At 37.0% G+C, this 72089-nt stretch overlaps 4 protein-coding genes across 4 annotated transcripts; 2 read left to right on the top strand and 2 right to left on the bottom strand.

Moving 5' to 3' along the window:
- Positions 1–2040: 2040 nt before the first annotated feature.
- On the bottom strand, positions 2041–7078 carry LOC306879899 (bone morphogenetic protein 2-like). Its single transcript, XM_079433133.1, has 3 exons — positions 6630–7078; positions 5107–5480; positions 2041–3275 (listed from the first exon to the last, which is right to left on the bottom strand). Exons 2-3 carry the CDS (start codon positions 5465–5467, stop codon positions 2401–2403), a joined length of 1236 nt encoding a protein of 411 aa, XP_079289259.1. The 5' UTR covers positions 5468–5480; positions 6630–7078; the 3' UTR covers positions 2041–2400.
- A 28552-nt stretch (positions 7079–35630) lies between these two features.
- On the top strand, positions 35631–47527 carry LOC306880054 (fermitin family homolog 1-like). The gene is made up of 15 exons (XM_079433331.1): positions 35631–35715; positions 37454–37612; positions 39161–39394; positions 39749–39871; positions 40567–40756; positions 41990–42092; positions 42197–42304; positions 43310–43441; positions 43872–43921; positions 44578–44702; positions 44780–44886; positions 45532–45756; positions 45909–46033; positions 46323–46464; positions 46545–47527. The coding sequence occupies exons 2-15, from the start codon at positions 37462–37464 to the stop codon at positions 46716–46718; spliced, it is 1989 nt and encodes a 662-aa protein (XP_079289457.1). The 5' UTR covers positions 35631–35715; positions 37454–37461; the 3' UTR covers positions 46719–47527.
- A 352-nt stretch (positions 47528–47879) lies between these two features.
- Positions 47880–57590, top strand: LOC306880157 (tRNA (adenine(58)-N(1))-methyltransferase non-catalytic subunit TRM6-like). Its single transcript, XM_079433487.1, has 11 exons — positions 47880–48157; positions 48613–48743; positions 48834–48943; positions 53192–53283; positions 53358–53441; positions 54169–54293; positions 54565–54890; positions 55360–55445; positions 55765–55867; positions 56059–56145; positions 56837–57590. The coding sequence occupies exons 1-11, from the start codon at positions 48048–48050 to the stop codon at positions 57026–57028; spliced, it is 1446 nt and encodes a 481-aa protein (XP_079289613.1). The 5' UTR covers positions 47880–48047; the 3' UTR covers positions 57029–57590.
- LOC306880400 (uncharacterized protein) lies at positions 57385–71840 on the bottom strand (the record flags this gene model as incomplete). The annotated part of the gene is made up of 7 exons (XM_079433889.1): positions 57385–57845; positions 59997–61777; positions 62145–62238; positions 62331–62377; positions 62607–62851; positions 68813–68918; positions 71747–71840. The coding sequence occupies 7 exons, from the start codon at positions 71838–71840 to the stop codon at positions 57792–57794; spliced, it is 2421 nt and encodes an 806-aa protein (XP_079290015.1). The 3' UTR covers positions 57385–57791.
- Positions 71841–72089: the final 249 nt, after the last annotated feature.

Below are 72089 nucleotides of genomic sequence, written 5' to 3'. Positions count from 1 at the left end.
ATATCCTTATGATTTTTGGCATAAAAGAAAAATCATTGTTGTCTATTGCTACAAATATACTAGTGTGACTTAAGCCTGGTTTTGTGGTCCAGGGTCACAAATATATTAATATTTATTTGATTTTTATATTTGATCTCATCTATTAGATGAATAATAATAATAAAAAATTACTTAATAGCAGGATTGGCCCAGCTGAGGTACGTCCATGTGAGGCCATAGCATAGTATGCCACTGATGTAGTTGTTTGGCAAATGTAAGGAATTAAAAGTTTTATGGCTCTCTGGAGTGACCCTGACCCTGCACTAGTATTCCCCTGATCTCTTGGGTAGTGAGAAGTCAAAGGGTTGGACCTTGTAGGCTGACAGAACAGAACGGACGAGGGGAAATGCATGTTAAATGTGAAACATGGCTGGGGAGTTGTATTGCCATACAACTCAATTAAAGCTTTATGGACTCTTTAAAGACAAACCATTAAATCTAACACTCCCTGAGAATGTTTCCCTACTCTATGAGTGCTCGGGATGGAGGAAGTCAGCTTTTACCGTTGCATGAAATATAATTTTCATTAAAAGCATTCATTCTGGGTTTTTTAAAGGAAAACAGTTCCTTCTGGGGCTGAATATCTGGTGAATAGAAACCACAAAGGCTGTTGAGTTTTTCCATACCAGCGCTGTGGTTTGGTCTATACAATGACAAACTAACGTAGCAAGAAATAGAAAACTTTTGGGTAAACTTCAGATTGGAAAGAAATAGCCAAACACACATAATTATGCTGAAATCAAAGCTGCTCAGACCTCAGTGGGATCCATGGTCATTGTGATTTATTATTTAAAAACACTTTTCAATGTTTCTGATGTGAATCATGTCTAGAGTACCAGTGCAGTAGTTTCATAGAACTGCATCACAGAATGACACTTGATCGTGCATAATTACATCCGCGCTTCTGATGTGTTCCAGATTGATCCAATAGATGTCAATGGTAAACCTATTTAAAACTAAAATAATAACTTTCTGGATGGATATATTTTTGGACTCACTTCACCACAGTTGACAGCACCAAAAATTCCACTAATATGAGCATTCATACTTATAAAACAAAACTTAAAAATGTATTTTCTTTTATGTTTCTTTTGAGATCACACAGTGCCCTCCCAGAGTTTAGAAACACCCTAAACAAAATCGTTTTGGACCAAATCAGAATGCATTGTTTGGCATAAATGCATTTAAGCAACTTGATATTGTAATTGAAAGCCAGCAATGAGGATTTTCTATTCATTGGCATCATAATGGTATTTTATACACATTACAGCAGCTTCCTGCGATGCCTGATTACTGGATTAAACTCTGTATAGGTTTCTGAAGATTATCAGCTCAACACATTTTCATAGCTAACTGATCAATAGCTAATTTTAATTTAGTACACATGCAGCAAACCAAATAAAAACCAATTAGAGATGCTTAAATAGATGCATTTTCTCTGTAGTTAGTAGAATTTCTATCAAAATAAAGTGTTACTCATTTTTTTATAATATTAAAGATTGGTTTATAGATTGTGTTGTCCCTTATCAAGTGAAAGTCATCACAAAATGAGAAATAGTTATGCTGATATTGCCTTCAAAGCAGCACATGGTGTATGGCTCGCTGGTTTCTGGCATGTCTGGCACCCGCTTGATTCTTAAGGCCCATTCACATTAAGAACAATAACTCTAATGATAATTACATTAGCAACAACATCAATGCACAACGAAGTTCGGTATTCTATAAGCACATGCTGCAGTCAGGTAAAGTCTTATGTTTTTATTGTTTAGCAGTTGGAAGAAAATCATTCTGAAAGTGATATTATTTCAGCATCATTCTCATTAGTTTTGCTATGGACTTCCCTATTCCAAATAGAACTAGAATGATTAGTAAAACTTTATAGTTATAGTCTTTGGTGTGAACAGGCCTTTACTCAATCAGACTATCACCGTTCTGCAGTATTGCATAAGTAACCACAGGGTCTATGCAAAAGCGTGTTTGTTATATCATGACATTTAAAGAGAACTTCATCATCCATGGTTTATTTTTTGGTCTCAAAGAATGTATTCCCAGGTGCACACTGAATGAAGATCATATATTTTTTCATGATAAATACACATCATTTACAAATAAAGTGGTTATGCAATAAATACATCATAAAAATCTGAGCATTATACTTCATGTGCAATTGCACTCATTTTGAAATGTACATGGGACAGGACAAAAACATCTTCAAAGCCACTGGAAAAAGCAAGCATTCTCATTAAAACATTTTTTTCAGTCAACATAAATATATTCATATATATTTCTTTTCTTCCTCCAAAATAGCTCTTTGAACGTTCTTTTCTATAAATAAAAGTCTTCATTGGGGAGATGTAGCTCTCATCGGCACCCGCAGCCCTCCACCACCATGTCCTGGTAGTTTTTAAGAATGACTTTCTCGTACTCGTCCAGGTACAGCAGCGAAATGGGACTTAGTTCCGTCGGGACGCAGCAAGCTCTGGGAATATTGGAATTGACCGAATTCACCAGCGTCTGGACGATGGCGTGATTGGTGGAGTTCAGGTGGTCCGACAGCGGGAAGGGACACTCGCCGTGGCAGTAAAAAGCATGGTAGCCTGGCGGTGCCACGATCCACTCGTTCCAGCCCACGTCGCTGAAGTCCACATAGAGAGCGTGCCGCCTGCAGTTTGTGCGCTGCTTCTGCTTCCTGCGCTGTTTCGGCCTTTGCTGCGCCTGCCGCTTCTCTCGGTTCGAATGCAGGACGGCGGAGCCCTGACCGTCGTGGCTGTAGGTCACCAGCAGGGGTCTGGCCTGCGCCCACGAGTCCTCGTCTGCGTGAAGGGAGCGACTGACCCTCATGTGCCTCCTCCGGTTCCTCTCGACCTCCATGGATCCTTTCGAATCCTCGGGATGGAGCACCTCCACCAGGAGCCCATGGTTGTGCTGGGATTCGCGGGCCCAGCGAGCCACGGCCGAACCCACGTCGAAGCTCTCCCAGCGCGTGTGAGAGTCCTGCACCAGACGAGTGTCGAGAAGTCTGGTAAGAGGCTCTTTGGAAGGGGCCGGTGCTGGCCTGAACACCTCGTAAATGTTAATTCGGTGGAAACCACTCGCACCGGAGTCACCGAGAACCTGGTCCCTGAAAATGCGCAGCTCTGCAGCCGCGATAAGCTCCTCGGCAGGAACGGAGGTAAGGTTGAAGAAAAACTGCTGCGTTGTTTTTCCTTTCAGGCTGGACAGTGCCTCAAAAGCCTCTGGAAGGGCAGAAGAAAGAGTGTGTTAGGATCATGTCAACAAATTGGGCAACGACAAAAGAATACTGTTGATTCTGAAGCACTTCAGGCTGAAACCTAACATTTTTGCTTTGACTCTAAATAGGATTTTCCACTCAGCATTTTCTTGTCTGGCCTGAGCGAGAGATTATACGGTAGAACCAGGTGTTAAAATGAAAGGCTAGCTGCGAGCGCGAGGCTGTTTGTGTGGTTGTAGAGTGACAACATTCCCTTGTTTCCAAGTCTTTATTGAATAAAGGTTGCAATCAGCGAAGGAACAGCTACTCCTACGACTCAATGCCCTAAAATAAAACGCTCTCAGACCAAAGAGCTTGCTTAATCTCTTTTGAAAAGAGACGTTTTGGAAATTCCATTCCCAATAATCCAACCTATCTGCTTCATAATCACAAAGAGCCTACAGAAGATAAGCACGCTTTATTTGATGTGGGAAAGCCCGGCTCTTTCTTTCCCTCGTTCTGTCTGTCTTTCTTCACCTTTTCCTTTTTCTCCCAGTCAATCCGTCTTGAGGGGGAGTGACTGCGAACATGTCGGGGCTTGACGAAAGCAGTTAGCCACAGTTATGAGTGTATTAACATTCCTAATTTCTGTTTGTACGTTATGCCAAAACAGCAAATCGTACAAGTCCTACATTCATGACAGCTACCTTGAAAACTGACTGCGTATCTCGGCTGAGAATCTCGACATCAAATCAAAGTTATTTCAGCAGCACATAACTGGACAGAACTTTAAAAACGATTACATAATATTACATCGAAAACCTTTTGAGGGATGTAATAAAAATCCAGTCAGGTCCTCAACCACAGAGTTCACCAAATTAAAACAATGAGAGAAGCCGGAGGCATAGGAGGTGCTCAATTACTACAGAGGGAACGAGAAAAGCCTCATTTGGAGTAAACAAGGAAGACATTTAATACAAATGCTTAAATTGTTTGTTTCAACATGAGCACACAAAAAGCATCCTTGTTTGCAGTGTGTCAGCTCAACCACTGGATGTCATCCATCCGAATCTGTGCCATTTTACAGGGCCGCCTAAACAGCCTGTAATGACTCTCGTATGGATCCCTCCCCCTCTCTTTACCACAGTACAGCGAGTTAGCTTGATTTTTCCTGTGTTGCCATGAAACTAAAGTGAAATGTTTCTAAATTGTGTGCTATAGTTTATGTTGACCTCTAAACAGACTCCACAAAGAAGACTTCATGAACAAGGCCAGTGACTTTCACAGGCTCAACTCTTCCAGAGCAAGAGAGGGCATGTTTCATGATTGTTTAAATCAGATAACACGCCTAAAAGAGACTTAATTGACATGCCACCTGATCACACTGGGGTTGATTTCATTATAAAAAAACAGATTCTGTTTCTAGAGAATTCAAATCTGACCATTCAACAAGGCCACCCACAATCCCTCGACTGGCTCTAGCAGTTAGGCTAGAATTACTCAGGCATGTGATAAAGAGTTGAGCAAAGCTAAACACGCACACAGTATCTGTACAAAAGGTGGTGCAGAAACAAGCCCCCCCTCCCACCTTGTCTAGAAAACTACTCTAAGTGCACTCAGACACTATCAATTATTTGCAGTAAAGTCACCGTTAGGATGCATGTTTTGCTTCCTTAATAATAGTGAGAGCTGTTTGTGGAATGTCAATAGTTTCCAAATGGTTGCGTCACACCATTCCATGGAATTTTAGAAAGTTCCGGGAATAAACAAACATTTAAACTGAAAATGTGAATTAAAAAAAATTTCATTTCAAATAAACCTGGAACAGCATATTCACAATCAAAATCAGGCCTCACCTTCGTGATGAAAGCTTCGTATTGTGTTTGCTCTGCTGGTCGCCCGTTCCACATGCTTTCCCATAGTGCTCCTCGGGCGGCGGATGTTCGTGTCGTCGTTTTCAGAGTGCATATAATACAAGTCCAGCATGTACTGAGGGACCACCGCCGATTTGCTCGGCGTGGGTCTTCGCTTCAGTCCGAACATGTTGAGCAGCCGTAGCTCGAACTCGTTGAGGAAGTTAATATCAGATCGCTCCGGCATGTGTCTCCCTGAATCACTGTATTTCCGTCGGTCGATCTCGGGAATGAGTCCAGCGGCACCTCCCAGCAACACCTGACCGAGCAACAGCACCGTGAGAGCACGGACCACGGCGACCATGATCAGTCAGTTCCTGCAAAGAGGAAATGCGAATTGACCATTTTATTCTTCTTAGAACCATTTTACTTGTTTAAAAAAAAAAAAAAACTATTTTACAGCATTATGTCATAGGATAAACTTTTTAGGTTCCAAAAATAACTTTTTATTCTCTTGTTTCTTTAGAGAACCATCTGCTTTAAAGAAGCCAGAAACCAATGTGCTGATCTGAAGAACCAGTGATGTAAAATCTCAAGAAACTTGAACAGTAAAAAGTTATTTTTACTGTTTTAAAGAAGTTATTTTATCCTTTAAAGAACTTTAAATATACAGTACATTTCTTGTAGCTACAGTCCCCCTGGAGCAATCAGGTGTTAAGTGCTTGCTCAGTGGCACAATGGGTCATAGATCACACCTAGATAGGTTCAAACCTCCAATCACTCTTAGAAGTTAAAGATTTGTTTGGTTTTTTTATGGGATACCTATTCCTTTAAGTCCTAAAACACTTGAATAGCAGCCCAGAGCTCCAGCCACTTATATGCATGGAAAAGATCCCTAGCCACATTCAACCTGTGGCTGCCTCAAACCACAGACATATCTAGATCTTTTGGAGATGTCTTTGAGGCGATGAACACACACGCACGCAAAAAGATTGAGAATAATATCCCTGCCGCAGGCTATAATAAGAGATTGATCTACAGTTAAAGCACAAGACTCCAAAGAGGATGTCAGACAAATGGGATGAAACAGGAAAGAGTGAATCAAAAGAAATCGAAAGAAGGGAGACATGAAGACAGCAGACATGGAGTCTGCAATTAAAGGGAGATAAGAGAGCAGTGTCTGGGTGGGGGTCTGCCTTTAGATCATGAAAGGAAAGTCTTCAAAAGGACTGAATGTGTAGAAAAAGACGTTTCGCTGAGGGAGGGGCAGAGTTGTGAGGCTACAGGTGGTAGATCTTACGCAAAAACAACTCAAGCAACAAAGACGACAAAGAGATCTGATGATAAGGAAGCAGAGAAGTGTTTTCTTTTCATTTACGCATACCTTCTGACCTTACAGACTACATGTATGCACCTCTATGAGGTGATACGCAATGCACTGATGTATAGAAATGTCAACGCTGGCTTTCAAAAACACTCGCACTGTTTGCAAAACTTAATATTAAAGAAGTAAGTTGTAGCGTTACCGAAGGAGGAAGCGCTGTGGCCGGTCTGCGTTCCCGTCGTCTCTTAAATTCCTCATGAATTCGTGTTTTAATCCACAAGCGATTTTTTTTTTATCCCAAGACAGAGAGTGGCCGCAACTCAGGTCGCCTCTTCTTGTTCATACTTGAGCAACACTTCAAACTAGACTGTACTAAACTCTAATGAAGTGCGCAAACGCTTAGGTCAAAGAAAGCAGCAATTCCAAGAGTGACAGCTCGAGTTCGCAAAGTCCTGGATCTGTCATTTTTCGCCTAAAAATTTCTGATCAGCAGCAGTTTTGGGAGACTCATCTCTGCGTGCAGCACGCGTCGCGTCTGTGCCATTGATTGGAGCGCTTCGCTCCGCGAGCGCGAGTCTTTTTGTTGTCTGGTGATGTCACAATGACTGTCATCATTCAGGTCCATTGAAACGCGCAGCGTGCTCTCCATTCAAACGTTTGAACATGCCCACAGTTGCCTGTTGATTGATCGAATTTGTCTTTGCGCATATTTTATGCATTCTACACTGTAAACATGTTGGTAATTTCAACTGGAAATGAATGTAAATATGGCTCAGTAAACACGAAGTTACCTTACTACGGTAAAAAGTAATATTACATTTTGAAATGGGGATTTTCAAACTTTATGATGCCAAATTCTCCCAAATATGATGGTCCCGTAACTATAAATAGTATACTGTCACGTATAAAGAGCCATTTATAATGTACACATATTGGAAAATAGAAAAGTGATGTAGAATTTTTTTTTAAATATTTTGTCATTGCAAAATATTGGCTGTAAATTATTTATTTTCTTTCATATTGACAATGAATATTCTTTTAGATGCATAAACCTGAAGGGGAGGGGGGAGGGGGGGGGGGGGGGGGGTCAATTCATTAATACTTATTTCTTACTTCACTTCTCAACACAACAGCTTTGCAGAAAATATTGCCTGAGGATAGAAAAATACAAGAGCACCCCTTTACGGTCCCCTGGGAGTCCCCGGTCCCCAGATTTAAAACCCCTGTGTTATAAGAAAAGAATGTATGTTTATCTTTTACAGACATTTTTCATCTATCAAACTTTATGATGCCAAAAAAACTCCCAAATATGATGATTCCCAATGATGTAATAAAAACACATGTATATCCGCATGTATAAAAAATAATATACATGGTACATACATAGTAAATGTGATGTAAAAAAGAAATTATAATAATTTACTTTTGTTCAAAACCACAAGAATGTATTAAAATATTGTCTTATTAACACATTGACAGTGTTTTGAGAAATATATTTACTCACTATTAAAGTAGATCTAAACATTTTGAATTAAATTTTATTTAAAAAAATATTTATTTCTATTTGACTTATCTATATATTTCTGTCACACTATTTTATTTATTATTTAATTGATTTGTTTGTTTGTTTTTAAAGCAGCTTTATAAAAAATATTACCTAAGGCAACAGAAAAATACAAGATAGCACCCTTTATGGCCCCTTGGCCCCCAGTTTTAAACCCCCTGGGTTAATAGAAAATATGTGTGATTGTACTGTAAAATAGTGTAAAAATATACATTATATTTTACTACTTTATTTTAATTTTATATATTATACTATATAAATTATATATACATCTATCCAAAACAAAACTTGCATCACAAATAGTTCACACTATCGAGGTGTGAATCACAGTTAGATCCCAAGCAGACAAGGCTCTGGTGAAGCGTTTCTTCGCTATTTGAATAACAATTATCTGTGTGGATCGACTGCTGAGGTGTCTATTACTCAACAGTGTGCTTGTTTTGCATAAATAAGTTCTACTTTTTCTCTTGAATCCACAGGTAACATATATTATAATAAGGCTAATGCCTTTTGAAGCATGACATGATATTAACCCATACTGAGAAGATGATACCTTTGGCCATTCGCGAAGAAGCTAAAGCCCTGGTTATCATTGACCAAGATGAGTTAATGGCTGGTTTAAATCTTGTTTTACGACTGGATTATGCTCATTAGCAAGCGTTTGCAAATCCATTGCCCTTTGCTCTCTCAGACCAGGGGGTTTAAAAGTGACCTCCTCTCCTGAATCCAGATTCAGAACAAGTAAACAGAGAGAGAAGCAGCCTTTAAAATCATTTTAATAAAATAGATGTTTTTAATCTATTTTATTTATGCAATGTTTATGGGCTATAAAATATTGTTTTGTGCTCCACAGAGGCAAACAGGCTGGGGATAAATGTGCTGTGGATGTCAGATGTCACGGACATCAGACTGAAACCATTACTATTAGACAAATCCATGGACGTCTGATTAGTCAACAGCACGTATGTAGAAGGAATCCGCATATGAAAACCCCTCACTGGTTACAAGTACTCATTTCAATTATGTGTTGATGGCAAGTTTGTTTTGACAAAAGCAGCTGGGCCATTGAGATGGGAGAGACAGCAGTAGATTGAACCCCATTGAGATCAAAAGATATCTTTGTGTGCTTCCAAGACAATAACATCTTATGAGGGATAATCCCTGGATCATCCATTTAGCAATTAAAATGCACTGATGCATTCCATTCCTCGGGTGATACTGGTCTCTACCAGTCCCGGCCAGTAAAAGTGAGCTGGGTGCACAAATCAGATGATCATTTAAACGATTGCAGATAGCTTTCGGGAGTGCTAGTTTAATAAGGAATATGTAGCCTGTTAAAGTTGCAATAAAAAAACATTTACGTGTTTTTATTCCCATTTGCCGCTCCCCTAACGTTCACCTTGTTGCCTAAACAGTAGGTCATGAACATAGTGCTCTAAGCTCCCCATTGGCCAAAGGTGCTTTAGATTCAGGGATAACACTTCACAATGCATGTTAAGCAGCCTTAATTACTCAAAACAAGAGGACCGCAGAGAGTGAAAAGAATGTTTATCTTTGCCTTATTGTCTACCGGTGTGGGCTGAACCCAGGCGAGGAGATTGTGTCCACAAGATCTGCTGGTGTGGAGGGAGGTGTTTGTGTGTTTCAATTTTACCCTAATGCCCCATTAAAAAACCTAAAGTCATTATCTAATGAATTGATGGTTGATCTAATTATTCTCTGATTGGATGAAATGTTATCTTTTAAATTGCATCTCATTATTTGCTCAAAGTTATCTGTTTGGATCCCCAAATGGCTGCAGCCTGTGGGTAAAAATTCCGTTCCGATGCTCGCTTTACTGGGAATAACGTCACTCATTTAAATGGCAAATGAAGAATTGACCTGTATGAAATATTGTGCTTATGCTTTCAGGGGCTTTGCAGAATCTTTGATCCGTGGCTGGGAAGAGCAGCGACCTCTGACTTTTCCTGCATCAAACTTTAAAGATCATTTCTATGTTTGGAGCTGCGTGCTGGAAGTTGTTGCATTTGTCTGGTAAGTCAAATCTGAAGTTTATTGATGCACATATTGATGTTTATTTTTTTGACTAATGGGAGATTGGCAAGCAATGCTTGGATTTTTCTTATTTGTATTTGTTTCTGAAACAATGCTGATTATGGCTGTATTTATTTGTTTAAAAATACAGTAAAATAATAATATTGTGAAATATTATTAGAATTTTAAATAACTGTTTTCTATTGTAATATATTTTAAAATGTAATTTATTCCTGTCATGCGAAGCTGAATTTTCAGCATCATTACTCCAGTCTTCAGTGTCACATGATCCTTCAGAAATCATTTTAACATGCTGATTTGCTTCACAAGAAGCATTCATTGTCATTATCAAAGTCAAAAACAGCTGTGCTGCTTCATATTTTTGGAAAAACATTATTTTTTTGATTAAGTAAATGCAGCCTTGATGAGCATAAGAGACACAGACATAAAAATCTGAATTATTCCAAAGTTTTGGCCACCAGTGTATGGATATAAATATATTTAATTAGATATATTTATTTGAACAGATGTATTTAATTGATTGATTGTTACTTTTTAAGCCACTATCACCAAATGGAATTGGAAATATATATATATATATATATATTTCCAAATAGCTTTCCTTAACACACTTTGTCTTCCATTGGTCGGAAAACTGATAGCCCCGCCCCAAACTCACACAATTGGTTAAGTAAAACAAAGCAATCGTGCCAAATAGCCACAGTTTTTGAGGTAATCAGACTATAAACATTATATTTGTCTGCTCAAGCTAGAAGTATTTTAACATAAAAATACACACATCAACTCTCCAATGGGTTTATTTAGCAATATAAATAAACTGGGAAAAAAACTGGTTTTACTTTGAAGGAAATTCTCTTAGAAATTATTAGTGAATTTCACAAATAATTATAAAAAAAATGGCAAGTTGGATCAAAAAAGAAATTTGCACGCTGAAATACCAAAAAAAAAAAAAAAATCTTGTAAAACATACTCCTGTAATCTTTGATTTATTTGCAACTTTGAAAAATCGTTTTGTACAGTGTATGGATGGGGAACGTTCAGCTCTTAAGACTTTTTATTTACTGCCTGTTGGTCACTTTCATTCTGACCTTAAATAAATCCCAGGCAATTTAAGCCTGGCAACCTTGAACTCAGAACAACATTCAAAGAATTTCGGTTTCCTAACCATCACAGCTATTTCAATATGCACAAAGCTGCCTGCAGAACGAAATCTGAGAATTCCGCCCACAAATCCTCTTGACTCCATCCCAAACCTCCGTGAGTGTAGAACATGGGGTTTTGTCAGTCATCTGTCTGCATGGATGAATCAAGCAGCATGTTATTGAGCGCTCCGGCTAACCGATGAAGAGCAGCCATCATTAAGGAGCATCAAAGTGCCAGAGCGTCTCTCTTCTGTCCTCCATCAGAGCTGAGTGGAGCTTCTGTCATCACCTACATTCCATGGGTCTGTCTGGGAAAAGGCATGGAGATGACTCTGCAGATTGAGCCCCTTACATTGTGCTAACAGTTGTTTGGCAGAATGCTACACTACACATTCCACTGGTCATCGGACGAGCTTGTCTTTGGTTCTCTTAAAATCTAACCTGGACCACCGCCATGAGTCTTAATGATGGTTAGGACATCACTGGTCATTTCAAGCAAACAAAAAATGTGCCATTGTTGTTGTCATCCTGTATCCCTTCACGCTTAAAGTCATAGTCTTTTTGTGAATACATACATGAAAATAGTGAATGAAAATAAATGCTTGCATGGCCTATATCAAAAATATATTAAATACTGTACTACTGTGAAATATGTGACCCTGGACCACAAAACCAGTCATAAGGGTAATTTCTTTTAACTGATACTAAATAAGCTTTCCATTGATGTATGGTCTGTTGGGATAGGACAATATTTGGCTGAGATACAACTATTTGAAAATCTGGAATCTGAGGGTGCAAAAAAAAAAAATCTAAATATTGAGAAAATTGCCTTTAAAGTTGTCCAAATGAAGTTCTTAGCAATGCATATTACTAATTGAAATTTAAGTTTTGATATATTTATAGTAGGAAATTTACAAAATATCTTCATGGAACATGATCTTTACTTAATATCCTAATTAATAGGGGAATAGGGGAAGTCGTGGCCTAATGGTTAGAGAGTCGGACTCGTAATCCAAAGGTCGTGGGTTCGAGTCTTGGGCCAGCAGGGATTGTAGGTGGGGGGAGTGAATGTCCAGCGCTCTCCCCACCCTCAATACCACGACTGCCACTGCTCTGGGTGTGTGTTTGCGGTGTGTGTGTGTGTGTGTGTGTTCACTGCTGTGTGTGCACTTTGGATGTGTTAAATGCAGAGCACAAATTCTGAGTATGGGTCACCATACTTGGCTGTATGGCACAATTATTATTATTTTTTTTTAAATGTCATTTATATATTTCATAATGATATTTTCCCCCATTTAAATTCTTATTATCCAATGAAAGGTTAGATTTTTGTGAATTTTTTAAATAAAAGATCAAAAGGATTAACAATGCAGATTAATTATCACAGCCTTCTTTGATCATATTTACCAAGGGTGCCAATAATTCTGACCACCACTGTATGTATATGTATATATATATATATATATATATATATATATATATATATATATATATATATATATACACACACACACACACACCAATGACTGTTTCATAATATTGTTCTAGAATACAAATATATATAGTTTGCTTTTCAGGCTGAAGTTCTCTGAGTTTTATATACACTCTCTGTACGTTAAGAGTTAAATTTATAGATTTATTGGACTATATAGCGCTATATTTAGCACTGGAAATCCTTCTAGGACAAGACAGCAATTATAGAAATATTAAAATGGATAGTAACGGTCTGTCTAAGATTTAAAGACAGACTGTAGTAAAGTTCAAGCAAATTATTAAACAAGTGCAGGTTTGATAGGCTTTCATCACAGTTTTACTCGCTTCCAAGAAAATGTATCATCTCTAAATGTTTTATAGAGAAGGCAGTTTCATAATGTTGGAGTAAAAGGAGTTTTGTTCTCTTTGAAACTTTTAAAGGAATAGGAATGAAATTTTGTCATTACCTTCATATATTTCTAAACCTAAATGTTATTTATTTTCAGGAGCACAAAACTAGAATTTTTTGACAAATCTTCATGCAGCCATTTCCATGCGTCACTTCATAGTGACCACATCTGTCAAGGCCAAAAAAAGCACCATAAAAGTAATAAAATTGGTCCATATGACTCACGTGATACATCTCAAGTCTTTTGAAGTCATGTGGTAGTTTTGTGTGAGCAGTAGACCATAAGTTAAGTCATTTTTAATTAAAAGCTTCCTTCCTGTCATTGCTTTCAAATATAGTGCCTATATGATTCAGGTTGGACATTGATACATTTGGTCATCTGTGTTTCGTAAGCAAACATCACTATAGAAACCCGTTTCCGCCAATAAAAAAAACCAAAACAAGGTAATTGTGACTTTTTATCTTGCATTTCTGATTTTTTTTGGCAATTCCAAGTTCTAGTCAGAATTGCAAAAAACTAACTACCAATTGCAAGTTATACGGGTTTGTCTCACAATTCTGACTTTTTCTCGCAATTCTGACTTCTTTTCTCAGAATTGTGAGATATAAACTTGCAATAGCTAGATCAATTCTAAGGATAAAATGATTATTTTCTTACAGTTGCAAGTTTATATCTCACAATTCTGACTTTATGACTCGCAATTGCTATAAAGTCTGAATTGCGAGATATAGGCTAAACCCAAAATTCTGAGCAAAAATCAGAACTGCGAGTTTAGCCTATCACGCAATTCTGAGAAAAATATTCGCAATTACCTTGTTTTATTTTTTATTCAGTGGCGGAAACAGGCTTCCATATACATTGTTGATGTCAAACCTGACAAAATGGCATTTTCAGTGAATAACGTCAGCTTCAGTCTATAATATGAATTCAGAAGACTTGCAATGTAGCGCACAGGTTGTATGGAGTTTTTATGGAGTTTTTTTTTGCCCGTTTTGGAGGTTTATCAACATGATCATATTGAACTGTAATTGAAAGTAAAGAACTGTGGGGCTAGAACAACATGGCAGAGAGTAAATAATTATATTTTTTTACCATATAAATGAATATGAATAAATAAATAATTAAAATTTTCGGTGATCTATTCCAAGATCTTTAGCGAGTGCCACTACTGCCTAAACTTGAGTAGATCTGAAGAGTTGAGATGAGAGATGTAACACACTCGGGGTTCAGAGAGAGACTGGTAAATACAGGGATCTGCCCTTTGAATCAAACTGGTCTCGTAAAGACACCACATGTCACTGAATTATACGTTCGCATGATTAGAAGCTTGGGCTGCATAAACATCCCGTGTCAAGATTTACATTTCTCCGCTTAAGCACATGCAGCTGTTTATAGACTCCTCCGCAGGCATAAGAATCTCTGGCTATACATAGCAGCAGAAACCTTTAAAAAAAAACATCCAGAGGGGGCTCATTTAGATTAATGGATGCAGTGGCAAATTAAATGTCAATTACGGAAAACGCGGCTACCGATCGGCTAAGCTATGTCATAGTGGCAGTTGAAAGCAAACGCGACTGAGTCTGCGCAGTAGCAGATGTGGCTGCACCGTTCCACAACACGTCCTTTGGAGTTCCTCAGGAAAGGCCAAGTGTTCTGTTTTTCCCCCACAAATATAATTTTCTGCTTACGGTTAGACGTGACCTCGAAATTGGCAGCCTACTTCGTACCTATTCCACATATATCATCTGACAAGTAGAGAAAACAAGACATTAATCTTTCCTCTCGACTTTGACAAAGTCTTCAACAGACACTTGAGCTCGACTGACTGACACCACGTCTGCACTGAGGGATATTTGGAGGCATCTGATGGTGGGTTGTGTCTCCTGGCCTGCAGGTTTACACTTGAGAGGCAACCTTAAGTGCACATACCAAAGATAGACAAACCTAAACACTGCATTTGGGTACACGTCAAACAAAATGGGGAGAGTTCATGTGAGAGGCTTGTGTTATTTCACGGAAAGATACACAATTTACATTGAATCTTTACAAGTAGGTCCCATACCTCAGATGGACTTGTTAAAGGCATGATTGTCAAGTATTTCCGAGTTTAGAAGGCTTCGTTTTGTCCAAATCTATTTCTGCCCTTCCGCTCACCCCTGATGGTACAAAAACATGTCAACGCTTTTAGACTAAAGAAACACAAAAATCAAGCGAGTAGCACTCTAAGCTGAGATCTTAAAGGGATAGTTCACCCAAAAATACACTTCTGTCATTATTTACTCACCCCTTTTGTTTCTTTCTTTCTTCAGGATGCCCAAGCTGCTCTTTTCAAACCAGGTGAATGGTGACTACAGTTTTCAAGCACTTTTCAAGGCAAGTTTTTCTGTAAATATACACAAATAGCCAAGTATGGAAACTTTTTTTGTGCAATTCTGAGTTTATATCCCACAATTTGGACTTCTTTTCTTGCAATTCTGACTTTTTCTGAATTCTAAGTTCACATTCCGCAATTCTGTTTTTGTTTTTTGCTTCCGCCATGAAGAAAGTTAATTGTGGCAATCTCACAATTTTGACTTTTTATTACAATTGCGAATTTCTGTCTCACAATTCAGACTTTTCTTCTCAGGGTGCGAGTTTGTCTCATTATTTTGCATTTATAATTCAATTCTGCACTAATGCAATTCTGAGTTTATATCTTGCAGTTGAGAAAAAAATCTAATTGTTAGATATAACTTTTCACAACTTTATATATAACTAAGGTTACAATTACCTTTTTTTTTAATCTCGTGGCAGTAACAAGCTTCTGTGTGTTAGTCATATTGAGTCAAGTCAGTTTTATTTATATAGCTCTTTACACAATGTACATTGTTTCAGAGTATAGCTTTACAAAATATACTGCCACAAAGTAATTATTTAGCAATTCCAAGTACAGTTTCATATCATAGTTAAAGTCATTCTGTCATATTTTTATGATGCTTTTTTGTCTATTGTAGAGCTTGGCAGTCCCTAATAATCACCCGCTTTCATTATGTGGAAGAAAACAGACTAGACAGGCTACTTCTTTGGGGTCAAACAGGGTTTTTTTAAACTAAATTTCTGCATGAGCTATCCCTTTAAAACTAGTGTCTCTGTACGTTAGAGCATGCCAAGTATTTGAAGAAAGGTTAAAAAACAGAGGGTCCAGTAAGGTGCAGACGGCAGACGTTTTTCTTTCGTAAAATCAGCAACAACTTCTTTATTTATCTTTCTAAAACACGGCCGGAGACATGTGCGATATAATGGCTGAACGTTCACCGAATCTCCTATGAATCTGTCACTTTGAGCTCTGTGCAGTATGGAGAGGAGTTGGAAGTGCTCAGAAGGGAGGTAAAGAGCAGACACGTCTTGGCATCCACACAGCAACATTAAAAGTGTGTGGTTTCACAATAATAATAATCTTGAGAGCAGCTGTGTAAACATTTAACTGAGCACGCCTCTTGTGGCACGGTACGGGATCCTCATGTTCAACTGTGTATTTTGCTAGATGCGATTGTGCACTTATCAACACTTATCTAAATGCCTGCGCTTCATAGCTGATATTGACATAACCCTGGACCGTGATGTTTTCATAGCGACCGGCTGTAGGAATTTAACAGTTTCATATAATCTGCTTTATGAAAAAGTGTCCATACTTTCAATAGTTGCATTCGCAGTAAAGAATGGGACTTGAGACATAGGTCTTGAAAACTTTGGCTTTTAATAATAGACCAAAATCCAGCATACTATTTAGAAGTCTATTATTGTTGAACTATTAATAGTTCACGCAAAAATAAATGTTTTCTCAAGCCATACATTTTTTTAAAGAAAGGAATTATAACTTTAATAGGATCAAAGGTGACAGTAAAGACATTTCTAATGTTACAAAATATTCATATTTAAAATGAATGCTGTTTTTTTCACAGACATATTAATTAGCACAACTGGTTTTGGCATTAATAACAATAAGAAATGTTTCTTGAGCAGAAAATCAACATACACAGAAAGAAAAATCAAAAGTTGAGAAAACTTAAAAGTTTAAGGCAACCAGCTTCAGCAGATTTTTGAGTTTTATCAACTTGTTTTTGTTGGAGATTTTTGAGTTTTATCAACTTTCTGTTGTATAACTGAAAACAGCAAGTTGAGAAAACTCTAAAATCTGCTGAAGCCGGTTGCCTTAGAGCTTTAACTTTTGATTTTTTACAAGTGTATCAGAATTATTTCTGAGGGATCATGTGACACTGAAGACTGGAGTAATGATGCTGAAAATTCAGCTTTATATCACAGGAATAAATTGCATTACAGTATTTTTGATCAAATAATGCAGCCTTGGTGAGTATCAGTTTTTGTGTGTTTTGAAAAAACTTTTTTCATGGAAAAGAGAGTCCAGTACTTCTCACAGAAAAAGACAGTAAATGAAGACAGAATTCACATTAAGTAAGCAAGAATCAGTATGCAGCAAGTTTCCAGCCCTCTCGGGTCATGTGACTTAATTGCCTGTTTGCTCTATTTATCTCTGTGAAAACTGCTCTGGGTTCACAAAGTGTATGGAATAATCAGCTGGATCAAACACTGCCTTAAATTACAGCAGAGAATCAAATAGCGGCTGATGTCTATTCATCCTCATGGGTAAACAGTGTGCCTGTAATTCGCCTTTTCTCATTCCTTAACTATCTTCTCTCTCTCTCTCGTCACACACTCCATTACCGTGATGTGCCACTAACATTGTCGTAAACAAACCCCAGATGCTCAAGAACACACCTCTTTGATCCGGGTTCGAAGACCTCCCTGAATCTCCTGGTACCCCTTCCACCTGATGTTCAGAGACCACCTTTCAGAGGAAACAGGAAGAGGCTATGTTCAGTAAGTAACTTGCTTTGTACTGAATTCTGAGTAGCATAATAAGAAGGCTATTAAAAAATAGTTAGTGGAACAGTAGGCATGCAGCAACATTTCAGCTGCATACTACGTTGTTGTCACATGACCATGTCACTTTGAAATAAATACAATTTTGCATTTTTAATAAAATTTTAATGTCTAAAAACGCAGTCAAAATAGTCATTTAAATACTAAAATAATACTAAACTAAATAATACTTTATCTACTCAAATGACAAGTCAACCTACTAATATTCATTACACTGGACTTAGAAAGTCCATTTGAGTGCATTGCATTGTGGAATATAGTGTGCTTTAGTGTACACTTCATATTTTTGAAAATGTAGCTATGATCAAGTATTGCATGCACACAGAAAATATGCATACTATGTATGCATACTGTATACTGCAAAAGAAGTATGAGTAGTATGCTATTCTGAATATAGCCACACACTCCTGCTCATGTCTGTGGAAATGTTTCAACGTGTCCTGAAAATATAGCAATAAAAACTTTTATTGCCTTTTATTTACAGCTTAATGTTTGTGGATAGCATTTGTGGTATGCAATCGATTACAATATAAGAAAATAATTTTCAATGTCCCTCAGTGAACTTGTCCTGTATTTACAGTAATACACTTACTTCTGCATGTATATTAAGAATAGCCTACATAAGTACAAATTTTTTTTTAATTAATTGTAGTTTTGAGACAAGAATTCTTTACATTTTTAGTTGGATAAATGTCCAATTATGTATTTTCCCTATGTAAATAAACACTCTGTTCTGAATAAATACTAGTATACTGCTTACTGCAAACTATGCAACGTGTTTACAGATTTAGATATCTGGAGATTCATATATTGATGCTCACCCTATTTTTTAAAGTGACACATAACATTTATGACAATTTGTATTGTATATGGATTGCATGTATACTGCATATATGAGTAGTATGCTAGTATCCAAACATAGTCAGTGCTTTTTGGATTGCTACATCATATCCCTTCCTTGTATCCTTGACCAGATATCAAGTGTAAGTAACCAGGTTTATTGTTTCATCATGACATGGGTTGAAAGATTGTTTAAAACTCTGGACAGACAAGGTTGGGAAGTGATTCTGTTACACTGGTCTCAAGCCAACACATGTTATGGTTATACTTTAAAAACACTGTGATAGTCACATACTTGAAATGTTTATTCACAAGGCTGTTTTACTGTTTTTGTCTGTGGTATTTGTCAGAATGCTGCCCATGGACATTAAGTGGTAATAGCTTACAATATCCCTTAAAAGCTAAAACTAGAGGAACATTGTATTTATTTTATATCAAAAGATTGGGGTCTGTATTAAAGATTTAAAAAAAAAAATGTTTATTTAAAAGACGTCTCTAATGCCCACCAAAGCTGCATTTATTTGATCAAAAATACAGTAAAAACAATAATATTGTGAAATATTATTGCAATTTATAATAACTGTTTTCTATTTGAATATATTTTAAAATATAATTTATTTCTGTGATGCAAAGTTTAATTTTCAGCATCATTACTCCAGTCTTCAGTGTCACATGATCCTTCAGAAATCAATGTTCATTATCAATGCTGACAAACTTAATAGTTTTATGGAAATGTGATCCTTTTTAATTTTATTGATGAATAGAAAGGTTTAAAAAAAATAACATTATGAAAGTCTTTACTGACACTTGTTCTCAGTTAAGTTTCAGATTTGGTATTGGAAGAATTTGATGAGAAATGTTTGAGTTCATCTTGAGTTTTTGTAAAGTAGTTCAGTCCAATTTTGTAACTCTAGATGAGACACGTGAGAATATTCTGCTCTTTTTCTAATTTAAACAAAAATCCTGTCTAGGAGAAACAACAGTAAATGCAAATTTTCAAAGATGGAGTGCGTAATCTGCGCCTCATTTGTCTGCATTGTGCCAACACTATTAATCAAACAGAAATTCCATGAAGCATTACAGAGCGCACTCTAGCAGGACTTCATTCATGAAAATCTAAGTCTGGCTCAAAGTCAGAGTTCCCAACCTTAATTCAATATTCTGCATTGCAGGACTGCCTGTAGATCAGCTAACATGGATGTGAGCCATGCAGTGTTTTATGAAGACAGAAGAGAAACTCAATGAGAGGAGACAGAAGTCCTATTTAAAAGTAAATAAGACAGGTAATTAATTCTCAGATCGCACAGTTATCTTATATAAAGACCGTAATTCATCTTTGATTCATTTGGCCCCTGTTCCCGTCGCTGAGAACGAAGGCCCTCTTGCTTGGTTTGTGTATGGATCATTGAGAAAGACTGGGCCCCTTTGTCATTATGTCAAATTCTACCTAAGAACGAAACATTCTATTTTCCTAACCTGGTTAAGTAATCATATTACCTCAGGCTCCATAAAGTGGAACAAACAGTAGCATAGAAGTTCAGCTCCTTTTTTACGTGCCTTGAGTGACAGATTGGCTTTCATCAAAGGAGCCAGAATCGAACTTATGGAGTCATTTCGCTTTGCTAAGAATACTAAATTGATCGTCACATGCAGAACATCTGGTGAAAAGCAATTTCCACCCAAGTGTTTTAGTATTTCCTCATAATTAATTTCACATGTACATGACAAGAGCTACTGGCCTCCCAGAACAGGCTTACAAAAGCCAGCTTTGTTCCCCTCTGTCAAAAAGTACGCTGTGGTTCCTCGTTAAAACGCGTTTGTACTTTTGACGCTCGAATTGATGATGAAAGGTCCGCTCTGGAGAAGCAAGTCATATCTTTTGCTCCAGAAGCTGCAGAAAGCATGCTGTGTTGGCCACCACTCGTGATTTACACCTGGTATTCAGATGTGTTTTTGTTGATCTGATCACAAGTGCACAATTCTAAATACAGTAGAAAACGGAGTCTGAAAAATTTTGAGCTTGTCCACTTTCGAGGTAGTCCAAAATGCATTCAACCGGTGTGTAGTGCAGTGTAGACACTCATGTGATCAAATGTGTTTGAACAACCACTAAAGATCTCCACCTCACTGCCTGCTGACCTAATTCTTAAACATAAATGCACAAGCTTATTTAAAAATATTAGATCGAAAGATCAGAGAAAGCCCATGCATAAACCTGCCCATAGACCCTTAAGAAATCAGGAAAGTGGTGCAATATTGACAAAAAAGAGCAAGTAAAACACCAGGTGTAAATGGGAATGTGTCTCCGTCATCTAATTGTGATTTGATTAACCAAAATGCATCTTAATTCCAGTAAACAGGGCATTAAATTCAAAGGTAAGTGAGTGAACCTTTGACATTGTCATGGATCGTCTCTCCTGTGCAAAAATCACTCGAGTTCCAGATGTCGAAAATTAGACTTTATTGGTGGAAGAAACAAAGCTGAGATGCTTGAAGAACATCTCACTTGTAAATCACAATTTTATACAGTTTTTAACCAAAGATTGTATTGCGGGTGTTCTCCTCTTTTTCTCTCCCTGGAAACTCCTCAATATTCCCGCCACAGTTAGTGGTTGGCTGGTTTTCAATGGTGGCATGGCATCCTTCTAATCAGTTAAACTTTCAACAAAATATGCTTTAATTGGATTAAAGAATATACCTTCATGCAATTAGAGAAACTGGTGCTCATTTAACAACTGAGGGAAAGGTGAACTTGCAATGTTCTAGTTTGGCCAATCTTCAAACGCACATGAAAAAAACAACATATATATAATTTTTAATTGTGCCACAAAATGATCAGTGCACTCAGAGGCATATAGGCCTATTCAAGGCCACAAAATTCATTACAGTGGAAAAAAGGTGATTAAAATGTTCTTCACACCATGAAAAAATAGTTCTTTTATGAACTGTTCACTGAAAGGTTCTTTGAGGAACCCAGAATGGTTATATGGCATTGCTATAAAAACCCCCTTCTGAAACCTTTTTAAGAGTGGGAATAAATTGCATTGAAGTGGTTAGTACGCTCAAACGCACAAGTATGGTAAATTGTGGGATTGTTTTTATTTTTCGAAACATCTTCTTTGACCCCTACGATCCTCCACAATGCTCTTGAACTGAGGAGAATACAGGCCTAAGACATGAGACATAACAGCACCTGCTCTTACTTGTCTCCAAACAGTGAGGTTTCTCCAGATAAAAGTCAGTCACCATCAGATTAATCACTAAAGCCACCAGGGAAGATGCTGTCCGATCAAACACGTCTGTTTGTGTAGCGTGTCTGGGACCACCTGCATGTGCATATGTACTGAAGTGCTATTTTGGCAAAACCATTTGTAAGCATATTGTTTTTTCCCCAAGCGGACTTCCCCCTCTTTTGAGGTCGATGTTTCAAGCGCAGTCGTTTTTTCAGACATCTCATGTTGCCGAAGGGAGACTTGAATGGGTTGAAGTTGCCATACACAAGTGAACAAGAATGGAAAATATGTTCTTGTTCCGATACCGAGCCCAGATAAAAGCAGGTGTTTCAGGTGTTTTGGATAACTGCTGTATTTAAAGCGGTGGGACATCCTGTTTGCAAAGCACACTCTGAAAGGCCAAACGTTCTTCTGGTGTTCCTCTCAAAAATCAAAGTGTCTCATTCTTTTTTATCTTCATCTTTTATGTCAGCCAGCTGTTTATCTGTCTTTTCAGCTTCATTTTTAAGGATTAGTACACTCAAAAATTAACGTTTACTTCTTTTTTTTTTCTGTGGAAGATAAAAAAGGAGACAGTTTTAATATGCTGGCCATTTTTTTCTGCAATTATAATGAATGCATACTGGCTTTTTGAAATTAAAATATCCAAAGGCACCATAAAAGTGTCCTAAAAGTAGTCTGTAAGACTGGTGCTCTGGATTCCAACTCTACTGAAGTCATATACAATAACTTTGTGTGATGAACAGACCAGAATGTAGTCATTACACACTCATTATCTTGACCTCTAGTGGCTTGGTAACTGTTGTGACCGGATCGAATCACTGAGTGAAGCCGGTTATCATATTAATACAGTGCACAATATAACTATCATATAACTATCATATTAATACAGTGCACAAGTCATATCAACCTTTTTTTTTTCTTCTTCTTCTTTCTTTTTAGGACACGGGTACTCATTCACTTCTACTGTATCAAAAAAGTGGCCAGGATATCCTTCAAAAACTGACATTTGTATTCCACTCAAGAAAGAAAGTAATACAGTTTCGGAACAAATAAAGTCAGAATTTTCATTTTCGAGTCAACTATCCCTTTAAGTAAAGCATGATGTCTTCCTATTCCTAACATGCCTGTTTAGAAAAACCATAACAAGAACTTGAGATGTTGCTTCACCATCATAATTTTCTTTATTTCCTTTCTTAGGCAGCCAACTTTTCCCTTTGTTGCCAGACTAATCTAGTGCTAATAGTCCAGTTAGTCTGTTTCACTTCCACATTTTTAATCCCCGATCAGCAAGTCTGCTTCCATTGTTAAGGGCAACAGAAATTGCATTGATCCTTTAACCCCGCTAACCCTGCCGATTACCCCCGGAAGGGATAGCATGACTCGTAGGTGATGAGTGGAGCGGTAGGAAGAAAAGAGGCCTTACAGTCAAGGGGGAATCTCGTCCCAGAGAGGTCAAAGTCATGAGGGACCACTATTATCCAGATGAACTCTGTTGTTTGTGACTTCAAAAGCATTTAAATACAACAGTAGACTCTCTCAGAGAACCTTTTGTGACCCGGGCCCTTTGTGCCGAGGTCTGGAGGGTGACTGGTTTCACTCAGAGCCGTGACAGGTCTGGTGCTCAGAGACGTTTAAGCGTCTAATGTTACCCCAGCAGCTCCGGTATTACAGCCTGATGACGAGCGAGAAAAACAGCGAGGCCGCTTCATTTACCCCTAACAAAAACACAAATAAGAATGAGCGGAGGGACACAACGGTTAAACAGTCTTCAATCTGGACTCCTGTTATTGGAAAATAATAGCTTTGTGAAAAGGAAGTAATCTAGAGGGCCTTTAATCAATTTATGCTAGATGAGCGATCGGGATGAAAGCTCTGGGACGGGGTCGCCAGCGCCAGACATTGTGGGCTGGTTGGTGTATAGGAAGGATGGGCTTTAATTTGTCTTTTCAGGGTGTCCAGGCATCTTTAAAGGCTTAATTGTTACCATAGACAGCCTTGATGCCATGTGTTTGCGGAAATGGTTTCAAGGCCCGCTGTGGTAAAATCACAGTTCGAGTGACCACTGACTAAATGCAGAGCGCTGTATAGGTTAAAAGCCCATGCCAGTGCCATTACGCAAATATTTCGCCAGGTTCCGGTTTCTGTGTAACATTACCCAGGCCGAAAGACAGCAGCAGAAGAATAAAGAGTCTGTGAAATCGTGGATCGATGTGTTTAATCGCTAACTTTAAAGTGAACGTCAACTTTAAACATTAACTTTGAAGGCTGGTGATGCAGCGAAAGCTCGTTTTGCTTTCTTCATTCAATAATGCGACAATACAAAACCGATCTGACGAGTTGTACCCCGAGGACCATCATCGAATCGCTCAATCCTCTCTCGTTGCATCCACAACTAATGAAAGTCTAAGAAGTCACTTTGTGCACAATCCCGCGAGGTCCAGGGTCAAATAAACATGCATTGTTTGGTGAGACATCATTTCTTTCTTGTGGTTATGATGTAAACTCCCATTGTGGGATTTGGTGCTGAGAGGGGAAACTCGGCCTGGGTTTTGTTCAGCACACAGAAGAGCGGTAATCCCTGCACCTGAGGCCATTTTCAGGGAGGTTCCTGTAAGCCGAGAGCTATCCCAGAATATCTCAGAAGAGCTGCTACAATACAGACCTGCCATCTTGAGATCCATTGCCAGAGCCGGCTCTGACAGGAATGTCAAGAATTCTGATGCTCTTTCACTTGAAGAAAAAAGGAAAAGCTGATTAGTTCATTGTTGCTTAAGTTTTATTTGTGATTCCAGTGGCGGGAACTGCATACGTCTGATGACCTCCATAATGTGACATGATATTTTAGCTCAAATGTTAGCAAATGTTTTGTACTGAAAATAAGTAGTTGCAATTGTCTACAACCATTTCTGACAAAATTTAGCATGCAATAATTTAGCATGGTTGAAAGCAATTTTCATCTGATGATTTATAATGAATATTTGACTTCCAGTGGCAGGAACTCCAAACTCCATGGTGCAACTTGATAATTCGCCATAATTGAGAAGCAATCATTAGCAAATGTGTTGTAGTGAATATTTCACATTTCTTTGCATATATGTTTCTGACAAACTGCATAGTGCAATGCCAAAATTTAGTCATTCAACATATATTTTAATTAAAAAGCTGAAAATATCTAATTTCAGCACTTCTAGTTATAGAAACTGCAAACGTCTGTAAACTCAGTGTTACATGAATGATTGTGTAATTGAGAAGAAATCATTAGCAAATGATTTGTAGTGATTATTTTGTACAGGAACTTTTACAAATGTGTACAAACGATTCTGACAAAGACTGTGATGCAACATGGGAAGTCATCATAACTGAGAAGCAATCATTAGCAAATGGTTTTACTTGAAACATTGAAACTGCAATATTTTCATAGGTTTCTAAAGCCACAACTTAAAGTTATTGAGAAGCCATTGTTAGAAAATGCTTTTCAGTACAGGAATTCTCAGGAATTCAGCACATAATTTAATGAAAAGGTTGATAATTACTTATTGCTGCACTTCCAATTGCCAAAAGGGCAAACTCCATGAAACTCTGAAATGCAACATAATAATTCAGTGTAGGCTAATTGCAAAGAAATCGTTAGCAAATTATTTGTAGCGATTATTTCAACACATTTATAAATCCTGCATTGCTTACATCTTATTTGTCTTTCGGATGAGACGTTAAACCGAGGTCCTGACTCTCTGAAAGGTCATTAAAAATCCCATGGCACTTCTCGTAAAGAGTAGGGGTGTAACCCCGGTGTCCAGACCAAATTCCCTCTACTGGCCTTTGTCTATCATGGCCTCCTAATAATCCCCATACACTTGATTGGCTCTATGATTCTCTCTCTTCTCCACCTGTAGCTGGTGTGTGGTGAGCGCACTGGCACCGTTGTAGTGTGGCTGCCGTCGCATCATCCAAGTGGATGCTGCACACTGGTGGTGGTTGAGGAGAGACCCCCCCCCCCCCCACACACGAGACCCCCCCCCCCCCCACTCATGATTGTAAAGCGCTTTGGGTGTACAGCAATACACAATAAAGCGCTATATAAATGCATCATTCATTCATTTGTGAATCCAGTGGCAGTAACTGCAAAAAGACAAACTGCATAACGCGATGCATAATTGAGAAGCAATCATTAGCCAAAGCTCTGTAATGAAAATTTCAGCATTTAACGAAGGGGGAAGATAAAATCATTTCCTCTCCGCCAGCCAAAGATAACATCCCATCAACGAAATATACCGTAGCCATATTTCCTCTTAAAAAGACAGTGGAAGGGTACGTGAATAATGCAGTGAAATCGCGCCAAGAGGTGCTAAATCGTTTGTGATAGGTTCAACTAGAGGACACCTGTGAGTTTTGTTCCTCACGAGCAAACTTCAAAGTTCTCCAGGCGGGCTTTAGGCTGGCTAAATGTGTCTACTTGATGGACGTGCATTCAAGGAACAGATGAAAACAGTAGCTTCTCTGTGTATTTGAGCAGCATGTCATGATGATCCCTAATGCAACAGTAATTGCTCCTTGATGCCTGGCTTGCCAGTACAGAGAGCAAGACCTTTCTCCCATGAGTCAGAGAGAAAAGACTCCGAAATTGGAATGTCAAAGGGATAATCCTCATGTTGCCGCTGATGGATCCTCTTGACCTTTGACTTCCAAATATAAGGTGGAGTGAATATTTTACAAACATCTTACGTTAACGATGCTTGCCTTAAATGAGAAATGAAACCTTTTAACATGTTTCAGGCGGTGCATAAACACAAAGGAGGTGTTGCCGGAGGCGTTTGACTCGTTTGAAGATGACCGCAGATGAGTTTGGCATGCCATCCGACTGAAAAATGTGGGGAGCCTTTCTATAGGGCGGCCCGAAGCATGTGGAGAACACTTGAATATATATATCTGAGTATTTAATCTCAAAACAGTGTGGGACGGGGATCTTTCAATGGTCTGAATTCCTTCTCCATGTGTGAGAAATCTGCCCTCCGCAAAACTCACAACTGTAACAAATATCTGTGGATTAGTTGGCTGTAACCATGGCTATAGAAACAGGAAGGAACCACAACTCCAAAAGCACTAGAAACGTCTAAACTTGCAGGGCATGGCAGAAATTCAACTGACACTCGATAAAGTGCGCGAGACATTCAAATATTTACTTTTACTCCTAACTTGGAAACAAATTTACCACAGAAGAGTAGATTACAATCCATAAATCTTATTTCCTGTCACTTCTCGCTTCAAGCATTGCAGCTTACTGTTTTTTTTGTTTGTTCTTTATATGAGTCTTCATTTCAATATTAGCTTTTTAAATAATTTTTCATCTTTCTGGAGAATTATGGCTCTTTTCATTCCAAAAACGTCTGTGTTCATTAGTTTGCATGAATGTCTTCCTTTCAGCATTCATTACACCAGTCATTGTGAAGGACATTTTGATTTTATTAACCTATTATATAAATGCTTTACGTTATTTAGCATCCCACCTTATTGTCTGCTGTTCATCATAATAAATATTCAGAAAAAAAAGTCAAAACTTAAAGCAAAAATTGACAGCAAGCTATGCAAATTCAAAATTGCAACTAATAATTTTACCCCAAATATAAACATACTGGCATCAGTGGCATTTGTTAAGGTACGCAAGTGACAGGACATTTTGTGAGCTAAATTTATAACATTTTCTAACAATTTAACTATATAAGCAGTGTGAACAACAATGGTTTGACAGGATATATCCAACAGCTATTCTTATAATCAATGAATTAGATTAATCAGACAAAAAAATGCATTTAATACATTTAAAAACATTTTAATAAATACATTTAAAAATACATTTATGCATATAAAAATAAATAATAATAATAATAAATAAATAAATATATTTTTTAATTACATTAAATAGATTTTTTTTTAACTATTTAATTTTGTATTTTTATATTTATTTTTAAACATTTATTTATTTATTTATTTTATGTTGTTGCAACCCTACTGGACATTCTACCCCCCTCAAAAAAACAAAAAAATAAACAAAAAAAACTGTTTACCACATTTCTTGAGTATCTCTGTGCTGAGAGGAGCCCTCCAGAGTGATCTACATTTCAGCATGCATGGAGGGCTCTGGGAAGCCATGCCAAAAAAAGTCAGGAGCTTGTCAGCAATTCTTCTGATTTGTCATCAGGCTTATCAGATTGTGCAGTGCATCTCCTTCCTGAGTGTGAATGGAAAAATGGAATTCATTCATTCAGCATTGGAAACTGTATGGCCGCTTCGAGTATGTGTGTCTTTGCCTCTGGATAAACAGAATGGATTTTGAAAAATGCCAGATCTCTTCCAGATGGTTTGACACAACACCTCGCTTTGCCATTTCAGCCCTGCGTCTGAGATCACGACTCAGTGTGGCACTCTGTGCGTGACGTCCCTTGAGACATGTACAACAACAAATCATTTTTCACAGCGATCTTTTGTTTAGCACTAACTTGCTGCTGAGATGTATGTGAACTACTACAACAAACAATTACAAACCATTTGAATATTAACTCATTTGTCAAGATGTTTAAACAAATCTGGTGGCTTATTTACTGGGCTACTATAAAAATTTGGATTTAGTCATTTTTGGTTTGTTTGTTTGTTTGTGTTTGTCTTTCCAAACCGTTTCGTTCTTGAGTGGACTGTACTGTTAAAGTTCAAGTTGTTTTTTATTAAATTAATGGAGCTTGCAAACTTAAAATGGGATATAAAAGCACCAACATGGTGCTAAAAGTAGTTTTATATGGCTGTGCTATCATGACCAAATCTAGTTTTTGAGTGTTTGAATGTTTTTAATGAATCAGTTGATTGAATAATTAATTCATGAACTTCACTGAACTAATGATCCATGGTTCTCAAGTTAAAATCTCCCTGGAAAGAAAGATTATAGTGAACAGTGACTTTAAATTCAGTTTGCACTTGAGAATATTTTCCATATTTACATTCAAGCATTTGGCAAATGTTTATGTCCTAAGCAACTTACATTGCTTTCAAAGTATATATTTTTTCAGTTCATGCATATTGAACCCATGGGCTTGGCGTTGCTGGCACCATGCTCTACTATTTGAAAATTTTCATTTTTGGGTGAACCACTTCTTTAAGTCCTTTCTGAAGCTTGAAATATTGTATCCTCTTTGAGATTGCATTGTGATTGCGTGACCAAATTATCTGCTTTTGTGTTCCGCAAAAGAACATTATCAGGTTTGGAAAGGCATTAGGGTGAGTAAATGATGATAGAATTCACATAAAACTGAACCATATTTCAAATTTCTTATTAGAAAAGTTTGGTGCCCAGAAAGAATCTTGCAAGTAGCTCTTGTTTGGTTTGTCTCTGTATAATGTCAGAAATGTTTGCCGCAGAGCTCTGCTAAAGCTGCGGTTTGAGCCAGACTGCTGTGGGACAGGAAATGTCTGAGCATCACTGGATGAGAGATTGGACCTGCTGGTCTAAGCAGTCCAGAAGTATGGACTGTCTTCACTGCCTTTCCTCGCTTTAGAACAAGTTAAAAAGGAAAAAAGGCTGTGGATTTATGATTTAGTACCATAAGAATGTGCACATGTGTAAAAACAGGAATATTTATGTTCGAGCAAAGGCGTAAAGTGATGTGTGACTGCTATATAAAGGCTTTGTTCGTTCACATCTGTAGCTATGTCAAGATAACGTCACTAGCCGAGTGTGTGTGTTTTGTTTTTTTTCACTGGTGCGCCAACAATTTGGTGCACAAGCATGCAGTTTGCTCCAAAAAAAAAAACCTTTTAGTTCAATTAAAAAATATTTAGGAGCAGCAGTAAATCAATGGAAGCAGTAATGTTTAAAGTCTTATTTGCCAGCGTTCAAAGCAAAGTGTGTAGGGCACATGGGAAACGTGTGCCACCAGAGCTGAGCTCACGTGCACAGATGGCATTACACAAATTCCTCCCTAATTGTACATTTGACATCTTTCAAAGCCGAAGAAGTGGCAGTCCAGCAACAAGGAATCTGGGGATAAGGCGATATACGGACCACATCCGTCCCGCTTCTCCCGTGGGCTATTTAAAAGTACAGTAGGCTGTATTTTCCGCTGCAAAGCCAAGCACCCACCCTTCCGTCCTTGCACCATATTGGAAACAGATGCCGTTGGATGCAAGGCCCAGCTAATTTAAGTGGACAGGCCAGATGGAGGAGAATGATTGCATACTACCCCCTGTTGGCTTTCATTTCGTAAGGTTTCAGAAACATGGCAGAGGTCTGAAGAGAGGCAGTGAAGAATTGTTTTACTGTTGAATGTTTCAGCCCTGTATAGCACTGGATCCAGCGTGGGTAGCCGTTTCCTAAATTAGACTGTCACACGTACAGGCTTTTATTGCTTTAAGCACTCAGAGACTAGCATGCAGATATGCAGGCGGGAATTTTTTTTATTCGAAATAGATCTAAGTATAACCCACTGGTTAGTGCATTTGCATACAGTATGTTGTATCCACCAAACATTTAGTTGGAAGTTTTTTTTGTTTGTTTTTTTAAAGTGCACCTATTGTTCTTTCTCTTTCAGATGTGGTATTGGTAATTTAATTTAGCAAATCCATTTATTTCAAGGAACAGGTAAAAAATCATTCACTGATGCAACTTTGTACATCTTTTTAGAATTTTAGGAAGGCATTGTGTTAAATGCTGCTGTTTACTAGCTTTTTTCCTCTGTTATATAACTTGTTTTGTTGTCGTTGTTGTAAGTTGTATTTAGTATAAATTTATCACTTCTACCTACTCCACACCTGTTTAAAATACCTTCAAAAGCATATAAATCATGCTTAAGAGACAGTCTAGAAGAACAGTTTATGTTTAGGATTAATTCTGTCATCTTCTTCTCACCCTTACTGTATGTCGCTCAAACCCACATCACTTTTTTCTTCTTTTTTTATCTTCTATCATGTTTAACATGTTATCATGTATATAAATAAATGCTGTACTTTTGAACTTTCTATTTATCAACAAAAAATTTGCCACAGTTTCCACACAAATATGAAGCACCACAACTGCCCTCAACATTAATTATATTAAGAAATGTTTTATGAGCAGCTGAATGTTGCTGAAAATGATGCTGAAAATTCAGCTTTGCATCTCAGGAATAAATTACATTTTAAAATATATTCAGATAGAAAACTGTTATTTTAAACTGTAATAATATTTTACAATATTACCGTTTTGACTATTTTTGATCAATTAAATGCAGCCTAGGTGAGACTTCTTTCAAATTAAAAAAAAATATTTTGAACCCCAAACATTTGAATGCTAGTGTTATATATACACACACGTGTGTGTGAATATATAGAAATATAAATCGTATTGACTACTTTAATAGTGCTGTTCAGACATTTTTTTGAGCTTGACATGCCGTATTCCCACTTGCTTTTAAGAACAGCTTCTGCAAAATATCTTTGTTTATATTCCACAGATGAAAGAAAGTTTTCCATTTGGGTTGAACTATTGCTTTAAGGGCTCCGCAATCTAAATATTAAGCTCCTCTAGCTGAAATTCAGTCCAGTAACCGAGCATGTATCATCATACGCGTGGTTGTACTATGTAATTTGTGCTTGTGTGTGCGAGATAGAGACAGTTAGCTCACTCGGTGAGGTCTGTGGAATAATTGTATGGTGTACGCACATGCCAACGTCACTACAGCAAACATTTGCTCGTTTAATTCTATCGTAACCTGAACCGGGCTTTATTTTCACTACAGGCCAGCAATATTTACTTAGCCAAGCCTGATCCGTGCACACAAGTGATCTCAACTGTTTCCTAAGCCATGTTGACATGTTTGACTTTAATTAAATCTGTGGCTGTAAATAAGAAATCTAGAGGGGGTTCATCGCTAATCGAGAGCAGAGGCACATTGTAAAACTGAAGTTGTACACAAATAATGAGTGTGGGAACGTCGGGATGGCATAAATCAGTTTTAACTAGAAAGTACTGCACTGCTTAGAGTCTGTGAACCGTAATTCTCAGCGTCAGCCCTCGGTGCACTACATTTGCACAATGCTATCTGTACCACAGTAAATGTGTTTTAGCTTGGAGAGACTCGTCAGGCTTGGTTGCAGTATGTTTAGGTCAGAACCCACAGCTAACAAAAATATGTTCTAAGAATATTTTGCTAATGTTCTTGTTAAGTTATAAAAACGCTATTTCTGAATATTTTCTAAATGTTCTCTGAACATCCTGTTTCAGAAATGTTTTTTTTCTTGCATATGCGAAACATTCCATTTTATCATTCTGCAAACATTTTGGCAATGTTTTAAATGTTCACTGAACGTTCTAATACAAGTATAAACATTTTAAAAACGTCAGACAGATGAACTGACTCACCATCACAACTTACAATAAGAGAAGAAAATGTGTTCTTCATATAAATTAATAAAACAATATTAATTTAAATTCCAATTAATTTTAATTGAATGAATGATGCATTTATATAGTGCTTTATTGTACACCCAAAGCGCTTTACAATCATGTGTGTGTGTGGGGGGTGTCTCTCCTCAACCACCAACAGTGTGCAGCATCCACTTGGATGATGCGACGGCAGCCACAGCACAACGGCGCCAGTGCGCTCACCACACACCAGCTACAGGTGGAGAGGAGAGAGAGTCATAGAGCCAATCAAGTGTATGGGGATTATTAGGAGGCCATGATATACAAAGGCCAGTAGAGGGAATTTGGCCAGGACACCGGGGTTACACCCCTACTCTTTACGAGAAGTGCCATGGGATTTTTAGTGACCACAGAGAGTCAGGACCTCGGTTTAACGTCTCATCCAAAAGACGGTGCTTTTTGACAGTATAGTGTCCCCGTCACTATACCGGGGCGTTAGGACCCACACAGACCACATGGTGAGCACCCCCTGCTGGCCTCACTAACACCTCTTCCAACAGCAATCTAGTTTTCACCGGAGGTCTCACATCCAGGTACTGACCAGGCTCAACCCTGCTTAGCTTCAGTGGGCAACCAGTCTTTGGCTGCAGGGTGATATGGCTGTGACCATAGCATTCATTTTGTTCATCAGCAGGGTCATTAATTATAGACAACTTTATCGCTGTTAGGTTAACGAAGACTTGTGAAATAATAATTGGGATCCATAAATATGGATCTATTTAATTTAAATAACACATTATGCAAATTATGTGAATATTAAGGGGACATTATGTTTTTGGGAATGTTCTCTGAATGTTCTGAAACAAGTAGTAATTTTAAAAAAAAACTTTAGACAAATGTCCAACTAAAATCTTAGAAAATGGAATAAAACATTCCATGAATGATGTACAAATAACATTTTTGTTTTGAGAACATTATTAAAGACCAGACACTTTCAGCAAACATTACATTAACTTTACTGGAAGAATGTTAGTTTGAGATGTTTTTTTGTTTGTTTGTTTTATTTATTTAGTTTTGGTTATTTTAATAAATGAAGTAAAACTAAATTAAAAAGAGAGAGAAAGAATGTTGCCCTGGCAATTAGCTGATTACTTTAGGTATTTTAGTTTTAATGAACTATAATAACCCTGCCAGAACGTTCCCTGTTAATAAGACTTCAAACAGGTTCAGAGCTTTTCTTGTCCTTTCTCGGTTTCCTGTGGCTCTGCGCTCGTGCTTCTTCATCCCACTGAGGAAACCATCATCCATCACCTCCCTGAACTCTCAGGTTAAGAAGTTGTTTTGGTATCTCTCTCTCGCCCTTCGGGTGTGATTAAGCCTTGTTTTCCCTGTCTGCCTCGTGTACTTGCGCTTAAATGTCAAAACTATGGCAGGAATGCTGGAGCGGAGAGGTCAAATGAGGTCATACGGAGGATGCAAACAACAATGTTTTCTTTTCTTTTTTGTTAATGGACTGATCCACTTAGGGAAAGAGCGCACCGTGAGCGTAGCTTGATCCCACCGGATTTAGGTTTTAGATCACAATCGGACCCGACCTGAGTTTTAACACTGGAAGGATCTAATCATCCACACAATAGACTCTCTATTTGACTGCTATAATATAATTGCTCAAGTTCAGAGAAAGGGTCACCTGTCCTATTCTTTATGATGAATTCATAAATTCCCTCTGGTGTTCTCAACGTTTTCAAAGAGAAAACAATAGATCATAAGCATTGGACATGGTTTGAATTAGCATAAATGTAAGAGGACACTTCTCCCACGGGAGTCTGCTTTAACGGTGCATATTTAGGGTCTTTAGCCTGAGCCTTGACACTTGATATTTTGGTCAAGTCCACATTCCGTGTTAGGTTTACCAAACCATAAAATAACGTCCATGGGGAGACAGAAACTATGTGAGTCTTCAGCTGAAATTGTGGCTAAGATCAACAGCTGTACAGCAGAAACGCAGCATAGAAACATTTTAGTGCATTTTTGTATTGATTAAAATGTCATGGAGACGTTGTAATTGCTTAGGAACAAAGTATAAGTATGCATTAATATGGAAATGTTCTTAACAGCCTTATAAACTAATAGTTTCCTCCCACTTCGTGACATAAAGTGTGTCATGTAGCCTATCCCTCTCTCTCATCAATGAGTAGGCCATTGCATGATTCCCATATTCCCATACCGTGTTATGTGAATGCTACTCCAAAGGTACTTCAAAGAATGCATATGCAATTCTGTTTAGTGGTTCAATTAAATTTTTATTGTAATCTTAAGGTGTTTTATTTACTTTTAGTCATTTAGCAGACGCTTTTATCCAAAGCGAAAAAGTAACTAAAACTCTGTAAATACTATATACACACATTTAAGAAAATAAAGAAATTAAATAAAATTGACAAATGCATACAACATTTCAATACTAAATTTAAATGAAAATAAATAAGCTAAAAGCAATTCAAAATTTTAAAACAACAAAAGGTATGAGTATAATAATGCTTTTATTATTTCCAGTACTAAGTCTGACCTCTGCTGGACAGATTAAATAAATATACATTTGTTCAAATAATTGAAAATTATTCATTTAAATTCAGTTTATTGATCATAAACTTGAACATCACCAATAAATATCTACCATCACAACAGTCTTAGTTATATTTAATATATATTTAATATTTGGGCCAAACTGGCTGTTATCATCTCGATGTTTTATAATATAGATTTAGGCTTTTTGATTTAAATAACATGTGGCTTTGTGCTAAACTGTGTATTAAACCATTTCATAACCTTATGCTAGTCTTTACTGCTATAATCCGGTTTAAAGAACTGGTGTCACAACACGACCCACAAGTTAGTCATTATGTGGTCATTATAGCTTGAGCAACAATTACAACTTAGTTAATGTTCAGGTATGTGCGTTTATTTAGTCACTTCCTTTACGTGCTCTTCCTGTATGGTACTATGGTGAAGACTGTGTCCTTAATCTTTATGACCCAGAATTAAAGGAACAAGCCGTGAGGGTTGAAATTAACATACGCCTTCGTCATTGGAGAGTTTGTAAGCGCTGCTACGTTACCTAATTAATTAGTCATGAGCCCAGCCTTCGCTGTAGTAGGATTCTGGGCGGGGCTTCCTCCAGCGCGCACACCTGGACAGGAGAGGTGTTTCACTTTCCAAAGGGAAAATCTTCGGGAACCCATTCAGGTAAGTGGAATAATTCAGCGTATAGTTTTATTTAACTTCAATTATTATAACCTGTTTGCTGTTTCGTTTGCCCTTACGCATTTTTTATTGGACGAACTTGATTAAAATAAGATGTTTAAGTAGATACCTATTAAAGAAATGTTGCATATCAGGAAAAACATCGGATTATATAGATTTCAATAGGCCTATATTCTGTACTCTTGGCAAAATTAAGACATTTAGGCCTTTTCTGAGATAAATAAGGTTTGTTGTTGTTGTTGTTGTTGTATTATCATTGTAGTAGAGATATTGAAGACTACAAAAAAAAAATTGCAAGTTTGCAACAATAGCCTATTCTCTTTTATATATGGCTTTATTTGATTGAAAATATCTTGATGTTATAGTATAGTTCAAATCATTTTTTTTTTTTGTTTGTTTGTCCAAGGTTATTTTCTTGGGCCTCTTAAGTATAATGCATATAAGAAAAAGGCTCTTTTTTAGTTCTCATTTGTGTTTTGCATATGATTTTCAAATGCAATCATGAGCTGATGAATTTATCTTAAGAAATCCCTTCTTGTTCAAATCTGGCTGTTAAGCTAGGGAGGTGTAATTTCTTTTTTCTACACATGCGGACATGTTAACCTATTCACGTACCAGGTTAGCCTCGGGCTGCATAAATAGTTTGTCTTGTTAGTTCAGAGCTTGTGTGTTATCTCTAATCTAGTCAAACATCCAGCCCTCCCCCGCACTTCTTACTGAACGTGAACAGACCTGATTTTTAAATAATAATATTATGGATCTTTAAAAAAAAAAAAAACACTCATACTTTCCCATCTTAAGTCACATTAAAAGACTCGTTTTAGACCCTCTTTAGTTTACTCTGCAGAACTTGACTGTTTTTGTGTGTAAGACCTGGGCTTTGTTGTTTATTGATGTACAAGCCAGCAGACAGCTGGGTGATGGGTCTGTGTTAGTCGCTCTGTTGTTTCTGCTCTTTCTGCCTCTGGTCTTGTCTCTGCTTGCCAGGAATTTTAAGCTGAAGTCTCCCTTGTTCTGTAATCACATCCCTCCTCCACCCTGTAGGCCTACCTTTAGTTCTCTGTCTGTCACTCCCTCTTCTTTAAGGAGATGTTGTCATTAGAGACTTTAAAGGAATAGTTTATACAAAAAATCTACTTCTGTCATCAAGTGTGTGCAGTGACCAGAGGTAAAAAAAAAAAGCACAATCAAAGCCGCAGGCGCTCATATTCCAAAACACAGAAGCCATTCAACAAAGTGCTAGCAAAAAAGATAGCAGAACACTGTTTTTGTGACTTTGGAGTCCCCTACAGCAGCTGCACACGTGCATTTGTTTCTGCCGTAAAGGTATCCGTGAAAGGTATTTTTTCCGTGGAATTTCGTACCTGCTCACAGTGTTGCCAAATTCATGGGTTTCCCACAGAATTAGGCAAATTTTATACATTTGCCGCAGGTTTTCCAAGTATGAAGTAAAGAACTTGTAGTAAAACTGTATGATGCAAGTGCAGCCTGGGACTGTTGTATAAAATGCTTAGACTAGTCTTACAAGTAAATCGTCTGATTTTTTTTTCATTAAGACTGCACATAACTTTTTCAAGTCAGTTATGTAAAAACATAGATATCTGAAGATTTATTTACACCTTGAATAACCACTAGTTGGTTCTTAGGATACAGTATTATCATCATAGTGACTTTATGCAACTAAAATAACTGTTTGTGTTTGTCTGTGATTTGATTTCAGGCAGGAACATGGCCACTGCTGCTGAGTACGGACACAACTCCTGGGAGCTCAGCATCCAGGTGGACCAGCGTGAGGGAGATGAGGGCATGAAGTTTAAACTGCGGGTCAAGGGGGATCTTCACGTCGGGGGTCTCATGCTCAAACTCGTGGAAAAGATCAGTGAGTAATTTACAGAGTTCTGTGTTGAAGAACCAGTACAATTTGTGAATATAAAGATCAGCTACCTTTCATGTCATGAGTGGGAAATTGAATTGACACAAGGGATGTTGAATTGTGAATGGGAATGACAGGAAGTGGAATTTGCTAAATTGTAAGTTAGTCACATGTCAGAGCAGTTTTATTTTTGTGACAAAAAAAAATATTTTTATTGTTTTGTTATACCTTGATATGTACAATACATTTTTCTCAACTAATGAAGGCATTTCTTTTAACTTTTAATTTTGTCATACACTGTAAAAAAAGATTTCTCAAAGTTTTAAATAAAACAAAGATTATTGGAGTACGTTTTACAAGAAAAAAGTTTTTCTACTTCAAAAATTCACATTTAGTTCAACAATTAAGTGTTACTTATTTTTAAAACAACAACAACAAAATCTACCCAAATTACAGGAAACGTTCTGGCAAGGTTCTCTCCAAGTTATGAACAAACTTTTATTCAGTAATGTTAATAGCACATTTGTTAGTTATCTGGTCTTTGATAATGTCCTTAAAATGTTAGCACAAATACAATATTTATATATTGTTCATGGAATGATTTTTCAGAGAACAAAAACTAGTTCCGGTATATGAAATGTACCCTTTATTTTATGACCAAGAAAACATTTAAAAAAATGAAATATTCTGAAAGTTTAGAGACATATTTTTTATTCAAATAACATTCTTTGAACATATTTTAGTTTGCTGAGTCAAAGCTAAAATCCCAGTGCAGTTCTAGAGTGTGAACACTGGTTGAAAGATAGGCGTTGCGTATCTTTGTATAGCCTCGTGCTCAGAGCTATTGTTCTTTGACTCAGGTGTTGTTTGCAGGCGCAGGGCCTGAAGTTCACTGTGTGACTGTGTCAGCCAAAGAGAGATGCTAGCAAAACATCCTGCTGTCCTCTACAGACTCATCAGATGACCCAGTTGCTAAATATTATGGTTTGCCATTAAGGTCTTTTATTGGCAGTGGCCATTCATTAATTTGGTTGAACAATGTGTTTATAATCAACTTAATAGGTGTATTACAGTACAGACAGTCCAGGATTTCTTTAGTAGGTAATTACAGGAGTGAGTCAGATGATGATCACTGTGGAAGGATGAAGGAAATGTGAGTAAAAGAGGAATCATCAAGGTTTATATGGAATTGTGATGTCATCAGACATGTTTGTATTACTCTGGGACGACTGGTTTGAACCGATTTATTCAGGTGCAACGTCATGGTTGTAGTTTAAAGACACATTAAACCACTCCACATGAATACGTTCCTGTTCACCTCCTTAATATAATAATAAACTTCATCTATAAAGCGGTGGCGCAAAGTCCTACACTGCAATGGGCAAAGTGCAGTGAACAGTGTTTTTTTTTTTGAGTGTTATTTTATAATATTTGGAAAAGCTTTTGTATATATATTTTCAGTTTTAGTTTTTTTTGTACTTTTGGAGCTCTATACAATATTTGTTTACTGTCTCAGACTCACGTTCTCACAGTATGTGGTTGTCTGTGTGTCAGAGGCTCCTCAGGACTGGTCCGATCATGCCATCTGGTGGGAGAAGAGGAGCTGCTGGCTGCTGAAGACTCACTGGACTCTGGATAAGTATGGAGTCCAGGCGGACGCTGACCTGCGCTACACTCCACAACACAAACCCCTCTGCATCCAGCTGCCCAACATGAAGACCGTCCGGCTCCCCGTTAGCTTCTCTTGTGTGGTCTTCAAAGCCGTGGCTGAGATCTGCAAAGCACTCAGTAAGGAAAATATGTATTATATTATACATTTTTATTAATATAATATTTTTGTAGCATATGAAACAAAATGCTAACAAGAAAATAATATTAATATTTTATAAAATGTGTAAATGTAATACAGACTTGTCATTTTTGTCATTTTGTGCAATTTAGATACAACATTTATCATTTTTTTAATTCAAACTTTTATACGTAATATCATATATTAATTTAATACTTAATGTGTGTGTGTCTGTGTCTGTGTTTTAATATTTATGGATTGCTGAATATTGTTTTTGTGAATTTTTACAATGACAAGTAATTCATTTTTTAATTCATTTTTTACATGTGAAATTTTTTTTTCTTTGTTCACAGACATCAGACGATCAGAAGAACTTTCTTTTCTGAAACTATCAGATGATCAAAAGAAGAAAAAGAAAAAAGACAAGGGCCCAGAATCAGCCTTTGATGAGATATTAAACATGGACATGGCAGGAGGTATTGCTGTTTTTGAAGAGTTTTTTTTTTTACAATGAAAAACTGCAATGAAACACTTCATTAACCAATAAAACTATATATATATATATATATATATATATATATTAATGCTGTCAAACAGTGTTCTATGTATATTTATTATGTATATATAAATACACACACATGCATGTATATATTTCAGAAAAATATGTTATGTTTATATATTAAATATATTTATTTATAATATAAATGATATGAATATAAATCTAAACATGTAAATATATACTGCGTGTGTGTGTATTTATATATATACACATAATAAATACTTTTATTTTGTATGCGATTAATCGTGATTAATCGTTTGACAGCATTAATATATATATATATATATATATATACTGTGTGTGTGTGTGTGTGTATAATATATACATACATGCACATACATATTCAAATAAATATACACTTGCAGTATTTACCATGCATTATTTTTTTATTTTTATATTTATTAATATAAATTAAAATGTTAAAATTATGAATGAATTTGACGTTTTGTACATGTTTATTTAATAACACTTTATTTAATATTACATGTTTTGTACATGTCTTAAACACTTAATATAATAATTTTTTTTGTTGTATAATAAACCTCAACTGTGTTTGGATAAACATGTAAGTCTTAAACACGAATTTACAAGTTTGCATTCATGCTTGTACAGGAGCCCTGGGTCTGTACAGTAAAACTATGACTCCGACTTACGACCCGGACAGCGGGTCGCCTGCATCTTCCACCAGTCTGTGGTTCGGCGAGAATCCTCTGTCGGCCTGCCAACCCAACCTTCCACTGGAGGAACTGGCCAAACTCTTCAAGCCTCTTACTATGGAGGATAAAGCAGCAATTAATGCTGGGTAAGAAAGGACAGACAAATTTAGACTAGCATTCAAACGTTTGGGGTTGGCTAGAGTTTTTCGAAAGAAGTCTCTTAAACTCACCAAAGCTGCATTTATTTGACCATAAAAATACAGTAAAAACTGTAAAAATGTGAAATATTATTACAATTTAAAATAACGGTTTTATATTCAAATATATTTTAAAATGTATTTTATTCCTGTGATTTTTCAGCATCATTACTCCAGTCTTCAATGTCACATGATCCTTCAGAAATCATACTAATATACTGATTTGCTGCTCAAGAAACATTCTTTGATGAATAGAAAGATAACAAAAACAGCATTTATTTGAAATATGTGGTGGTGATGGCGCAGTGGATAAGACACATGCCTTTGGTGTGAGAGACCCGGGTTCGAATCCACTGTGTGACACCAATGTGTTCCTGAGCAAGACACTTAACCCCTAGTTGCTCCAGAGGCGTGCGACCTCTGACATATATAGCAATTGTAAGTCGCTTTGGATAAAAGCGTCAGCTAAATGTAAATAGAAATATTTTGTAACATTAAAAAATGACACTTGCATTTCATGCATCTTTTGGTGAATTAAAGCATTAATTTATTTCACCTTTTGAATTGTAGTGTATGATCGTTTTAATAGACCTTATATTCATATTTAAGTTTATAACACTGAGTTGTTTCTAAAATCTGATTGGACATTCATTCGAAACCATTTAAAGTTGTAGCAATAGCCACACACCTGTGGCCAGTAGTGCCATTTGTATTGTTACACCTCTGATTGTTACATTGTTGACATAGTTAAGCTAACAGACTATGTTACTATTTTTAAATGCACTCTGAGGAAAAGGTAAAAAACAGTCACTGGGGCGGTGTCCTTTTAAATGGTAACTAATATGTACTTTTAAGGTTCTAAAATGTACCTTTTAGGGGTATATAAGTTACAAAGCTGTAACCTTTAACTTTTGTACCTTAGGGCCCCAGTGACAGCTTTGTACCTTTTTGAGAGTATATACAATATTTAATTTATTAAAGAAGTGTTTTAGAGTAGTGCTATTTCTGCTGTTTTATACAAGCCATATTTCACCTCATTCCCCAGAACATCCATTTATTATGGTAAATCACTGTAGCATAGCATTTGATGGCTTATAGAATATGTGTATTTCTGGTTTTGCAGAAAACAGTTGCGTTTCGGTCACTGCGTTTGTATATTTTAACTGAGATGTTGCTCTGCAGGTGGCTGGATTCCTCTCGCTCGCTGATGGAGCAAGGAATTCAGGAAAACGACAGACTCCTGCTGCGATTCAAGTACCACTGCTTCTTTGACCTCAACCCAAAGGTGAGAAATCAACTATTCCTACATACCACATTATATGTTTGTAGACGACAATATAAGATGTGATATGCCGAAATTAGAATTAAATAGCTTTTTTCTTCTTATAGTATGATGCTGTGAGGATCACACAGTTGTATGAACAGGCCAGATGGGCGATACTGCTGGAGGAGATCGACTGCACTGAAGAAGAGATGCTCATGTTTGCATCCCTGCAGGTACAGGATGCCAGTTCACAACATAAACTGATCTTATTCCATGCTTTTATGTTCATTAGTTTAATTTAGAGCTCCAGAAAACAGGAAAGGTTAGTCATTGGCTCCAGTGTTATTTTATTAATAATTTGAACTGCTTTTTACAATATTTTCTATTTTGATTTTACTAATAGTTTGGTTGTTTTCTGTATACTTTTCCCCCCTCAGTTTTAGTTTTACTCACGTTAGTACATCAGTTAACTAGATGAAAATGAGAAATGTTGCCTTGGCAGTTTGCTGAAATAAAATATAAAAAAATATATTTTCTTTATTTTATAGATGCATTCTTGGTTTCATTTTTAGTTAACCGTAACCCTGATTAGCTCATCTGACAGGTATGCTTTAATGTGCCGTAGTATTTAGTTGCATTTAGATGGTGTTGAATTCTGGTCAATTCTTTAGTGCCGTTCTATCTCACCTGAAGCTATGAGATAAATTACTTTGAGGACAAAGGACGTGACATTCCACAGCTAACACAAGATAGCATTCAATTACACAAGGAGATAATGTATAGGTGAACATGGTGCTAATAATCCAAACCAAACCAAGTGAGGACTTCATGTGAGCGTGTGTCTGTAGATCTGTAACAGAAAAAAACATGCATGAGAGAGCAGATCGAGTATTTCACAAACTGCCTCTCAGATGATAGAATTATGCATTGCACAAATATTTTAGGGCTGTTTTCCACATTATTTGCTCTTTCAATCATTCATTCAAACTCCTGCCTCAAGCGGTGTTAATGTAACTGCATTGAAAACCACAATGGGTGAGGTTAGCTTTTGATAAAGTTTATCTTCTTGATTAGTTATTTAATGAACGTTAATGCTCCACTTAAAATAATTCACCATGTATTAAAATTGAAAGGTAAAATGTGTAATTTGTCAGTGTCTTAATCACCAAATGAGTTATGGGTGCTGTTTTATTGTTATGCAACTAAATTGGCGTTTCAAATGTAAAATACTTTTCTAGTATCACATCTGTAAATTGACCTTATCAACGGAGCCACTGACCAATTCCAACGAACCAGAGATTGATGAAGTCGAGGCTGCGCTCTCAAACTTAGAATTCACGCTGGAAGGACGGAATGCTGATAAGATCCTGGTATCAGTGATTTTATGATATTATGATTATATTTTTTTTCATAAAGATGTTGGCTTTGCAATGGTACTTACATTAAATTAATATCCTGCCCGTTTTTGGGACAAGTCAGCTGTTTGAGAGATGTTTTAGAGCGATAATTGTGAGAATAGTGCTAATTACGAATTGAAATTTTAGCTAGTTTAGACTCTAACTGGAGACTGGAGTAATAATGCAGAAAATTCTTTGCATCACAGAAATAAATGAAAGTTTTAAATAGAAAACAGTTATAACGTTGTAATAATATTTCACAAAATTACTGTTTGTAATGTATTTTTGATCAAATAAGTGAAGCCTTATAAGACTCTTCTCTCAAAAATATTTAAAAATCTTGCTGACCCCAAACTTTTGAATGGTAGTTTATAAGTATTAACTTTTTCTTGAACTTTTTCAGGAAGATATCACTGACATTCCAAAGCTGGAAGATACTCTTAAATTGTTTAGGTGAGTTTAAGATTATTCAAATTGGTCAAGAAAAGTACATTTTTAAATTGCTACAGATTTTTTATTTTAAAATGATGCAAATTATTAATGAATAATCTGTTGAAAAATAAACTATAGTTCCATTTACAAAACAGTACTTTTTGCAGCCTATTTGTCAGTCGTGTTTAGGGACATTTGTGACCCTGGACCACAAAACCAGTCTTAATTGAACAGTCAAAATTGAATAAATAAGCTTTCCATTGATGTATGGTTTGTTAGGATAGGACAATATTTGGCCGAGATACAGCTATTTGAAAATCTGGAATCTGAGGGTGCAAAAAAATCTAAATATTGAGAAAATCACCTTTAAAGTTGTCCAAATGAAGTTCTTAGCAATGCATATTACTAATCAAAAATGAAGTTTTGATACATTTATGGTAAGACATTTGCAAAATATCTTCATGGAACATGATCTTTACTTAATATCCTAATGATTTTTGTCATTACGAAAAATCTATAATTTTGACCCATACAGTGTATTTTTGGCTATTGCTACAAATATACCCCAGCGACTTAAGACTGGTTTTGTGGTCCTGGGTCACATTTGTGTCTAGTCTGCAGTAAGACAAACTATACAGTGCATTGTTTAATTGGCTGTTCATTTCTTTGCTTTACAGGCCCAAGCGATTGACATTAAAGCCGTATAAGGAGTACTGGTTTGTTTTTAGGGACACCACCATTTCTTACTACAAAAACAAAGAGTCTGCGAATAAAGAACCCATTGAGCAACTCCATCTACGAGGTGAGCGGCCAATCAGGGAAAAGATTCATTTCACATACATTTTATGCATCGGTGATAATACATCATTAATTGGACAGGATGTGAGGTCATTCCTGATGTCAACGTGACTGAGAAGAAGTTTGGCCTCAAGCTGTTATTGCCAGCGGCTGATGGAATGAACGAGGTTTATATTCGCTGCGACAATGTGAGTGTTATATTTGTTTTTATGCAGATTGTGGTACACGTGTGCTTTTGCTGAGAAATCTTTCATCTTAAATGTAAGATAAACTGTTATATTGTTAGAAATATTTCAAGATGAATAAAGAAACTTAGGTTACTTGATTATCCATACAGCCTTTTTTAGAAAATAATGGTAAAATATGAGTCTCAAATATGATTTGTCAGGTTTATTTGTCAGTCATCATTGTTATTGCATTGCATTATATGTTTTGCACCCCACAATTAAAACTGAAGAGTTTTGATAATAAAACTAGCTTTTAAATGTAATATTAAGACATATTAATGGGAGATATAGAGTTACTGATTTTTATATGCATTTTATGCAAGCTATGCTGATATAAAAATATGCTGAACCATATTGCATATTTTTGCTCAGATTGGACCTCTAAATAAATCTGAGTTTGATTTTTTTTTTTCTAAGCCTAATATTACATATGATAAAGAACATAAAACATATATGACACTTTTTTTTTTTTATGTTTGTCTAAAGCTTTAATGAACTTTGAGCTTTACAGGGTTAAATTATAACCAGCAGCTTCATGAATGTTCTTATTGAGGCGTATGCATTTATTTGATTCTTTTGCTTAAAATAAACGTCTCCTGAAAACAGGAAACGCAGTATGCCAAGTGGAAAGCTGCCTGTGTTTTGGCCTCCAAAGGAAAGACGATGGCCTACAGCTCGTACCGCACCGAGGTGAAGAACATCCAGTCTTTCCTGCAGATGAAGAGTCTAGCACCTCCTCCTGGCCAGGCAGCGCCTGATGTGGAGTCCATGGAGATGAATGCCGAGTGCTTCGTTTCTCCACGATGTGCAAAGAAGTACAAGACCAAACAGGTGAAAATACAATCTCGACACATACAGAAAAGACAAGATATGGCTTGAGCTGCTTGTTTTTATTATGACATGACAGCACTGGATATCTGAGATCTGTTTTGCATCGCTTTCCTGCAAGGAAAAAAAAAACGTATTTATTCTTCTCATTTCAGCTGACCACACGAATCTTGGAGGCCCATCACAATATTTCCCAGCTTTCTCTCATGGAGGCCAAAATGCGTTTTATCCAAGCATGGCAGTCCCTGCCGGAGTTTGGCATCAAGTACTATATTGTCAGGTAATTTTACTGAACAACAGATTGATTTTATGCCTAGAACAGATATTTAAGCCTGAGTAAGGTTTTTGAGACCAACCATGAAATGAGTTTTACAAAATATATAGTTAAGGAATAATTCAAAAACGTTGATTAATTAGACATAAATTTGTCATTTTGTCAGGCAATTTTGCTGAACAACAGACTCTTTTTGTGCCTGGTATTGCTCAGATACATCATTCAAGGTCTGAATATGGTATTTAAGCTCTTCAACCATGAAATATGATTCAAACCTTTTCACTTTGTCCCACAGATTCAGAGGAAGCAAGAAAGATGAGCTCCTGGGAATATCCTACAACAGGCTGATCCGTATCGACATGTCAACGCGTTTGCCGGTGACCACCTGGAGGTTCGCCAACATTAAACAATGGAACGTCAACTGGGAGATTAAACAGGTGAATAAAGCGCTTCAAACAACCTTGTAACCCGTGTGGCTGGTGTGAATATGATTTATGAGTGTGTATCGCTTCTACAGGTGACCATCGAGTTTGACCAGAGCGTGTCGATTGCGTTCTCCTGCCAGAGCTGCGACTGCAAAGTGGTTCATGAATATATCGGAGGCTACATTTTCCTTTCAACGCGCTCAAAAGGCCAAAATGAAACTTTAGATGAAGAACTGTTCCACAAGCTCACGGGAGGACAAGACTGACCTCAAATTATCATCGAACTTTAGAAACGCAAGAACGAATTCATAGTGTTTCTTTTATTTGCCAAAGTCATTTTATATTAGTATTAAGACACACAAGCCTTGTGCACAAGTCAAACAATTCAGTTCATATTTTGGATCTGGACTCTTGACGTCTTTTTGAGTTGTTTGCCTCTGAACATTGTACAGAATTTACAGGACGCATTTCCATACATGAATTTGTGTAATAAATATGGGATACGGTGGGGTTTGGTGGCTTATTTGAAGTTGTGAACTAACAAAGTGCTTTTTACAGTTCAGTTTTCGGAATGTAATTGTTTACATTAAATGCTTCACCAAAATGTCTAGGTGCTCTCTGAAAAAAAAATGTATTTGCAGTTTAATTGTTCCTTTTAATGACTAAATTTTATTTTGTTTCATGCAATTTTGTTTTCTTGATTATGTTGATTGGAAAATCTGAAATTAGTCTAAATAAATCCAGTCACTTGAGATCTAATTTGACTGAAATTCATAATCAAGTACTGACGATTTATGATGCTTGAAATATACTTAACAGCTGTTTTATTTGTTTCTACAAACTATATATCAATGCAATGTAGTTTTATAGTTAGGGTTTTATTTTATGTTTTCTTTAAATCTTAGTTTTATTCATTTTGTCACTTTCTAAAATATGTGTAGCCTAGATAGTTTTTTTTATAAATGTATTTTATAAAGCTATTGTTTTATTAGTTTATTGTAGTACTTAAATGTAAATGAAATGAAAATAAGAAGTAACGAAAATATTTTTTTTTTGTTTATTAAAAATTATTGTTGATTTTTGTTGAAGTTTAGTCGTGCTGAATATGATTTTTTTTATTATTATAAATCAGCCCTTTAGTTTTGAATAATTGTATTATAGGCTACATACATGAAGTACGTGCAATATATGCACTTTTATGTTGGACACATTCATATTTAAGTAACAATAATAGCGCATGACAATTTTTTACAGTTGCAGTACATAAATGACACCACGTGATAAAGTCATTGTACATGTTCAGATAACCACGGTAGTAGTTTTTTTAGTATAAACCTAATGTCAAATTCTGACCACAATGGCTTTGATCTGTGATTTGTTAGTCTTCCTGACTGGCTGTGGCTCTGGTAATCAGCGCTCGATTAACTGGTCTTTCGGAACAGGAAGTGACAGAACACACGTGTGGAAAGAAGCAGCGTTTGTGGGAAATTGCTGATGTGTTTATAGACATGACCACTTTTGAGTCGGGTTAGTTAAAGTGTAAACTAGTTTCCAAACATCCTCCGGTCGATCTTTATCCACGCTGATCGCAGTAAATGGCGGAGTGTGTAAATGACAGTGATGCAGAGATCAGAATCAGTTACGGAGACTATGTAGTGCTGAAGAGAGGAGATGTCTTCAAATCAGTGCAGATCGAAAATAAAAAGTGAGTTAACCAAATAAAACTTAAACTAAATGTGATTTCAGACCACATTAAAAGTCTGGGAGTCAGAATGCGTAATGTGCATAAAAGGTTTTATTGCTTTGAAGAGTTTGATTTAAGACATGTATTGCATTCTGCACTGTTTCTGTGTCTTAATGTCAATTTTTAAACTCCTTTTTTTTTCTTTTTTTTTTGGCTCAAATTGTTATGACAAAAAATAATGTATTGGCCTAAAACATTTCATTGCATTTTAACTAGCAGTCTTAGATCTTTGGAACCCACTGTATATTTTTAAAGGCAAACAATGTAAAAAAAAAAATCATTAATGTTAGGAGTAATCATTAATAATCTAATGTTGAATGTGACAATTCATAGAGTGCAGTCTAATATTCACATTTCACTCCTGTTAAGTTCTTGCATCGTTTGCTTTTTGACATTTTGTGTTTTTGGTCTCTCAGGAAAGTGGTCTTTGAGAAGCAGTGGTTCTTCTTGGACAATGCGGTCGGGCAGCTGTACGGGACCATGTTTGAAATCGAAGCCGGCGGTTCACTCAAACTTAAGGCAGCAAAACACTCAGGAGACTCCATGGGTAATGATGCTGTGGATTTATGCTGTTATCTGTGGTTTGATTTCTTTTCTCTGTGACTAGATGAGATTGTTTCTATTTCTCCTGTCACAGATTCTAAGGAAGCAGGCCAGGATAATAGACACATAGTGGATGATGGCAGATCTCAGAAACTGACCAGAGATGATATTGAAACACTGAAAGAGCAAGGGTTAAAAGGCCAGGTATGTACATGAGTTAAATTTCTAGGCATGCATGTTAACTCTAAAATTTCTAAACAAGAGTTTGTATTTTCTGGTCTCAAAATGTGACTAAAGCCACTCTTTTAATATGCATGTCTATGGGATTTTTGCCATTTAATTGATCACTGGTCAAATATTGTGTCTTTTCACTATGAGCTTCTCTTAAAAGAGAATAGGAAGAAATACCGGAGGGAAAAAATGGTGTCCCTATAAAATAAATGTTTATTGTATTGAATGGAAAGACATAGTAGAAGAATGAGCTTTATTGGCCAGGTATGTTTACACATACGAGGGATTTGTTGTAATGACAGAAGCTCCACAGTGCAACAGAAAGACAGCAATAGAATAATAGATAATAAAGAATAAAATACAAATAGGCAATGTACAAAACAGCAAAAACACAATATATAATATAGACAATTATGTGTGTATAAGTACAAATTTGAAATCGAAAAAAATAATAATTAGATGAATAAAAAAGTAAGCAAGTGTGTTGAATAAATAATAGAGTTGTGTGTTCTGAGTTTTATTGTTGAGTGTTCATGAGATGGCTTGCCTGAGGGAAGAAACTGTTCCAGTGTCTTGTCGTTCTGGTGCTCAGAGCTCTGTAGTGTCGACCAGACGGCAGCAGTCCAAAGAGGGAGTGTGCTGGATGTGAGGGGTCCAGAGGGATTTTACCAGCCCTTTTGCTCACTCTGGATGAGTACAGCTCTTGGAGAGTGGGGAGGGTTGTACCAATGATTCGCTCAGCAGTCCGGACTACCCTCCGTAGTCTTCTGAGGTCAGATTTGGTAGCTGAGCTGAACCAGACAGTTATAGAAGTGCAGAGGATGGATTCAATGATGGTGGAGTAGAACAGTTTCAGCAGCTCCTGTGGCAGGTTGAGTTTCCTCAGCTGGTGAAGAAAGTACATCCTCTGCTGGGCCTTTTTGACAATAGAGTCAATGTGAATATCCCACTTCAGGTCCTGAGAGATGGTGCTGCCCAGGAATCTGAATGACTCCACTGCAGTCACAGTGCTGTTCTTGATGGTGAGTGGGAGGAGAGCAGGGGGGTTTCTCCTGAAGTCCACAATCATCTCCACAGTTTTGAGCGTGTTGAGCTCCAGGTTGTTAAGACTGCACCAGACAGCCAGCTCCTTAACTCGTCACCGTCCTAGATGAGTCCGATCAGTGTCGTCTGCAAACTTCAGGAGCTTGACAGAGGGGTCTTTAGATGTGCAGTCGTTGGTGCAGAGGGAGAAGAGCAGTGGGGAGAGTACGCAGCCCTGAGGAGCTACAGTGCTGATGTTTCGAGTGCTGGATGTGAATTTGCCAAGCTTTACTAACTGCTGCCTGTTTGTCAGGAAGCTGGTGATCCACTGACAGACAGAGGTTGGGACGGAGACCTGAGTTAGTTTATTCTGAAGGGTGTCCGTGATGATGGTGTTAAAACCTGAGCTGAAGTCCACAAACAGGATCCTCACATAAGTCCCTGGTCTGTCCAGATGCTGCAGGATGAAGTGCAGTCCCATATTGACTGCATCATCCACAGACCTGTTTGCTCTGTAGGCAAACTGCAGGGTGTCCAGTAAGGGACAAGTGATGTCCTTCAGATAAGCCAAAACCAGTCTTTCGAATGATTTCATGGCTACAGACGTTAGGGCCACAGGTCTGTAGTCATTAAGTCCAGTAATTTTGTGTTTCTTCGGGATGGGGATGATGGTGGAGCGTTTGAAGCATGAGGGGACTTCACACAGCTCCAGTGATCTGTTGAAGATCTGTTTGAAGATGGGGGCAAGCTGATCAGCACAGGTTTTTAGGCAGGCCGGTGACACACCGTCTGGGCCTGGTGCTTTCCTTCTTTTGTTCTTTCTGAAGACCTGGCATCTGTCTCCTTCACTGATTTGAATTTTAGGTGTGGGGGAGAGGAGGGTTGCTGGAGGTGTTAATGGTTGTGTGGAGAGGTGTTTAGGGAGGGTGTGGGGTGATCTTTTGAACCTACAGTAAAAGACATTCAAATTGTCTGCTAATTGTTGATTCTCCAGAGCGCAGGGGGATGGTGTCTTGTAACTGGTGATATCTTTCATACCTATCCACACTGAAGCAGGATCACTGGAAGAAAATTTGTTCCTTAGCTTGTCAGAATAATTCCTCTTTGCCACTCTGATCTTCTTTTCCAGTGTGTATTTGGCCTGTTTATATAAGACTTTATCCCCCTTTCTGGAAGCATCTTCTTTGGCCTGACGGAGCTGTCTGGGTTTTGCAGTGAACCATGGTTTGTCATTGTTGTAGAATAGATGAGTCCTGGTAGGAATGCACATATCCTCACAGAAACTGATATATGATGTTACAGTCTCTGTGAGCTCGTCCAGATCGATGGCAGCAGTTCAAAAACAGACCAATCAGTGAGGTCGAAACAGGCTTGTAAATCCCGCTCTGTTTCATTAGTCCATCTTTTAACGGATCTTAATACAGGTTTTACAGATTTAAGTGTCTGCCTGTAGGACGGAATAAGATGAACCAAACAGTGATCAGAGAGTCCTAAAGCTGCTCGTGGAACAGCGTGATATGCGTCCTTTATTGTTGTGTAACAATGATCCAGTATATTACTGTCTCTGGTGGGCCATGGGATGTGCTGTCTGTATTTTGGCAGTTCACGGGAGAGATTTGCTTTATTAAAGTCCCAGAGAATGATTAAAACAGAGTCCGGTTGTTGTTGCTCAGTCTCTGTGATCATATCATTGAGTTTCTGTAGAGCTGTGTTCACGTGAGCTTGCGGTGGAATGTAGACACTCACGAGAATGAATGAGCAGAACTCCTGCGACGAATAGAACGGCTTGCAGTTAATGAAGAGCGTTTCTAGATCTGAACAGCACATCTTCTTTAACACAGTTACATCTGTACACCACCTCTCATTGATGTAAAAGCACGTCCCGCCGCCGTGTGATTTCCCCGTTGATTCCGCATCCCGATCTGCTCTGATCAGCTGGAAATTAGGCAGATGTAACACGCTGTTAGAAAAATCCTTGTTTGTCCGGGAGAGCAGAAGGAGTTTATCCATTTGTTGGGTAGAGAGCGGAGATTCGTCAGATGGATGCTAGGCAACAGCATTCGAAATCCGCGCTGACGAAGCTTCACGAACGCGCCGGCTCGCTTCCCCCCCCTGCGCCTCCTGAAGCGTTTGACCAGAGCTACGGCTCCACCAACTACAATGTCCAGCAAAATGTCCGAATAGTCAAAATCCAGTAAAAGATTTTGTGGTGTGTTCTGCCGAATGTTCAGCAGGTCATCCCTGGTAAAACGGATCGTATTTGAGTAACAAAAAACAGGAAAAACAAACAAAAACAGTACAAACACTGAAGAGCAACGCACAATTGCTGCCATCTGCGGCGCCATCTTAGATCAAGATCCAGGTACATACCATACAGGTACATCTCAAAAAATTTGAATATCATGAAAAAGGTCAATATTTTTTGTCACTCATTTCAGAGAGTGAAACCCATATATTATATTACGTAAGATCAATAAAAAAAGGATATTTTAAACAGAAATGCCAGGCTTCTGAAAAGTATGTTAATTTCTATGCACTCAATACTTGGTAGGGCCTCCTTTTGCATGAATTACTGCATCAATGCGGCGTGTCATGGAGGAAATCAGCCTGTGGCACTGCTCAGGTGTAATGGAAGCTCAGGTTGCTTTGATAGCGGCCTTCAGGTCATCTGCATTGTTGGGTCTGGTGTCTCTCATCTTCCTCTTGACAATACCTCATAGATTCTCTATGGGGTTCAGGTCAGGAGAGTTTGCTGGCCAATCAAGCACAGTAACACCATGGACATTGAACCAGCTTTTGGTACCTTTGGCAGTGTGGGCAGGTACCAAGTCCTGCTGGAAAATTTTTGTTTTTGTGGTTAACCCCATTATTGTGGTTTCAAAGAACAAGAGATACCCGGAATTTGTACTGTATGGATGGTCATTAATTGAAACTCAAATGTAAATATTCTAATATTTTGAGATACAGATGTTTGACTTTCATGAGCTGTAAGCTCTAATCATCAAAATTAAAACAAAAAACGTTTAGACTTTTTCACGATATTCAATTTTTTTGAGATGTACCTGTAATAAAGTATAAAAAAGCAACAGCACTCGACAGCAGGCCAAACTATTTGTGCTGCTATTCATGAAGGTTTTTTGCTGTTCGTATGTGGTTCCAAATAAATTTTGCTCACATGTCCATTCATGTGTGTTTAAGGAGATTGTCCAGCAGCTCATAGACAACAGTACAACATTCAAGGACAAAACTGAATTTGCTCAAGAGAAATATATCAAGAAGAAAAAGAAAAAGTGAGTTCAAACCATTTTTAATTCATATTTTGTCAATATCACTGTTAACAAGTTCTTTGCCTTTATGTGTACAGGTACGAGAGTGACATAAAAATCCTGAAACCATCAACTCGACTCCTTGCCATGATGTACCACGGCAGAGAACCAGGGAAAATATGGTATGTGAACTTAAAGCAATATTTTAATCATTTACTCATCCGCATGCCATTTGAGAACCCATGAGTTACCTGATATAATTACATCATTTATTATTGAGCAAAGTATTCTTTTAAGGACTCAATATCAAACTTGTTTGTCTTCTGAATCCCTTTGACTGAAGATTTTAGGTTAATATTTTAATATAGTTCTAAACATTTTTGCATTGTCACCTTTCTCTAGTGTTTTTTTTTTTTTGTCGTTTTATTTATATACATTATTTCTTTACAGTATATTGTATGTATTCATATTTAAAAAAAAAAAAATTGTTTAATTTTTGCTTGTTTTAGTTTGTCGTGCTTTTGTCACTTACTTTTTTTGTATCTTTAATTTAGTTTTATTTCTATTTTAGTCATACTTCGACTTTTTAATTCAGTCAGTTGCCAAGGCAACATTTCTATTTATATATTTTTAATTTATGTATTATTTCAGCTTTATTTCAATTAATTACAACAATTTTGAATTGTATAATTATGTCTTAGTTAGCATTAACAGCACTGTACCTCTCTGATGTTGGTTAATGGTCAGTCACATGCCAGTAAATATGTAATATTTCTTCAAAAAAAAGAAAAGTGTTTTATTTTGCTTTTTTATTTTAAAATGAATTATTTTTCCAGTTTGGGAAAGACTGTTCTAGTGCATTTAAATGTCTGCATATACTGTATTGTGAATGTTTTTGCTCTGTTTTAGTCACCTGCGGTACGACACGTTGGCTCAGATTTTGTCTCTGGGGAACATCCATGCTGGCAGTAAAATCATTGTTTTTGAGACCTGTGCTGGACTTGTGTTGGGCTCGGTGATGGAGAGAATGGGAGGTAATCACACTTCACTAAAAGAGAAAGTTCAGGCAAAAATTTTAATTCTGTCATCTCACCCTCAAGTTGCTCCAAACCTGTATGAGTTTCTTTCTTCTGTTTAACATGAAAAGATATTTTGAAGTATATGGGTAACCAAACGGTTGGTGACCTCCATAGTATGAAAATAAATAAATTTGTAAGTCAGTGGGGACAATCAAATGTTTGAAAAACTTGTATTAGTCAACCACTATTACACTGTACTGATGATCCAGATGTTTCTGTTTGTCAGGTTATGGCTCAGTGATTCAGATGTATCCCTGTGGAGGCCCGACGAGAGCTGGCATGGAGAGCTTCGGCTTTCCTTCACAATTCCACGAGACGCTGCATGAGTTCCCTTTATGCAAAGTTAACGCTCTGTTGGCGGGAAACCTGGATCTGTCAGAGAAGGATGCAGACTCTCAGGCCACTGGCAGCGGGAACGGACGAGCCGAGTCCTCTCAGGAAACCTTAGGTGTGTCTGAGGAGAAGAACTCAGAACCTCAGAGCATGGAGGTCAGCGTCGACCCGCAAGGAGAAATGAGGAGAGCAGAGAGAGAAAGATTGCGAGAACAGAGGGTAAGGTTTTTCACATGATTTTTGCATGCATATTTTCCCATCACATATATATATATATATATATATATATATATATATATATATATATATATATATATATATATATATATATATATAATTTAAGCAAACTTAATGAACACAAACTTAAAAAAAAAAAGTCTTTTTTTTTAAATTTATTATTCTGTAACCAAATGTTGACTTTTTTGAGATTTGAGTGTTTTCAAAAGTCTACTTCGTTTCCAGGGAGGCAGTAGTTTAAAAGAAGAGCAGCATGAGGTGAAATGTGTGAAAGGAGATGTGTGAAGAAAACAAAACAAGCAAAAACAGACTTCTTGTTTGATGCCTGTATATATACACTTTTGAACATTGTTAGTGGGAAACTTTAACTACTCAGGGTGGAAAAGGTGTCTTTTAAGATTTTTTTCAAAAATTTCAAATTCATATTTGATTGGTCTTTCTAACCTTACAGGCTCAAGAGAAAAAGGTGAAGATGGAGGAAAAGAGGAAGAGGTTAGCTTCAGCTGCTGCTCTATTAGAGGGCAGAAATGCAGATGGGTATGTTTTGTGATGTCAAAATAAATAAATAAATGTGCTTTCTGTTATATAGCAAAAATATTTTTTTACTCTATTGTTCAGCCCTAAATGCATTAAAATTAAAAAATTATTTCAAATCTCTCTATGGTAGTCCATAACACGATTAAGTGGACATTTTGAATATGATTTCATGGGACTGACTGTTCATATAAGTAATGTATGGTTATATTGATGGGTCTTGTCATATTTTGTATTGATTTTTAAGCAGTTTTGTATGCAGTCTTCCAGTGATTTACCTAATTAATATGGGGAAGCTGATTGAAATATTTATTTGTTTCAGGTTGGTGATTGCTAGTCGCTTCCAACCCTGTGCTGTGTTAATGGGTCTGCTCAAGTTTGTAGCACCATCACGACCGTTCGTAGTGTACTGCCAGTACAGAGAGGTAAAACGGAGAGGCAGTTCATCCAAACATGTTATTTAGCAATGTGTCAAAATGCCAGTTGTTGTCAAGTTCCCAGAAAGCCTAAAAAGTACCATAAATTATGGGGTGGCATCGCTTTAAAAAGATTTGTATATTCAAGTGTTTTAATAACTGCTTTCTGCAATATTTACTGTCTGATTTCTTTTGGACAGCCGCTGATTGAGTGCTACACAAAACTCAGGGAACAAGGAGGAGCGATCAGTCTCAGATTAACAGATTCCTGGCTCAGGCATTACCAGGTAATTCTTTACTACATCCCATACAGTTTTTTTTTTTTTTTTTTTTTTTTTTTCTCCCCCAAAGGTGTTTTTGATCTAATGCCAGACTTTGATTTGCTGCTATTCTTTTTATTTACACTACTGTTCAAGTACTCTGTTGTTTTTTTTGTAGAAGTTAATGCTTTTATTCATCAAGCATGCATTAATTTGATGAAAATAATTTGATGATAAATAAATGTTGCTCTTTTGAGCTTTTATATTAATCCTGAAAAAACTGTATGACTCATTTCACAAAATTGCAGCACACAACAGCTTTGTATTCAGCTTTGTATCACACAAATACATTACATACTACATTTTAAAATGTATTAAATAGAAAACAGTTATTTTAAATTGTAATAATAGTTCACAATATTACTGTATTTTTGTTCAAATAAATGCAGCCTTGGGGAGCATAAAACTTTTTTTTTTTTTTTTTTTAACTAACAACAAAATACAAAAAATAAAAATGTATTTTTATTTGCTCTGTTATGCTAAAATTTGCGTTGGCACAGTTATGTGTAAACCTTTTTTGTTGTATTTCCAGGAAAAACAGATACATTGTCATATAATCACTGTTATATAATATGACTCGTGCTGTGAAATAAGATTTTGGTCATACCACCCACCCCTAGAAGGCTTTGACTTATTCACTTCTGTATCATTGTTTCAGGTGTTGCCCAACCGGACTCGTCCAGTGCTGCTCATGAGTGGAGGCGGAGGGTATCTCCTGTCCGGAACCACGGTCGCTGCAGACGCTGCCAAAGCTAGGAATCAGCACAAATCAGAGGAGCCTGTTGCCAAGAGGCTGAAACTGGAGGAGATTAGTTCATCATACACAGCTCTGCCTAGGCAATTAGTTTAGTTTAACTTATTTAAGTGAGAATAAACCAAATCAATGTTGGACTCACACATGCAGGCAGTGCTTTATTCTCTGTACTAGTTGCACGACTTTATTATTCAAAGTCTGTTATCTGCTGTGTTTTTCTTTCTTTTTGACAAGATTTGCATTTAAGAGTTACATCAATGTTCTCATCTTTATTTATTTTTAATTTTTTAGCAAGATGTGGAGGACGAAAATCATGTGCTTCTTTTTCGGCATCCTCTGCACTTGGCGAATAACCAGGTTTTGGTCTCAAAATGCATCATTGCCCAAGTAAACAATTATATGTTTTTAATCATTTTCAATAGGCACAATGAACCACATTCATCAGCTTTGGTCCCGTAATTACACATTTTATTAAATGTAAACAATGCAGAGATTCTATGGAAAGTCATAAAGAACAACAGCAATTTTTAAACATACTGCATTTTTCACAGTTATAAAGTAGCATGCTCTTAAATGCATTCAAATTTGCAGTCAATAGTACATGGGCATTTTGTTTTGTTTTTTTAGGATGTAATAAAGAGAGAAATGATTCACATGGCATTATCAAGCTTATTTTGCCTTTTATAGGCCGTTTTGTTTCTCAGACTCGCACATTAAACACCAATAAAATTCTAATGCAGTTGTAATCAGGTACGACATATAGTAATGCGTTCATCTAAAGCAGCCAAAGTACACACAAAGCTGATGGAAAATCAAATCGGGCAGCGCAAGAAAATGTCTCAGATGGTTCTAGGAATGGTTAAGTTGTCCCTTTCATCTGGTGATCCACAGAGGCCAGTTTCTCAAGTTTTAACTGAAAGAAAAGATCAAGTATTAAATGCAGTACTTATGTTTCATAACTCTTTTAAGTGATGCTTAAAAACTATTGCTTTAATCAGTCCCTGGAGTTGTTTTGTCTGTGTATGCAATCATTGCAATCTGCCAAAAAAGTTGTTTCTTTATGAATGAAAGAAATTTTGTTGCTCTAGTCAATGAAATATCCTATATCCACGTTTCCAGTAGGAAAGTTATAGGGAAGTGCCTTTAGTTATAAAATATCCCTGTCATGTTGACGAATGATGCTCTTAGCATAATAGTAGCACAACATTTTGCTTTAGTCATTGGAGAGACATTGATGTTGGAATGTTATTGCCACTTTTTGGTGCAGCTAGAGTTGCATGTAAGGAGTTACAGTCTACCCACATCCTTTCTTAGTCATGCAAGTTATCCATGTTGAAGTCTAGCAAGCAGAGATACAGATAAGCTACTTCAAGTGGAAAATCTGGCCTCGTTTTCAAGAGCTCCATGAAGCAAGGAGGTCTTATTCACTGACGTGTCTTATTCGTGTATTCACTGATGACTTAGGCCAGTGAATATATTTTTATTCCAATTTGTAATATAGCATGTAGGCTCAGTGGGGCCATTTGTTAAATTGGGGTTTTGAAGCCTTGTGCAGAGGTCTTCAACCCTGTTCCTGGAGTCCCACTTTCCTGCAGAGTTTAGATCCAGCCCTAATCAAAGACACCTGAGGATTGTTTGATAATCACAGGTAGGTGTGTTGTAGCAGGTTACAAATAAGCTGTCCAGGACAGCTCTCCAGGAGCAGGTTTGAAGACCTAGTGCATTGGTCCACACACCATTCCCAAAGTTTCCCCAACAGTGCACATTTTGGATATCTCTTATTTGACACGCACATTCCAGGACTTGCCATCTCCACAAACAAGTTTTTGAGTTGAATCAGAATAGGGAGACACCAAAAATGTGTGTACTGTCACACAAAATGTGCAAAAAAAATTATCTTAGGGGTACAACAACTTGTCATTGGGGCAGTAACCTTACTACATCTACCCTAAAATGTACATATTAATACCTTAAAATAGTAATATGCACCCCAATTAAATGCTGTTGTACCCCTTAAGATACAATTTTTGCTATTGTCTATTGTTAAGGGGCCTTCAAGAACAGGGTTGGGAACCATTGGCCTAGCGGTTAAAGGTCTTATTTCAGATCTAACAAGTGGTAATCCATTAAGAATTAACTTTAAGAAAGACTTGTAACCTCTGGTAACTCTCAGGAGACGATACCGTGGTAATAAATAAACCAGAAACCTTGGAGTTGTGATTGATGATAAGCTGAATTTCTCAGACCACATTGCTAAAACTGCCCGGTCCTGCAGATTTGCATTATACAATATTAAGAAGATCAGGCCCTTTCTCTCGGAACATGCAACATAACTCCTTGTTCAGGCTCTTGTTCTGTCCAGACTTGATAATTGCAATGCTCTCTTGGCAGGTCTTCCAGCCAATTCTATTAAACCTCTACAATTAATCCAAAATGCCGCTGCAAGATTAATGTTTAATGAGCCGAAAAGAACGCACGTCACGCCTCTGTTCATCAATTTGCACTGGCTACCAATAGCTGCTCGCATTAAATTCAAGGCATTAATGTTTGCCTACAGAACCACCACTGGCTCTGCACTCCTTTACCTAAATTCATTACTTCAGACTTATATGACCTCTAGAAGCTTGCGTTCTTCAAGTGAACGACGCATTATTGTGCCATCCCAAAGATACACAAAAACACTTTCACAGACTTTTTCATTAACTGTTCCCATCTGGTGGAATGACCTGCACAACTCAATCCGAGTAGCCGAATCCTTACCCATCTTCAAGAAACGGCTAAAAACTCATCTGTTCCATCTTTACTTGACCCTCTAACTCTAGCACTCTCTATTCTAATTTTATTTTAGCTGTCTTTTTATTTTAAAAAAAAATTATAATAATAATAATTATCAGTACTGCGTTAGGCTAACCAAGACTTGTAATAGCACTTGCACGTTGTTGCTCTTTTGTTGGTTTTGATTGCTTATTATGTCCTCATTTGTAAGTCGCTTTGGATAACAGTGTCTGCTAAATGACTAAATAAATAAATAAATGTACTGTCACTTGGGCAGATCAGACTATACCTCCTCTGGTGTGAGAAGCTTCTGTTGGGGGACACCCTTTTCCTCCTCAGGTGTCTCCTCCTGAGTAAGTAGGCCTCTTTTGTACCGCAGAGTCTCGGCAAAGTCCTCTCGTTTATGGAAGGGGTGCTGGTCAGTACTTTCATCTACCTTATGGCCTCTCTTGTACCAGGCTGGATGGTAGTATCCTCTGTAAATCCATGGGGAACGCTTCTCATAGACGTCACCTTTGTTAAGTAGACGTTCCTCTAACTCATTCTTCTTTTTTGTTAGGTACCTCAACGCAGCCTCCCTGTCCTGATTTTCCTCTGCAGAACTCTGGTGTCCTTTCTTGAGCTCATCTTCCTCCTTTTGGCTGGTTAAGGGATGCCTCTTTTCATTAAGCTCATGGACAATCTCTTCTTCAGGTGAATGGCGCTTGAGGGCATTGTTTGTTGAGTCATGGAGACTGTGAATCTTCTCTGTGATGGGTTCATCTTCATCCTCGAGCTCTGTGGAGTCACCACGCTTGTGATGAAGCTTCTTATGGTGATATCTATGGGTGGGTTTCCAGTATCGCTTTGCAATATCCTCATCTACCTCTTCTGATTCTTCAGACCTCTCTTCCCGAGAGTTTAAGTCCTCGTTAAGTTTCTCATTCAGCAGGTCTTTGTTTGGTTTGTAGTGGCCACCATCCCCATGACTTCTTTTGTGGGTGTAGCTTGGGAAGTCTTCTTGACTTCTGTCATAGTCTGGTTCTTCAAAATCCTCATTCTCACTGCGTTTGTGGTGCTTTTTCTTGTGGTGGTATCTATGTGATGGCTTCCAGATCCGCTTCTCTCTTTCCTCACTCTCCTCATCCTCCTCTTCTCCAAAAGCCCCGTGGTTTCTTTTGTGTGTATAACTTGGGAAATCTTCTTGGCTTCTATCATAGTCCAGTTCTTCACGTTTTTCTCTGCTGGTCAGATGATGACTCCTTTTATATTCATAATGAGGAAATTCTTCCTGGCTGCGTTCCTCATCAGGATTATCACGCTTGTAAAGGATGGAAAAATGTCTTTTCTGGGGAAATTCCTCTTGGCTTCTTTCATCATCTGGATCTTCTCTTTTATGCTTGTTGCCTCTTTTATAGAAACTTGGGAACTCTTCCTGGCTTCGTTCATCATCCAGTTCGTCACGTTTTTCTTTCATTCTTTTCATAAAACTTGGGAACTCCTCCTGGCTCCGTTCATCATCCAGTTCATCACGTTTTTCTTTCATTCTTTTCATAAAACTTGGGAACTCCTCCTGGCTTCGTTCATCATCCAGTTCATCACGTTTTTCTTTCATTCTTTTCATAAAACTTGGGAACTCCTCCTGGCTTCGTTCGTTATCCAGTTCGTCACGTTTTTCTTTCATTCTTCTTTTCATAAAACTTGGGAACTCTTCCTGGCTCCGTTCGTTATCCAGTTCATCACGTTTTTCTTTCATTCTTCTTTTCATAAAACTTGGGAACTCTTCCTGGCTCCGTTCATCATCCAGTTCGTCACGTTTTTCTTTCATTCTTCTTTTCATAAAACTTGGGAACTCTTCCTGGCTTCGTTCATCATCCAGTTCGTCACGTTTTTCTTTCATTCTTCTTTTCATAAAACTTGGGAACTCTTCCTGGCTACGTTCGTCATCCAGCTCCTCCTGTTTGTTAGCTTTAAGAAGATCCTCAATGAGTTCCTCCTTGACTTTAGACTCTCCTCTTGGCTTTTTAAGCTCCTCTTGAGCTGGTTCTAGCGTGTCTTCCTTCTTTTTCACAACTGAGGAATGACCTGATCCTAAATTCAGGGAGAGATTAAAATGGGCACAAACACTCATGCAAATGATTTGTAAATTATTTTCACTCCATTGCATGAATACATCCAATTAGTCCACAGTCTTAGAGTGAAACCACTGACCCATAACTGTCTCATTCACCAAGCATGATGTACTGAGGTTAGAAACTGTGACGATAATGTAGGCTGACTGTTCTCAAGTTATATGCCCAAATGATACATTTAATGGTTTTAGATGTAAGATCAAACAGAGTTGTGCAAGAATAACCTGGATAAGAATTCTCCATTTGAGTGCGTCTACTAATAAATCAAATGTTCTCCTCATTAACACAATGAAGCAACACAGTATGAACAGTACAAAGTAACGTACCTGGTGTAAGGATGTTTTTGCATTCTGGATGCAGTGGAGTATCATTGGTCTTATACAGCGCCTTTGAAAGGATGTGAACTAAACACTGGGTAAGCTGAAATTAAAGTACATACTTTAACCAAAAGGAGTAAAACAATAAATGCATTGTTTGTTTGTTTTCTCTTAGAGACAGAAGCTACAGCATACCAGGTCCCCTCTTCGGCTGTCCTGCTCAACTGGCATGGACTTTCCATCTGGGATAGTAAAAGACTTGAATTATGTTTGTGCAAATCACAATGCAAAAGCTTATTCATCTTGATATAACCAATTATATCCATACGTTTTGCCCGTGCAAAACCCGCTTAAAGAATATTCCCGTCGTGGTCTACTATTTGTTCCGCAGCAAACTGACTTGTCGCTGACCATGGTGCTGAAATGATTTATTTTATGATTATTTGTGCCCAATAAGATTATATCACTTACCTGCAGCGAAGAAAACGACCAAGCAGACTAAAGCCGCAAACTTCATGATGCACACACCACAGATGTTTTCTGCTCTTGGTGTTATCCGGAATGCTCTTGTCTTTGCAGTCTCGTGCAGTAGAGATGAGCTCTGTTCCTCGTGCTGCAGCTCGGAGCGCGCTGCGTCTGTTTTGAGCTCGCGGTGGGACACGCAGGGTCTGAGCTCGTGAGTTCGTGGGTTGATTACGTCACCACCGATGTGAAACCTTAATGAGACCCAACCACGCCCACTTTACTGAAATTTTTTCTAGCCTATGTATGGCATGGCTATGATGGTGCATTTATTTATTTTTTGATTCATATTCAGCTTATCGCCTTTCAGCCATGTGTATATATTTTGTCACTTGTTGTTTTATAAATCGTATCTGTGACCTTCCAGTCATACATGATCTTGTGTATTTAGTTACAACGAAAAAAAAAAAGTCATTAATTTCCTGCAAGATCCTGCAGTGCAATATTATTCATTCATTCAGTTAATTGTTGATCCTATCTGATTAATGCCTACTGTAAATGATCGTAGGCTACATAATTGAATAAACACTCTCCTTTGGAATCGGACAGAATGTTGTGCATCTCCCTGACGCCCACTTCGTTCATGGTTTGTGTGTATCATGAGGGAATTGTGAAACTGCAAACTAATGTTTGGTACAGGTGCTCTGAGTTTCATCAGAAGGATTGCACCTGGGATGCTGTAGTTGCTGTGGTAACGGAACCTTCAGATTTTAAGAGCTGCAGAATGTTAAACGAGAGTCTTTGATTTATCATCCACACAAACAGAACAAGGACTGGGCCACATTTCAGTCTGTCAAAACCAGACAAGGGCACTAGTGGCAATATTTTCTGGTCCACGCATGAGAAGGATCAGTAATTTGCCATTCAATTTTCATGTGACAATTGAATTAAGTAACGGACAGTATGTGTAACTATTTCAAGGTAAAGCTTACATTTAATTTAAGCAAATTTCTTATTGGTTTTAGAGTAACAGTTTTATTTTTAACCAATAATAACACACATTATTAAGAACATGTATCTACTTCAATTTTTTCTTGTTTTTTTACTTATTTCGTAGTCTTATAAAAAATATCAGATTTATTATCAGTTTAACTGCATTTATTAAACAACATGTTTTCCTTTTCTTAGTGTGTTTACATAGTCTCTATTAAAGTTTGTCTTTCATTTTCTTAATGCATCTAGTGCTTTAGGGTGTTTTGTGATGACTAACATTAGTTTGTACAAAATATAATCATTCATCTTAGAGTTTAGTCATTCAATGTTACATTTATCACAGTACATTTGTAATTATCAAGTGTGGGTGTTACAAATGTATATGTTTTATTGTATATGAATTAACAGATAATGACTCTGAAATTATATACATCTTTAAAGATGTATAATTTCAGATATTTCAACATATTTTCTTAATAATCAGACACTCAACTGTTTCTTATGAGTACTAAACTTGCTGTTTGGCATTGCACTTGGCATATGAGATATCTGTGCTGTTATACTATCAGCTATCAGGCTGGCTCAGAGAAACATTGATAAATGTCTTTTAATTAAAGACAGCATAATGAGTCTCATGAATAAATAAGTGATAATTGCAAAGCCCTGTCTCACCATATACTAATGGATTTCAACATGCACTATTGTTTTGTTATAAACCGGAACACGAAGCAAGTAATATCTGTAGCATCCCAGTATTTATCATATTTATTGTCATCTTTCTCCCTCCCCGGGGAAATCGGACCTCTGGCATGATTGGAAAAAGAAAACACAACGTATCCATCATGCTTGTGAAGCTCGAATGCAATGAATTATACAGACATCTTGCCTCTAAAGCCAAATCCCCGTTCATAATTTATTCAGTCAAAAATTGAGGCTTTTAGAGTCATCGCTGCGCATATGTAGACACGATAAACAGGGAGAATAAGATGCAGGGTGCAAAGTGTACCTAGTACATACTAGCTGATTTATTAATTGAGTTGAGCTCAGATGGGTCCCCAGAATATTGTCTGGTTTGTTTGGATTTAATCAAAGTCATTTGCATGCAGAGACAAAAGACGGGGGCCAGCAGAAGATTCTGCACTTTGAGGGCTTTATACTGGCTTTGATCGTCGGCATCATAAAACCAACCATGTTGCTGAATTTATATTGAATATTGCTGAATATATTGTGTGACAGCTTCCTCATGAAATTCCACAGCGCTTTGTCAGCATGCACACAGTATATATGTCAGATATTATATGTCACAGTCTATAAAACAGTAGGCTATGGCACAGAAATAGCTCCTGCTCTCTTATATAAATGCGGAGTATTGTACATACAGTCACTTTCTTATGCTAAAATGGTATATTATCATTAATTAGTTACTTTTTGTATGTAGTTTTGCACCTTTGGCGCCCCCTGCAGTACAGTGAGTGGAATTCACTGTCGTAATTACAGTGTAATTACACGTGCATTTGTTGCTGCTGTAACATGTGCATTTGTTACAGCTTTACACGTGCATTTGTTGCTGCTGTAACACGTGCATTTGTTACAGCTTTACACATGCATTTGTTGCTGCTGTAGCACGTGCATTTGTTACAGCTTTACACATGCATTTGTTGCTGCTGTAACACGTGCATTTGTTACAGCTTTACACGTGCATTTGTTGCTGCTGTAACGTGCATTTGTTACAGCTTTACACGTGCATTTGTTGCTGCTGTAACACGTGCATTTGTTACAGCTTTACACGTGCATTTGTTGCTGCTGTAACACGTGCATTTGTTGCTGCTGTAAAGCAATCCGCTCTAACTGATACTATTCACAACATTATGAAGCTGTAGGATTAAGTATGTATTAGAATATATTATAGATTAAACTCTGTCAGGGTTTTATGAAAAACAGGCACATTTCGAATAATGTAAGGTTGGTTTTAGATACATTAGATTATTCATACTTGATTGATGAAAATAGTTTTATTTTTAGATTTTGGCATAGCTTTTGACACTGTGGAGCATAATTTTTTATTTTCTTCTTTAAAGGTTTTTGGGTGTGGTGAGTTTTTTTGTGCAGCTGTTGAAACCCTGTATAATAATGCAAATTGCTCAATCAAACTCAAACATGGAACTACCTCTAGATTTGATTTAAAAAGAGGTATTAGACAGGGTTGTCCTATTTCTCCGTATCTTTTCCTGCTTGTAACCCAGTTATTATCTATGCATGTTAAAAAGAAGTATTCTTAAAGGTATCTCAATTGCAAATAGAAAAAGTATTATAATCCAGTTAGCCGATGATACAACCCTTTTTTTGTAAATAGTGACCAAATTCCAATTGCAGTTAATGTTATTAATAAGTTTTCTAGTGCCTCTGGTCTCTATCTCAATATCAGTAAGTGTGAGCTAATGGCTGTTAAAGACTGTGATTTAACAAGTATTAGTAACATTCCTGTCAAGGATAGTGTTACATACTTGGGTATCATTATTGTTAAAGACCAGCTGAAAAGATGTTCTCTGAATTCTAACCCCATAATAGATAAAACCAAAAAAAATTAAACGTCTGGCTTCAAAGAGATCTCTCCTTAAAGGGAAGAGTTCTCCTTAGGAAGGCTGAAGGTATAGCCCGACTAACATATGCCTCCTTATCTTTGTATCTTGATAACCTTACTAGTAAACATATTGATAAAATGCTATTTGATGTCTTATGGAACAATCGAACACACTATGTTAAAAAAGACTGTAATTATGAATGCATATGAGCATGGTGGCCTTAATTTCTTAGATTTCACCACAATGAACCATACCTTTAAGATTAATTGGATTAAGCATCACTTAAAAAACCCCACTTCTGCCTAGAATTTTATCCCTCACTATGCTTTTTCAAATATTGGTGGTCTTAGTTTTGTTTTGTTGTGTAATTATAATATAGATCAAATTCCAGCTAAGCTATCTTGGCCATTAATATATAAGCACAATTTTTCTCCACATCACTATTTCATCTGGAATAACAGAAACATTCTTTATAAACACAAATCTCTTTTTTTAAAGAACTGGTTTGACAACGATATTAAATTGGTTAGTCAGTTATATAATAAAGAAGGAACACTCTTTTCTTATGATGAATTCCTTTCTTCTTATAAAATACCAGTCACTCAAAAATAATTTGTAATGGTTTTTGGTTCAATCCCTTCTGGTACACAAATGCTATTTAGAGGTATTGATAAAGACCATTCTCCCGGTTCAGTGTCTTTTTATGTTAAATCTTATCTTGGTAAAATATGTTTTTCATCATATAAAAATATCATCTTAGAAATAAGGTTAAAGAAGTTTCTTATAAACTTATTCAAAGATTGTATCCAGCAAATCATTATTTACAAAAATTTAAAAAAGGAATAAATGTAAATTGTACTTTTTGTAATGAATATGAGGAAACTGCCTTGCACTTATTTTGGCACTGTAGCCTACAAACTCAGTTACACTGTGGTGTAAGGTCCAAACGTTTATTAGTGAGAATATTCAGTGTTTAAAACCTTTTTCACTCTTATGGGAAAATGTACTTTTTGGCTTTACTGACTATCCTGACCAAGAGGAACAGTACTTAATTAATTTACTTATTCTGTTGACCAAATTTTACATTCATAAGTGTAAATTTACTAATAAAAACCCAATTTTATGGTTGGCTGCAGGCCCGGAGGCCTAACTGCACACTCAGACCTGCAGGATCAGACCAGCACTCCCAGAACTATCATTTTTTCAGACAGTGCCTCCTGCTGTTTGGAAGATTATCTAACCTGATTAGATAAGATTACCTAACCTGAATTCAATTGCTGATAAATTGCAATTTACACAATTTGTCTACTATAAAATATTACGCTATGACTGAATGCATTATTATATAAAATATTACACATACTAGGTTATGATTTAATGCATTAAGTCTGGTTTATTTTTGTTAATTGTATTTTTTAAATCAAAATTGTTCAGTTACTTAAATATTTTCATAGTCATTTATTATTTTCCTAATTATTAAGGATTTATCACATTCTTTAGAATTGAGTTATGGGATGAACATTAATTCTATATTTACATACAATAAATTATAGTGCTCGGAGTCATTTTCTCACACCAAACTTTATTTTTGTATTCTTTTTCATGAGGTCCTACATGTCATTGACCTGTAAACAATGCAGAGAAAAATGGTGAAAAAAAATAATTGGGTTAATAATGTATATATTACATATTAAATAACATCAGAATGAGCTTTATTGGCCAAGTATGTTTACACATACGTGGAATTTGTTTTAGTGACAGAAGCTCCACAGTGCAACAGAAAGACAGCAACAGGACACAGATAATAAAGAATTATACAAATAGGCAATGTACAAAGCAGCAAAAACACAATATATAATATAGACAACTATGGTGTACAGGTCTGATATGTGCGAATTAGAAATGAAAAAATTTGATAAAAAAGTAAGCAAGTGTGGTGAATAAATAATAGAGTTGTGTGTTCCACGTTTATTGTCAAGTGTTCATGAGATGGATTGCCTGAGGGAAGAAACTGTTTCTGTTACCAAGTTTTACTAGCTGCTGTTTGTCTGTCAGGAAGCTGGTGATCCACAGAGGTTGGGACGGAGAACTGAGTCAGTTTATTCTGAAGGGTGTCCGTGATGATGGTGTTAAAAGCGGCGCTGACGTCCACAAACAGGATCCTCACATAAGTCCCTGGTCTGTCCAGATGCTGCAGGATGAAGTGCAGTCCCATATTGACTGCATCATCCACAGACCTGTTTGCTCTGTAGGCAAACTGCAGGGGGTCCAGTAAGGGTCCAGTGATGTCCTTTAGATGATTTCATGGCCACAGACGTTAGAGCCACAGGTCAGTAGTTGTTAAGTCCAGTAATTTTGGGTTTCTTTGGGACGGGGATGATGGCGGAGTGTTTGAAGCATGAGGGGACTTCACACAGCTCCAGTGATCTGTTGAAGATCTGTGTGAAGATGGGGGCCAGCTGGTCAGCACAGGTTAAAATAAAAATAAACAACATCAAATAAAATTAAATTGTTGGGGAGATTTTTCATTTCTCGAGCAATTCTTCTGTCAAATTCCTCAACTTCACTAAAAGAAAAGATAAATGCTGTTGTCAGAAATGTTGTGTAACACAAAAATCCAAACAAAAATTGAAAACATACCTTGAGTAATAAATGGGGCCCTGGAGGAACACCTCTTTAGCCTCCTGCCAAGACAAGCCCTGCAGCTCGCAAAGGCCATGAATGATGGCCTGTACAAATAAACCATCTGGGAAAAAATACACAAGTCACACGCAAATTATTTAGACAACCCAACAGAGCTCATATTGTCATACTTGATATTTTGATGAAAATAAACTCAAGGCCGCATTTTATTCCAAAGATTTTATTTGTAATTATTACAGAACTTATTTCTAATTGTTACACTGTTATTGTGTTACTGTTATTGTCTGTGGTAGCACTTGAGATTTGTAAAGTACAATAAAAAGAACGGGCAATATTATAAAAATGTAGTTTTGGGATATTTGAATTATGATAATGTGAATAACAAAGCTTGTGTTATTAATCTGCTTATTTTATTATATTTTTCTAACAAAAAGCCCTGTTTTACAGTGGTTTATAAAGAATTGGAAAACTATTTTTGTACTATTCAACATAGTACAAATTGAAAGGCAAATAAAACTGTCCACTTGTGTTCTATCTTCAAAATCTTTGAGTGATATAAAGGTCCTGCATGTCTGTGATTGTAACTTCTTTCTTTTTTCTTCTCCTTCTTTTTATAAATGTTTTCCTTCTCTCCGTTGTTCACCTGGCTTCATAATGTCGTACTGTTTTGTTTTTATCATTTAAAGCATTAAAATAATAAAACAAATCTTACATTCTTCCAAAACAGGCATTTGGGAATGAAAACAGAAGCCATTCGCCTTATTAGAAGTCAGTGTGCTATCATAATGAACTTGCATTTCAAGGTTAAAAACAAAAACAAACAAAAATGTATCCTACAGGTGCATAAATTGAGAATTATATTACAAACTGCTTCAGATATGACACTTATTTTATAATACTGTATTTGTTGGTTTTAACTCATTAAGATTTAAGAGCAACTAACTGCCACAAGAATTATTCATGGATTCACAAAATCAGATAATATATTTATATGAACATGGCACCCTCAGGCTTTATTTATATTAGACACACAGATCATTTTCTTATTGTGCGTCCCTGGTCTACATCAGACAAATATCCAACAAATAAAGAAATAGGGAGATATTAGGTAAAGGAAATCGTGACCACCACAAGTTTTTGAGGAGTTTAGGTGTTTCGAAAGGGTGTATAGTGCAAAAAAAAGACCCTCGTGCATTCTGTTATAGAGCAAGCAGTGCTGCAGGTGTTCAGTGAAAGCGCTGTTCTTTTATGCATTCAATGATGAGAAGCTACTGCAACCTGCTCTTTGTGTTCATCTGGGACTGCATCCTCTCTCTTGTCCCATAACACACAAATAATAACATAAAAAGGGTCCCTGCTAGACATTTGCTGCTCAAGAAACATTTCTGATTATTGTCAGGGTTGAAAACAGTTGCGCATGCTTAATATTTTTGTGGAAACCGTGACTCATGTTTTCTTTGATGAATAGAAAGTTCAAGAGAACAGCAATCTTTTCAAATATTTTACAAGTCTTTACTGTCATGTTTGATCAATTCAAAGCATTCTTGCTGAAAACAATATTGATTTCTTAAAAACATTTTTACAGCAGTATTTGAATTAGGCTGATCATGCAGGTAATGTACCACAGCAACTGATCTGAGAAATATATACAGTAAGCAGACACACAATGACAAAGTGAGACAGACAGGTGCCGAGAAAGACTGCGAACATCTGCGCTTTTCAAGCCTTGAGTCTGGTTCTCATTATAAAAGCCCCTGAGAGGAATATGTGTGAGAGTTGAAGCATTCAGACAGACTAGATAATGTTGACTACAATAGAGGAACTGAAGTAGACAGTAGAAGTGCTCAGTAGAGAAATTATTCTCCCTTTACGCACTGAAATCACTTTATATTTCATCCAAGACACAGGCAGCAGTTTCAGGTCAACACAGCAAACTTACTTTGGTGCAGTACATGAGCATCTGGAGAGAAAGACTCAAGCTGACTGTAATAGTGTGTGTTGACACTTGACACTTGGGAACAAAAGGTCGATGTAGTGGGAGCAATACAATATAGAGAGTTTTTCATTCTTGCAAGAAAATAGTTATCTCAGGAAAAAAAAAAAAAAGCAGACATATCCATGGGGGTAAATAAATGCTGCAAATAAATGGTTCATTTTAGGACTAGAAGAAAAAATAAATAAATAAAATAATAATAATATGTAAATCTAAAACGTTATAAATTAATTCAACTTCAAATTACAGGACAAAATGTTAAAATTAGCAAAGGCAAAATAAAAAAGCAATTTCTTTCAAAAATACAAATGCTTATATATTAAAAATGTATATAAATATAAAATATAAAAATATTTAGATGCAAAAAACCTTTAATGTTGGCTACATTGTATATACTGTAACAATATCCAGAAATCTTTCAAAAGTCTTGGTAGGTCAGAATCATATAGTTTTACTTTTTCAGCAGAGATGACTAAGTGCCAATCCATCATTAAAAATGTTGTAATATATTTTAGTTAATGTTTATATTAAGTAACAAAAATGTTTTTAATTTTAGGCTACTGATGTAAACCAGTGGATTTAGTCACATTGGAAATCTGCTAAACATGCAGCAGGAGAAACAGCTTCTGCAGAACCATGTGAGAATAACTCTGTTTTACAGACAGTTCATAATCTCAGCCTCCCGTCTTTCAGATAATCTGATGGATTCAGGACTCGAGGGAGAGGGGGATGAAATGAGAAAGATGCTGATGAGCACCGTCTGCCTTACAAGACAATATCAGCAAATTAAGTCACTTAATCCAATCCTTCCAAAAGTTTCCACATCAAAGAAGACCTGCTGATCCCCTTTAATTCAACAATTACCCTCCGAGATCACGCTTGTCAGCTGATTGCAGCCCCAGTGCCCTATCTGAAATCGATCAGACATCACCGATTACCTCTGCAGTCCTGATCCAGATGAGAACTCGCAGTGGCAGAGGTGTTTAACTGAGATCTGACATTTGAACACTGTGCACCAGACTGATCCCTCATGTCTCGAGGCTACGGGCATGATCTCCCATTTGGATAATATGATCTGAGGAGGTATAAACATTGGCCTGGTGTTCCAGCATGACCTGCGGCATTCACTGCTGTGTAAAACTAAATGAAGAGAGAAGTAAATGTTAGACCTTACCTTTCAGTCCTGGACTTGAAGATGAATGTTAATGAAGTTGACCAAATGCTGCCCTATAGCTCTTTTTACATCATCTCTGGTAGAAAAAAAGGCAAGAACAAAGTATA

The sequence above is a fragment of the Barbus barbus genome (genome assembly GCF_936440315.1).
Source record: "Barbus barbus genome assembly, chromosome: 14".
NCBI lineage: Eukaryota > Metazoa > Chordata > Actinopteri > Cypriniformes > Cyprinidae > Barbus > Barbus barbus.
This window is presented reverse-complemented; position numbering and strand designations above follow the sequence as displayed.

Coding starts and splice junctions, on each gene's coding strand:
- LOC306880054 (XM_079433331.1), top strand. CDS start 37,462: ATGGCCACTGCTGCTGAGTACGGACACAACTCCTGGGAGCTCAGCATC. Junction 42,305..43,309: donor TCATGTTTGCATCCCTGCAG/GTACAGGATGCC, acceptor ATACTTTTCTAG/TATCACATCTGTAAATTGAC. Junction 46,034..46,322: donor ATCAAGTACTATATTGTCAG/GTAATTTTACTG, acceptor TTTGTCCCACAG/ATTCAGAGGAAGCAAGAAAG.
- LOC306880157 (XM_079433487.1), top strand. CDS start 48,048: ATGGCGGAGTGTGTAAATGACAGTGATGCAGAGATCAGAATCAGTTAC. Junction 48,944..53,191: donor AGCAAGGGTTAAAAGGCCAG/GTATGTACATGA, acceptor TGTGTGTTTAAG/GAGATTGTCCAGCAGCTCAT. Junction 55,446..55,764: donor GAGGGCAGAAATGCAGATGG/GTATGTTTTGTG, acceptor TATTTGTTTCAG/GTTGGTGATTGCTAGTCGCT.
- LOC306879899 (XM_079433133.1), bottom strand. CDS start 5,467: ATGGTCGCCGTGGTCCGTGCTCTCACGGTGCTGTTGCTCGGTCAGGTG. Junction 3,276..5,106: donor ACGAAGCTTTCATCACGAAG/GTGAGGCCTGAT, acceptor CTGCCCTTCCAG/AGGCTTTTGAGGCACTGTCC.